Genomic DNA, 72,089 nt, shown 5'->3' on the forward strand with positions numbered 1-72,089 from the left:
CCCTTCATTCCTGAAAACACTCGTGTTTTTTTTAGTGAGTGGTATTTAGTGATAATTCAAGATGCAGAAGACAGGGTCACAATCAGACTTTGTGCTTTGCGAAAAATGACATGTAAAGATCATTTGGTCCAAACTAGCAAAGATTGTTGTTGTGATTTTTGTGATAAAGTGTATTCAGACATTAAGGAGAAACTTTCAGATGCCGTCAGAATATCTGAAGCAGGGCTTGTTCAAAGGGGGCTTTTGATGCTGAGTGTGAAGCGGGTACGTAGCGCGGTGCCAGACGGCCAGACTCGGCACACGAAGGCGTTAAAGTTCAGCCTTCATTCCTGCTTTGACAGGCGACACTTTTAACAGGCCCATAAGTTGTCTGCACTGGTACAGGCAGAACAAGTGTATAAATCATAAATCAAACGGTTCGCTGCGGCTGGGACGTTACTGCTTTTAACAGAGATGACTCAGACAGAATGAAAGAAGGAGAGCCAAAAAGATTTTTTACTGCTGCGATCCATCCATCATAGGGTGTTTGTAGTGAATAATCCGCTGCACACCGGTTCAGCAGGTGTAAATGGCCTTTGATCGTTACAGAAGGCGATCCGTTAGAGCGTCTTTGTCCATTCTGGCCATCTGTTCGGCATAAAACATCTGGGATGCTGCCATAATTTGCTCAAACACTGAGAAATTATGCATTTCGCAATTGCATTCTGACTTGATAAAATCACAGTGGTAGGACTAGTATAGTTGGCAAAACTTTCCGCGTGTCAAACCCTATATTTAAAAAATGCTGCAAATGAGATTTGGAGGGAATGTTTGGAAACGATCAAGCATTATTATGTCGGGGGCATAAAACTGTCTGCATTATATTACCAATAATTTTGCATTTAATTGCACGAAAACGGTGAACTCTCGCGTTTAACTTTGGTTTACTAGCCAAAACCTGCTAAAGTGCAATTTTGCAGCCCGTGCTGCGGATTGCATTGCCGAGCAGCTGATGGATATCAGTGTCAAACTGTTAAATTAACACAATGAGTAATGAGAGTTCTGCCCTTCAACTTCACAGTGTATTTGTCATTTATGCGTGGCTTTACCTGCCACCGTGTCAGCATGTCCACATGCTGTAACAACGTGGAGTGTCATTGAGGAAACATGGCCCGAGACCTTGTTTTTTGTCCACATCCATCCATCACAGTTCCTTCAGCGCTAATCAAGTCAGCAGTGCACCTCCTATACAGATTACTGGTTTCTCACAGAAAAAACGCCTGCCCTTCACCTCATTTGACCAAAAGCAAGCCCTCCGTAGTAAAAATGATCCTAACACACACACACACACACACTTCCCTTCGCCGTCTACAAACTGATATGCGAGTTGGATTCCAATTTCCGGTTTCTGTTTGGCAAAAAACACGAGGCAAGTGATGAATGAAGGGTTTATATGGGCAGTGGCCTACTTGAATGTTAGTGTGTGACTGATAGCTGCATCCATCACTCGAAAGTCATTATTCAAAACACATCAACTAACTATTGAGAAAAGTGGGTCAAAAGAAGGAGAACTTGGTGAGTGGACTGATACGACATAAGGGAGGGCTGCATCGGGGCATTTGAAGTTTAGCTCTGGCTCTCCACCCCGTGACAAATCACCGCAGCACCAGAGTTAATGTCAACGCAGCAACTAAATTAACATTATATGGGCGAAATCTGGGAGCAGAGACAGCAAAGGTGGAATTTACCTCAGGGTCTGGGGAAGTTAACACATAATCCTCCATCAGAGGAATACCTGATGAGGACATGTTTATATGTATGAGCGTCGCTGACACTTTTTATATTCCCATGAAGTGGTGTAGCAGATGGTAATAAAATTCAGACGCCTACATGTTAATGTTTCGTGCTGGGTTATATGTGTTTGTATTCATGTATGTGAGGGAGCGACGGAGGAGGAGGACAAATCTAGTAATACTGTTTTCCTCGATAATACCAAAAACAGTAAATATAGTTATGATACGAGAAAATCTTTTTATGGGCATTTACAATATATAGGCACAGTATATTGGCATATACTACAAACCTATACTACAAACTTATAATAAAAACATCTAAAATGTGCAAGCTCCCACTTGAATTTATGAGCACCTTCACATGGAGAAATCGGGTGATGGCAAGAAATCAGAAAAGACATTTACATGCGCAGCAACAACTTGGTCAATTCCCCAACCTCAGAACTATATTTTTAACCAAGATTTAAATATTTTGAGTGAATTAATGAAATATGAGTCTGCAACCTGAAGATATTTGGTCAGACCCTTTTCCACTGGCAACAGAGAACAGCAGTGTTTGTAGAGAGCAAACAGTTTTTTCTTTTTCCTTTTTCCAAACTTTATAATTGTTTCAACACAGGAATACAAAGTCTCTGCTTTTCTTTTCAGCCTCGCTGCCACTGCTGTTAACACTATGACAGAAGTCAATGTCAGACACATGGATTCTCATAGATTTTGTTACGAATCTGGAGTTGGTTTTTCTGCATTTACACAAAGAGGAAAGTTCACATTTTTGTGAATCGAAAGCTTTAAGGGTTCTGTGTTTTTCAGACTGAATGCACAGATGGATGGGCATAAAATGCAGAGGAGAATTTGTGCTAACAAGCAAAAGCTTGTAGATTACCCAATTAATTGAAAGTGAAAGTATATTAATTCAGAATGAAAATATTTAATTGCTTGCCTAGCCTGCCTTTCCTTGATCTGACAGCAATTACCAAACCAATCCTTCATGCCGTATCCCTCACTGAACAAAATAAAAAATGGTTTGCATCCACACAGTAATATTACGGAAAAATATCCACATGTGTTTATCATTTTATCTGCATCAGTGGATATGCTTAACACGGAAAGTGAAAAGAAAAATAACAATAAGTGTGCCCTGATGCATTTTTACATTACTGAGCGATTGAGCCACCCCTCATTTCTTTACATTTTACAGTTCTGTGACTTAAAAAAACACAACATGTCCAAACATGTGCAGTATATAAGGCAAAAACAGAGTTTACAATTCTAATTAGTTTGAAAGTCAATATTTGATATGACTACCTTTATTTTTCAACACAACCTGAACTCTGTTAGGCAGATTTGTTGAATTCCTTTAAGAAATCTTCAGGAATAGTTCTCCGTGATTCTTGAAGGATGGTAAGGTATGCTGAAAAATGAAGCCATTTATCAATAAACGCATGGTGGATCAAAATCTCACCTTACTTTGCTGCATTCATTTTTTCATATATTTTGACAAGATAAGAGATAAGATAAGATAGAACTTTATTAATCCCTCGGGTGGGTTCCTCTGGGAAATTCGATTTCCAAAAAAGCACAGCACCGACAGAAGTTACAGAGTTATACACACACACATATATATAAATACAGAGACAATATAAATAAAATATACGAAGGGGATAAATAGAATAAATAGGAATAAAAATAAAAATACAAGTGAATTGCACATTTCAAGTATTGAGTCTATTGCACCGTTGACTATTTACAAAAGTATTGCACAAAAGGTATTGCACAGTGAGGTGAAGAGGCACTACAGCTTAGTTGTTCCCTCCTTTGTCCTCCTGTTTCCCCTCCCTCTCCCCTCCAGAGAGGAGTTAAACAGTCTGATGGCAAGCACCAAACCATGACAGAGAATCCACCATAATTCACAAATAGCTGTAGACGTTCACTGTTGTACTCTTGCATGACCTCCTCTATGTATATACCGTATATTAAAGGCAATTTGAGCCAAATATTTCAATTCTGGATTCATCACTCCATCAGACCTGTGGTCACTGATCTTTAGTCAACTTCCTTCCTTCCACTTCCTTAAGTATGGCTTCTTGACAGCCACCCTTCCACTGAGACCATTTCTGATGAGGCTTCAGTGAACAGGCTTCAACTAATGGGTCAGATGTTTCTCTCAGGTCCTGTGTCAGGTCTTTGCTGGATTTTCCTATTTCTAAAGGACATGACTTTCACACATTGTTCACCTGCTTTAGATATTTTTAGGCCTGTCATGTTTTCTTTTGTCCTCCACTTGTCCAGTTCCCTCCAATTTTTTAAGCACATACTGCACACCATGCTAAGATATGCCCAGTATGTAAAGATACAATTTAAAGTTGGATCTTTGCTGAGCTGTCTGTTATGCGCAGACACAACTCTGGTTCATCCCTTGAGTTAAATGCCTTTTTTATGCTTGAATGATTCATAGGTCAGTGTTAAATGGTTTAAAGGAAAACATGAAAAGAACTGGACTGAAAATGGAAAATAAATGTTGAAAGAACTTCAGGAAGCCTGCAGAAAACAACTATCCTTTTTTCGTTTTGTTTTCAGTAGTCCTAGTTGCTACAAAGCCAAATCTGTAATCATAAAATAAACAAGATATGTTTTACCTAGAACATCAATAATTATCTTAAAGTCAATCTGCACTTGCATTAAAACTTCACAGTGATGTGCTGATTGGTTTACACTTGGAACTAAGGTAACAGCTACTGATATGCACCTTTCCATGTGCTACTAACAAGTATCATTTGGCAAAGTGCAGTGATGTAAAGTTAAGTTCAAGGCAGGAGAAAGCCAGATATTACCACTGATGAGAAGGTAGGAAAAGCCATGCATACACGGGCAAAACATGCAACAATAAAACAGAAAGAACATTGTGGCCTTGATGTCTGTGTTGCAGAAAGAGGGCAATTTCAAAGGTTGCTGCAGTACTAACAAAAGTTTAACAGCAGTGAAAAGAAAATCATTTCAGAGGTCTCGAGCAGAGAGGGGAAGCGAGAGTGAGAGATTTCTTTATTCAGCTGAAGCATAATGATTTTACGGGGCAGTGAGGAAGGAAACCAAGTGAACGGAGTGGTCTCATAAGTGGAAATACAAGACCCTTCTAAAAATATACTGAATGCACTGTGATAATACACAGTTCAGTGTGTTAGGGCTTAATGTGATGTTGGGACACACAGTAAATCTGTTTACATGCTCACGCATGGGAAGCCCATAATTTAAATCAGTGAATTTTAGGGTGAAGACTCAGTTTAAGGTTAGGCTAAGATTAGATTAGGGGTCGGCTTTAGCAAATAATGAGGCGCTACAGTACTGTAGATCTCAGTACAAGTCAGTGCGTTGGGTTTGTGCATACAGTCATAGCACAGAAGGCATTTCCTTTTCAGTCTGCTGCTTCAGAGGTCTCCAAGTGAACGCAGTGAATTTACTGGCTCAGTTAAAGCTTCTGTAAAGCAGGTTTTGGGCAGACTTTGGTCAAGAAAAAATTGCTGAAGGTGGCAGCTCAGGGGATAACAGTAACACAAACCCAAGAGGGAGGGAGCAAAGGAGTGACACCATAAATCTCCCTGTACAGATTATTCTCAAATGATCCCCAACCTTTTAGGCGCACACATCATGTGTGATGGACTTCACAAATACTATCTGCAGGAATAAAAAACGGGCACACTTGAGAGGATTGACGATTTTGGTTTCCGCTGACCATTATTTATTTTCAAGTGGCAATACATGCACACAGTTTTTATTGTTTTACTGCAGTGTATTTCTAACAGATTATTATATTATCTCCCCGTGCACAGACATCACTTTTACCAATAAGCACAATTACATGTTAATGGTGTTAACAGAGACTTAATAGACTCACCTGAACACTTGCCGTGTGTCTTCTGCTGCATTTAGCTGCAACACCCTCCCAGGATTTTCTTTGTTTTGCCTGCGTTGATCATTTTCTGTCCGCTCGTCTCTGTCATTCTCACTCCAAGTGCTTGTTGATCGTGTGACTAATCAAGTGTGATGGCAGGCAGAGATCATGGTGTGGCAAAGGTCTGCAGTTTTGAGTAAATGTCAGCTGCCCCGTGTCATTTTCCATTTTTAACGCCGGCTCTGAAACTCTTGGGCAACAAACCCAGAAAAGTCTTCTGACGCAGCACTTTCTGCAGCTCTGTAACAAAAATGTTTTAATACGACTGGAGTGTCAGTGTGCGCGGCTTGATCAAGCTGGTATTTCGACTTTCGACTATTACCTCATTTATTTTAATGTTTTCATTCACATTCGTAGCTGTTTAGCTGGTTTTCTCCCAAATCACAATTTGTGCTGATTTTGCACTATCCCCACCAACGACAAAATAAGGGCACTCAAAAAACAAACGATAAATAAACAGTCAGTCTTTTTACTTCATGTTTCATTTCATTGCTTTACACACAGAGCAGGCATCGTCTGTATTTCTACATATATGCACAGGTGCAAAAGAGGGAAGCTGCACAAAAAAAGCCTTTCCAACTGTAGTACCTAGTCTCTACAGAAGTGCAGCCTTTTCTAATGGAGTACAGGTGCTGCACCTTAAATATAATACATTAAAAGAAGAAATTCTGGACTTCACTCATTTCTAAATCCTGATTGCGTCCACATTTGGTTCATTTGGCCACACTTATTCACAGCTACTAAAATCTGTGGTTTTCATTATATTTAATAAATGAGTCTGGAGAGACACAGATGCAAACTGTAACTATTTGGCTGCAATCCTGTGTTGTTTCTTTAATTTGTAACTTTCATAGATGTTTTTCTTTTTCACCAAAGAGGGAGGACAGCAAAGCAAAGTACATTTATTTCATGATGAATAATTCCAATACTGATGGCATCAAGTTTAAAAGAAACATTTTCTTTATAGTTGCTCTTAAAGTGTAGTGGAACAGCACAGAACATCATCGTGATGAATTCACTGTTTGTACCTTGATCGCGTCCAAAACTTAAAAAGATAAAGAAAAGAAAAAGGAGAGAAAGGAGCAATATACAAACAATAATGTCCTTCAGTAACGGTGAAGGATACAAATACACCAGTGTGGTTAACTTTCAGTGCTTTCCCAATTATATATTGTGAGCTATTACTTAAAAGGACATTACTTACTTTTACTTTTGTAAATACATAAGATTTAGTGATATCACCACAGAAATGTTTAAAAAGAACAACAATTAAGGGAACCATGCAAAAGCTACGGGACGCATAAGCCGCTAATAACATAAAGTAGATGCAAATATGTCAGCACCTGCTGTGATATGTATGAAGAATGATATTATTACTTTTCTTACTACGCGTGCAACAATTATCAATTATCATAGTGCACACATCAATGGTGTGGGATGATGTACAGTCCAAAACTGGTATTGTGCTTGACGCAATGGACGAGAGGCTTACCTTTGTGTTTTTAAGCTAAAAGAAAACCATTCAGACCTCCAACTGTTTATCATGAATTTAACATTTAGTTACTGTATTAAATCAATACTGGACTTATTTCTGCAATGTAGAAGAGACTTGCAATGTTTTTGGCTCAACTCCAACCCCAAAAAACTTGCACTTTCAAGATGTGAGGGGGAAAAAAACAAGAGTGATTTCTTTTCCAAGTTATCTCAGCAATAAAAAGTCCAGACTGTGGAGAAAAACAGCCGTCTGATCTCGGCGCATTTTTGAAGGCATCGCAGAATAGACTCTAATATGTACTGCTTTTTCTATGCAGAGGTCAGTAAAAATATTTTTCCATTGTGTGTCAGCAGGATTATGCTAAAACCAGATTTCATGCAACTTGAAAGATGGAGCATGTGATTATACAAAACTCATTTCCATTTGGGTGCAGATCACGTTTTTTGACACAGGGCACTGGCCTTATGCTACAATCATACTAAACAGTGGTTTAGTGCACAACGAACTACAGTGAAATTCGTGGAGATCAAATAGTTTTTGATAATGCAACAATTAATAACAAATCGCCAACAATTGCAAATCTGTTGCCATCTACATTCACTGAAATTCACATTAAACAGAATTTAGCTACTTACATTTAGAATCCAGCCTCATGGTTATGAAAAGGAAGTTCAGTTCTTCCACATGCAGTGGTGTGGTTGCTGCAGGACAGCAATTTCACTGCAAAATGACACAAGTACTCAACAGCCTTGCTTTTAAACGGGAATACAACCAGCTGGCAATCAGTTTGGCCTACTGAAAAGAGTTAACTGTAAATAAGTTGACTCAGCATGTTGGAAATCTGTCTGTGTTGATAGAATAGACAGAATGATTCTGTCTCAGAATGACTGCACTTAGTCCGAGTTGGACCTCGATTGTTTGGAGACAGGTTGCCTCCCACCAGGTGAGCTGTGCGTTCAGGCAACTATTTGCAATCGGTCAATGCAAGCAAAAGATTTCAGTTTTGTTCTGTTCTAACTTTAGCATTACTGAGTCATTAGCAGAGGTGCCCACTCCCAAGAGCCTTTCTGGTATGTTCTGTATATCAGAATCAGAAATCCTTTATTTATCCTGAATAAAATTATGGGTTACAGCAGGCAGCATGCTGGTAACACCATTATATTCCATAAACCTGAAACAAGCATAAACAATCTTACAGAAGGTCTTAAACTCCCTTTGACTATCAGTCGTACACTTTGTGGATTTTCCATTCTTAAAACAGGACTGAAGCGTGGACGTCTGCATTGAAAGTGTTACAAATCCCATACTGTGGATTTACTAAAGTGTTATTCCTGTTTTTGACTCTTTGGTTGTTTTACATGTGATTCCCTAGCTATAGATGCAGTGTGGTTTGAAATGCACTTAATTAAGATGCAATGGTTGTTTGATTTTGACAAAGGCATAGCCAGATATTACATGTATAGTAAAAGATCACCTCATACATCAAACATCATGTTATGGTTTGTAAAGCAGGCTACGATAAAATGTATCAACCATGTGATTTGTGGGAAATGTTTAAAAAAATGCCTTGCCCATCATTTTTCGATGCTTCTTTTTGACATAATGATCCATCTCCATAAACGCGAAGACCGAAATTGTTGCTATGAATTCATCATTCTAATACGCTGTACTGCAGGTGTGTTTGCTTTTAATCAACAACAGCCACAGTATGAACTGGAAGCCTAATCATCTCTGAAACAAATATCATCTTAGACATTTACATTTCACACATCAATTTCTTCTTCATTAAATAAAACATTTGCATAAGCCATGCATTCCACCCTGATTGCCAGGAAATGCAAACAATGTAGACACTAGTAAATGAGCTATAACTCTTACAGGGAATCCATATTACTCAGAGGAATATTTACCCAACAGCTACTGGCAACATTTAGATTAAACAGACAAATAGAAATCTTGCATTCAATATTTTCATTTTAATAATGAATCACATGACTAATTATATATGAACAGTGACCCTCGGAGACAAGCCTGCAGAGAATTATCACATGGATTCTCAGTTTATCGCAGCTGTAATAATCCTTTTACTGTTTGTCTAATTTTACAGCCTGAAACCTCACTGTTTCGCTTCACCTACATCACTGTCATGGCATTATCTGCCACAGCAGGCAGCTGTTTCCAATGAACAGGTTATAAAAACAACTGAACACTACTCACTGGCACCATTTTTGCATGTTGCTGTTATAGAGTCAGATATATTTCCCTCGAGAGGAGAGAAGAAAAAGATTAAAAAAAGAGTGAGAATTGGACTTAAATTCATCAGTTGGACACAAATGTTGCTCCAAATGAATTCTAATCTCTAGTAAACCCATTAAAAAGGTCGCTGTATCATTTTAAAAGATGATATGATGATGAGACTAAAAGCTGGCACTAGATTTTAAATACAAGGATTCCACCAATATTGAAATTAATACTGAGACTGCTTATTGATACTTGTGAATAATCTCACTGTTAACACTCTTGTTTTTCATCTCCATTTTATATCCAGCAGGTATAAGTGTGTTTACCAATGTGTTTCTAGGATCAAGCCTCCCTAGATATTAAAAAACAAAACCAGGCAATATAAAATAGGTTTTCTCTAGTTATCAGGAGAGTCAACGCAAAGTTCAAATTGTGTGTTAACTAAGGCCCCAATCACACAGACCAGCTATGCTCTGCAAAAGTCATGAGTCACCCTTCATTCCTTTATATTTTGTAGGAACATGGAATATAGGTGCAATGTGCAAGCATACATGGATGCATCAGCAGGGATGATGAGACAGAGTACCGGGCTGTGGTCGACTCCTTTGTCACGTGGTGTGAGCAGAATCATCTGCAGCTCAACGTGGCAAAGACCAAGGAACTGATCGTGGACTTCAGGAAGACCAGGAAACACTTGACCCCTGTTTCAATTCAGGGGGTCAGTGTTGACATTGTGGAGGACTATAAATACCTTGGAGTACACATTGACAATAAACAGGACTGGGCTAAAAACACCACAGCACTTTACAGGAAGGGCCAGAGTCGTCTCTATTTTTTGAGGCGACTGAGGTCCTTCAACATCTGCCAGAAAATGCTGAGGATTTTCTATGAGTCTGTTGTGGCCAGTGCGATCCTCTATGCTGTTGCATGCTGGGGGAGCAGGCTGAGGGTCGCAGATGCCAACAGACTTAATAAACTAATCCGTAAGGCCAGCAATGTTGTGGGGATGGAGCTGGACTCCCTCAAGGTGGTGTCGGAGAGGCGGATGCTGTCCAAGATAAAGACAATGTTGGATAACACCTCCCACCCACTCCATGACATGCTGGTCAGTCACAGGAGCTCGTTCAGTGAGAGACTGAGATTACCGAAAAGCACCACTGAACGACACAGGAAATCATTCCTGCCTGTGGCCATCTCCCTGTACAACGCATCCACTTAACACACTGTTTGCTGCTACAACTACACATGTTTCTTTTCCAACTATTTATCTATGAGTGACTTATGTATGTATGTATGTATATATATGTATATATTGTACTATTCTTAGTTAGCGTATTGTCTGTCTTGTCTTAATGTTGGTTTAAAATGGAGCACTGTAACAAAAAATAATTTCCCCCAGGGATCAATAAAGTATTCTGATTCTGATTCTGATTCTGAAACAGAGCATATAAGGAAAGAAGCGGAGTCTAACAAGCCAATATTTAGTATGACCACATTTACTCTTCAGCACAGCCTGAGCTCTCTTGGGCAGCTTTCTTTTAATTTCAGGAATATTCCACAAGGCTTCTTAAAAGGCATTCACAGCTCTTCTTTGGATGTTGCCTGCCTTTTGTCCTGTTCTCTGCAATGATGATCTCACACTGCTTCAATCACATTGAGGTTCAGGTTATGTGAAGGCCAATCACATATGCCTAATGTGTGTTTTTCTACTCATGTATGTTTTTACTGCATTGGCAGTGTGTTTGGGATCATTGTCATGCAGGAAAAAGTAAGCCATTACCAATGAGATGCTTTTCAGAAATTACATAATGCGTAAAATCTGATCATAGATTTCTGGGTTCATAGTTCCAACAATTTTTACATAATGTTTACAAGACTACCAACATTACTGGATGAAATGCAGCAGCAAACCATGACAGACTCACCCCTAGTCACCACCAGTGTTGGGACTAACGCGTTATTAAGTAACGTGTTACAGTAACTACGTTATTATTGTGGTAACGAGCACGGTAACTAGTTATTATGCCAAAATCAGGAACGCGTTAGTCGTTACTGGGATTTAGATAGGGTCGTTACTCGTTACTTCGTGTGGTGGCTATCGCGGAGCTTCCACAGATTCAGTAACATTAGCAAGTGGTGAGGCCAGCAGGTGGAGGATGGAAAGGGGACGCAGAAGGAAAAGAGACCCGAGGCGGCCGCCGGTCCAAGTGTGAACTGAACTTCAGGTAAGAAGTTATGACCTGCAGTCTCTCTGGGTCAGATATGAACCAAGTTTAGGTGGAGTTTATTTTCGTTATTCTGACTTTTTCCGTACTGCATGCTAGCTAGCATGACGGAGTTTCTATACAGCTGGGTGGGTGCTATGAAGCTAATGATGTTGAACTTTATTTTGTTCATAAGTTATTAGAGTTGCCAACCGTCCCTTCTGGTATTCAGAGAAAATATTACGCGTTTCTTATTGAGGTGAAAAGGAACAGTTTGTCCCGTAATTCAGCTACAATGAAAAAGGCACAAAGCTGGAGTTATTCTGTGTTTACGCTGCACAGCTGCCTCTTCTCTCATCCTCTCCCCCCTCCCTCTCCCGTTTCTACTTCAATCATGAAAACTGATCAATGATCAGCTGATCGGCTCTCTTGTTTGTTTATCGCTCACTTTGCGCCGAAAGAGGAAACCAGCGGATGTCGTGCTAAACAACAGCAGCACGTTTAAGCTTGATCAGCTATTGTTAGAATTAATTTAATATTAATTTCTAGTATCAGCTGATGTTTGCTGACAGCTGCAAAAAAGCTGCTGGTCAGGATATGGTTTGGTTATCTGGTGAGAGGGAAACATGAAGATGAAACCAGGAGATGTCCTTACTGAATCATCAGAGCTGAACAGGTGATGGAGAAACAGGTTTACCTTTTAGGTGACATGAATGAGTTGAAGGGAAGTTATGAACTGTTTCTGAGAGACAAATAACACCAGGATCCTTTTCTAAGTAGCTGACAGCTGGTAACTGTGCAGGTGCGGGTCTAGCAAAGTGTTGCCAGGGGGGCATGTAGGGCATTAACAGGGAAAGGGGGGCACAAAGAAATACTTTTCTTTCTTATTCTCATTTAAAATGTCTAGCTTTTAATAAATAATTATCTGAATCTTACAACAAACGATTGATAGATTGATGCATATATACCATCAAAACAGTGTACATCACTGTCACAACAGTGTTTATTTTCATTCAAAGGCTTTATGATTTTTCCTATAATGGTGGGCCGGTCTCTAGTCAAAATGCCCGGGCCAATTTTCTGTCCCAGTCCAGCCCTGTATGCAGCTCATCTGCAGTCTGGTGTTACCTACATCTTCCTATTCAGAAGGCAGAATTTCCGAGTTCTGAGTACAATCGAAAGCACCACGACTGCAGTTTTTGTGTTGGATGTAAAAGGCGCACATGACGCTGTGAGGTAGGCTAGAATCATGGCAGCAGTCAATGACGGTCCAGGTGTGGGATTTCTCTCGTGGAAATATGCACATTATCTTTTCCTTTCTATTGGTAGGTGGCACAGTGCACTTGTGGCAAGTAAGCAAGCTAGAAGACTGGCAAAGTTATGGAAGCAACACATTAACAAGAGAATTCTGAGTAAAACCAAAGTTACTTTCCCTAGTAACTAGTTACTTTGAAAGTAACGAGTAACTTGAAGTAACTGAGTTACTTTTGAGAGAAGTACAGTGGGGCAAAAAAGTATTTAGTCAGCCACCGATTGTGCAAGTTCCCCCACTCAAAATGATGACAGAGGTCAGTAATTTGCACCAGAGGTACACTTCAACTGTGAGAGACAGAATGTGAAAAAAAAAATCCATGAATTCACATGGTAGGATTTGTAAAGAATTTATTCGTAAATTAGGGTGGAAAATAAGTATTTGGTCACCTCAAACAAGGAAAATCTCTGGCTCTCACAGACCTGTAACGTCTTCTGTAAGAAGCTTTTTCTGTCCCCCACTCGTTACCTGTATGAATGGCACTTGTTTGAACTCATCTGTATAAAAGACACCTGTCCACAGCCTCAAACAGTCAGACTCCAAACTCCGCCATGGCCAAGACCAAAGAGCTTTCGAAGGACACCAGGAAAAGTATTGTAGACCTGCACCAGACTGGGAAGAGTGAATCTACAATACGCAAGCAGCTTGGTGTGAAAAAATCAACTGTGGGAGCAATCATCAGAAAATGGAAGACATACAAGATCACTGATAATCTCCCTCGATCTGGGGCTCCACGCAAGATCTCATCCCGTGGGGTCAAAATGATCATGAGAACGGTGAGCAAAGATCCCAGAACCACACGGGGGGACCTGGTGAATGACCTGCAGAGAGCTGGGACCAAAGTAACAAAGGTCACCATCAGTAACACACTACAACGGCAGGGAATCAAATCCTGCAGTGCCAGACGTGTTCCGCTGCTGAAGCCAGTGCATGTCCAGGCCCGTCTGAAGTTTGCCAGAGAGCACATGGATGATACAGCAGAGGATTGGGAGAATGTCATGTGGTCAGATGAAACCAAAGTAGAACTTTTTGGTATAAACTCAACTCGTCATGTTTGGAGGAAGAAGAATACTGAGTTGCATCCCAAGAACACCATACCTACTGTGAAGCATGGGGGTGGAAACATCATGCTATGGGGCTGTTTTTCTGCCAAGGGGACAGGACGACTGATCCGTGTTAAGGACAGAATGAATGGGGCCATGTATCGTGAGATTTTGAGCCAAAACCTCCTTCCATCAGTGGGAACTTTGAAGATGAAACGAGGCTGGGTCTTCCAACATGACAATGATCCAAAACACACCGCCCAGGCAACAAAGGAGTGGCTCCGTAAGAAGCATTTGAAAGTCCTGGAGTGGCCTAGCCAGTCTCCAGACCTCAACCCCATAGAAAATCTGTGGCGGGAGTTGAAAGTCCGTGTTGCTCGGCGACAGCCCCAAAACATCACTGCTCTCGAGAAGATCTGCATGGAGGAATGGGCCAAAATACCAGCTACTGTGTGTGCAAACCTGGTAAAGACCTATAGTAAACGTTTGACCTCTGTTATTGCCAACAAAGGTTATGTTACAAAGTATTGAGTTGTATTTTTGTTATTGACCAAATACTTATTTTCCACCCTAATTTACGAATAAATTCTTTACAAATCCTACCATGTGGATTCATGGATTTTTTTTTCACATTCTGTCTCTCACAGTTGGAGTGTACCTCTGGTGCAAATTACTGACCTCTGTCATCATTTTAGGTGGGGGAACTTGCACAATCGGTGGCTGACTAAATACTATTTTGCCCCACTGTAACTAGTAATGTAACTAAGTTACTATTTTAAAGTAACTTACCCAACACTGGTCACCACCTCCGTAAACGCTGACAACACTTTGAACAGATACTCGTTTTTACGGACAGACAAAACATGCTTCACAAGTTTTCAGCTAAAAGCTCTTTGGGAATCACCTTGATGGTGCAAAATACTACCATACTACTAAAATACTGGAGAACTAAAATATAACTGGAGAGCACTTAAAAATACAAGAAAGACTGGCTCCTTTGAAGGAAATTATAAAGAAATAAGTAATACGAGAACCCTTGAGTAAGTCAGAGTTGTGTCAGCGGAGGTTCAAAATTCAGGTTGTCACGTGATACACAAAGACTTCAGATAGTTCTGGTAGTGCTTACAGGCAAATTTCAATTAAGAGACAGACCATCAATCTTTGATAATTAATTATTAATGTATAGATGCACTGACTTATAATATTTACATACCATATACCATTAGAGGTGGGAATCACCATATATCCCACAATACGATATTATCACGATACTTAACGCACGATACGATATTATTGCAATTTTTTAAAAATATTTTGCGATATTCAGATTCTGTACATAAAGGTAAACTTTATCAATATTCATTTTATCTAATAACAAAGTCTCACACTCAGTCTTTCTCTCATTTCAGTCAGTTTTATTGTTGACAAACTGAACGGTTTGTATTACAGTCTAGTCCAACTTAACTGAATGCAACCATCTGGTATAATTATAGCTATTCTGAACTATGCAATATGAAAACTATGCAGCCCCTTCAGCAACTGAAGAATTTGAATGTAAATTAAAACAAAATATAATTTTACATTAAATAAAAAAGTTTTAAACTTAATTAAAATAAAACATGTCTTAAATTAAAATAAGTAAACTGTCATGTTCATTGCTGCCAAAGAAAAAGTTAAACACATTTGGACAGTGAAGGAATGTCAGGATTCTTGCTCAGAAAGAGGATCAACATGCTCTGAAGTCAGAGCACAAAAACCTTTTTTGTAACAAAATATCGATTTCTGCTGTCCCTGTATCGATACATTATTAGCAAACAAAATATCACGATACTACACAGTATCGATTTTTCCCCCACCCCTATATACCATTGTCTATGTGTTTACATTAATATATATGCATTTCAACAGTAAATATATGAGAATTTGTTTGAACAGTTACTGTTCCCTAGAGCTGTAGAATGGAATGTATCGAATCGAATGCATTTATCCTATTTTAACTTCAACTCCACTGCAAAAATACAAATAAAACCTTTATTCTCTAATGTTGTAACATCGAGTATAACAGCATTAAAATAACAGAATATACAAACAACAGGCTATGACTATAGTTATGTCCCGCTAACAGTCTCTTAATCTTTTATAAATTTACAGCACCTAAATCTTCAAGCTTATTGGTAGATAATCTACCCATGCAATAGACATGCACAAATTATTTGTATCTGGTTGTACTTATTTGTATTTCTTAAATATCTTACCTTCCCCTCTGTGAATCGCTACCTTTCCATGGTGGAGGGGTTTGTGTGTCCCAGGGATCCCAGGGGCTATGTTGTTTGGGGGCTTTTGCTCCCTCGTAGGGTCTCCCATGGCAAATTGGTCCTGGGGTGGGACCAGACAAAGCACGATTCAAAAGCCCCCTATGAGATGAAGATGCAGAGAACAGTTCACCTGCCCCACCCTGGAGCCAGGCCCGGGGAGGGTGCCTGAGGGCGAGTGCCTAGTAGCCAGGCCCTCACCTACCTACAGTCATGAGCTTTAGGTAGTGACTGAAAGAACAAGATCGAGGATAAGAGCAGCGGGAATGAGCTTTCTCCAAAGGCTGGCTGGCCTCTCCCTTGGAGATGAGGGGAGGAGTTCAGCCATCTGGGAGGGTCTCAGAGTAGAGCTGCTGCTCCTCCACATCAAAAGGAGCCAGATGAGATGGTTCGGGTGTCTGCCAAGGATGCCTCCTGGGCGCCTCCTGGGTGAGGTGTTCTGGGGATGTCCCATCGGGAGGAGGCCCCTGGGGCAGGCCTGGGAACGTGCTGTTGTTCCCCTGGACAAGCTGTAGGAGGTAGCCAGGGAGAGGGAGGTCTAGGCTTTTCTGAGCTTCAGCCCCAGATAAGTGGAAGAAGATGGATGGAATATGGGTATCTTACCTTTATCTGTGCTGCTATGTCTATGTGCAGCTAACGTATGTTGCTAATTTCTGGAATTAGAGCAAGGATCCATGATACACAATTGCTGTAAAAAAAAAAAAGAAAAAAAAAGTGGCCCATTGGAATGAATGGAAATGAAACTACTGGTTGCTAGGGGGGAAAGTGATTTCAGGAGGTTATTTGGCTGTTTTGGTTAGTAGCCAACTGCTGCGGTTGCTTATACATTAGTTTGTATGGAACTTCTCACTAAGAGGTTGTGAAACTGTGAAAAATATGAGTGTGACGCGAAGCGGGAGCTGTTCTTCAAAGTAAAAGATGCACCTTTCGAAAGGTGTTAGTTTCAGCGTTTTTTGGTTCACCCTTTTTATAACAGCAGTTTCTAGCAACCACTTAACAACTGATTAGGGAATTTTCCCCGCGCAACCTGAGGTTGCAGTTAGTGGTTATTGCTGTGCTAGCTATTAGCTTTTCAGCACACAGTACATACATCAGATTCACATCACTGTACCAAATGCACAATACAATCAATACACTGTGTTTTTGAAGTATTTAAACTGATACTGTGTCTTTAGTGAAAAAGTACAGACTGTATTTTAAAAAATAATCACTGGTGCTTTGGCTTGAGGTCAAGAGGCTCACATTATTAGCACTGATGGCTACACTGGTTAGGTTTGCTACACTCTTTCAATTTTTCAAGACTAACATAAGTGTTTCCTGAAGTTGCTAATGTCGCCCCGTTTAAGCAGCCACATTATCAAACTGCATTTAGCTGCATTTTAAATTCAATGTAGTGAAACAATCCCACACTTTTAAACATTTTGCCCAGTAGCCATGACTGGAGCGCTGAGAATGTAAACACACAGTTACTCAAACATAATAATGCCGCTTTGTCATCATTAGCAACCTGTTAAAATGTTGAAATGAATTAATGTTGCATAAATACCGATAGCAGCACTGTTTGTCTAGTTATTTATCAGGAACTAATGTGAAAGCTTTCGTTAGCCGTCCCTATAGACATTGGATTGACTAGTCTCACCACATAGCAGTGACCTTTAAAACTTTGACGCGGTCGTGGATTTTTGAGATTCATCTTCAGTGACTTTGTGACCTCTGAGTGATCATTCAAAAAGAACAGCACATCATTAAGATGCGTTTTCTAGTGATGGTCTGACTCTGACAAACACATGAAGCAAACCGGTGACACAGGGGGGCTGTACTATATATTTCCAAAGCACTTCAGCCATTACCGCCGTAATAATCATTCCGTGTTATTGCGCACTCAGAGGCATAAAGTCATCGTGAGATTTCAGTGCTGAACATATGGTGCTACCAACCAAGCAACTGAAGCTATAAAATCACAATACATTAATTATAGGGAAATTTTGACATCAATCACAGTAAAAGCGGGCTCTTGCCTTCCCACAGAGCACAAGTCACATAAAGAGCTGACTTCTGCAGTCATTATAATTGTACGGTAGCTGCATTTATGATTTGTTTATACATAACAAATGCAAATTGCAAGACTCAAACATAATTGTATGCTTTAGTATTCTTTATCCTAATAGTCACTTTTAAATAAAATGCACTTTGCATCATATTGATAAGACAACAAAAGGGTATATAAAAAAGCATGGTGCACTATTTTGTGAAGGGCTCTAATGGTCAAGTTTATTTTATTCATAAAATGTCATAAAAATTGTTTGACATTGATCTGAGGAGAAGATTCAGCATTATTTTTCTGGTCTGTGCTAACACCGAGCCTTTGTCTGGTCTTTTACTGCACATGGTTTATAATCACTGCCATCAGGTTGTTATCTCTGCCTTTGCTGCCAGCAGTGAACCAGAACAGAGAGGGGATTTTCTTTTAGTTTAAATGAATTATTTGGAGCTATTTATTTCTTATCCCCGCAGGCTATTGTTTCATAATGAATTGTAAAGGACAGGCTAGATGTCTATTTGCCTGGCAAATAAACATTCATTCAAGGCACAAAAAGAAAAAAAATCTTGTTCAAAGTAAAAAGAGCTTTTCAAGCCATGAATAATTCTTTTACAATGAGAATTCATTCTGTATACCTTTCTATTCAATTTTCAAAAGACATAATTAATGTGTGAGTAACATTTGTTGCTGTTTAATTAGTTAAAAGGCTCATGGACAAGGCCAGAATTATATTTCTTTGATGGGCCAAAGGGCACATTTTTCAGTCATCACCCATTTCATTTGTACTACATTTGGGTCATTCTTACTATTCGGTGCCATTTGAGTCCTAATGACATAATATGGTATATTTAGTGTAAAACTTGTCTAATGCTTATTTCTAAACCATTTTCTTGTATGTTTAACCCCCCTCTACCATAGAACACATTGATATATACACAGGATAAATACATTAAAAGTAAATTACTTTTATTTTAGCACAAGTCACTAAAGTACTATGTCCCCAGTCATGCTTGCTCGACTTCAGTTACAAATATAACTTAAAAAAAAAAGAAATCTAGATTTTTCATCATTTCTGGATTGGCTTATTTCTAATGTTCCTCATCAAATGTTCTTTTTTATTATTAATGCATGTTTAATACTTAAAATCTTTAAAAAATGTTGTGTCCCTGAATCAACTGTCACCCCTGTTACTCTGATAAGAATTCCATAGAACACATCACCTGATTATTCTTTTAGTCACATGACACTCCCGGATGTAACATATTTTGGAGGGAAAACTTTCAAGAAGAAGACGAGTAAGTACCACTCTTTAATCAACCCTTTTTTCAATGTTTTAGCAAGATTTTGTAATGTGGCAAAGCATAACACGTCCAACCTGTTACGCTTATTAATAGTGGAAACAATTTTTTTTTTGTAATTTTTATAATATGGCTAATAAACATGTTAAAAATGGTTCTTAGTGGTCACCATGTACTAGCTTGTTGTTCATCATACTAGTAGTAATGGCTAAGTTTAGCATAAAATCTCCCCCCTGATACCGTCACCCCTGTTATTGCTATGCACTGTAACAGGGGGGACACATGGTAACAGGGGGGACGTAAGATGATAGAAGTTTAGTGTTTAGGGTTATTTATACAAGTGTGTATTGGTAATTATTATTAACCTGTATATATATACTTTTAGAAGATTTTGAATAGTATACATTTTTCAGGGAATGGCACCAATGTCTGCTGCGGAGAAGCAGCGGCGCTACCGAGCACGTCGTGATGCTGACCCTGAGAGAAGACAGATATATCTCAATAAAGAGAAAGAGAAGTGGAGAAAGGACAGAGAGGAAGGGGAAAAAAAAGAAAGTGGCAGATCTCAGTGAACGACAGAAGAGAGCACAGAGAAAGCAGTGGCGAGAAAGGAAAAGAAAGCAGAGGGCTAGTGCCAAAGGCAGGACAGAATTTGAGGCTATGAATACTCCTCCCCTAAGTCCAGAATATTCCCTAGAGCCAGAAAATGCCCCGCAACCAGGACCCTCAAGGTTAGAAGAAGAGTTGACAGTTCAATGCTTTGCTGATTAGGTAGATTTTGTATTTGAATGATAAAACGTGATTTTGCCCTAAAAAGAGAGAGAGAGAGAGAGAGAGAGAGAGAGTGAGTGTGTGTGTGTGTGTGTGTGTGTGTGTGAGTCTACCTGCCTAATACATTATAAACATATAATATCCAACGTCTATCTTATACTGTATCTAAACATTTATCTAAACATATATATATAATAATTGTGACAATATTTCCTGTGTTGTAGGCAATACATTGTTGGACGAAGGAATATTAGACAGGGAAGAAGGAGACTCAAGAATGAAATTAAAGAGCTAAAGGCCTTGTTGGAAAAGGAAAAGAGAAAAAAAGAAAAATACAAGAAGAGGTGCCAGCGTTTGGGTGGGGAAAAAAAATCCCCACGTTCTAAAGTGGATGCACTGCTGCGTCATGAAACAGTTAGCAACACAATTAGGAAAAGACTATTACTGCAGGAATCAATCGTTGAGGAAATCAGGAATAAATACAAAAACACCAAAAAGGAACGAGAGAGGCAAATTATTGCAAAAACGACAATAGGAAAAATTATAAAGAAATACAGGCTACAGAGGGCTGCACAGACAGCTCTAGGCTTTTCAAAAAAGCGTGGTCAAAGACAAGATGGAGGGCTCATAACCTTTGAAAGAAAGGAAAGCAATAGATTACCAGTTGATTGCAAGCAGAAAATAAAGGCCTTCTTCTTAAGAGATGACGTCAGTCGGATGACAACAGGACGAAAGCAAACTAACTCAAAAGAAAATAAAAAAACAGAAACGTTTGCTAACTGATTCACTGAAGAATCTGCACCATAAGTTTCTTTCAGAAACTGAGCATCAGGTCTCATATTCTTGTTTCTGCACCTTAAGACCATTTTGGGTTGTGGTGCCCACAGAAGCTGATCGTGAAACCTGTCAGTGCAGGACACATGAGAACTTACAGTTCATGGCCAATGCCCTGTATGTCCAAGGTCTGTCAGCAACAAAACACATTGAAGAGATGGTAGATGCAACAATGTGTGATGCTAAATCCAAAGTCTGTGCATATGGTGAGTGCAAAGACTGTTTCTTTTTTTTTTTTTTTTTTTTTTTTTTTTTTTTAATGACATCAGAAACAGCAGTATGCGACATTACGTGATGGCAGAGCTTCAGTTCATCCTTTGTCTTTTTTTTTTTTTTTTTTTTTTTTTTTAATAAATAGGACAGGGGGAATGAATGGGAGAAAGAGGGGGAGAGAAAGAAAGAAAACCAAAGGGGAGAAGAGACGGTGAGAAGGGGGGGGAAGAGAGAGAAAAAAAAAAAAAGAACTCCTGGGTCACCTGTATGGAGAAAAAAAAAAAAAAACACAAACAAAACAAACAAACAGAGGAGACAGCAAACAACAAAGAGCAACATAATAATAGAGAAAACAAAGCACCATCACAATAAACTAGCTAGTCATAGATATCAATATTTACTAAATAATAAACGATATTGTGCAGCACGCAAGATAGACAGCGCACAGTGTGCTTTGAGGCAGCAGCCAAGAAAGCTTTAGTCCGCGTCTGTGAATACCCATGTGTGCATACCTGTGTGGATCAGCATGCTTGCATTCCAAAGGTTTCTCCATGTAATGATCTGCTAGGGAGTGTGGGGGGGCCACAGCCCCGTCCTCCAGGGTGTGAAGCGGGTATGGAGGAGATCAAAACTCCAGACATCCAGAGGCCCCCAGAACACAAGAGACCATGGAAGACCAACAGAGGGGCAGCCGCGCCACTGTTCCAGTAAGAGCTGAGGAGAGTCCCAGATGAGGGCTCGCCCAGCAGCCGCGGAGCAGAAGTCAGGGGGAGTTGCAGTGACGCGCCCGTGAGCTCCGCCGGCCCCCAGCTGTGCCTGAGTGACCGAGCCCCAGGCCGAGAGGCCGGGGGCACCCCACCTCCAAAGGGGCCCGAGCGAGCCCCAGGCCCCAGGCCCCGACAAGCGGCCGCCAAGGAGTGAGCCGGTGTGTACCCGGACGCCCACCCCCAGACACAAAGAACCACCAACACACCAACACCTGAGAGAGTCCGCCACCGGCAGGGGAAGTGGTGGTGGGTGGAGATAGGCCTCCAAACCTTGGAGGGCCTGAGGCCCTTCTGGGTTTTAATTGCACCTTAGAACACATATGCATCAACACTACAATGAGCGGGTGGAGGGAGGTTTGGAGTCTTCTCCCACCCCCATTCTCTGCGGCCTGCTGGAGCGGGAGGGCTAGTAGGAGGAGTTGGCCGTCCGACTGCGGTCTGGGGTGTGGGGCCTCCCTGCTGCTGCGGAGTCGGGGTGGTCTGCCTCTCCCCACCGCAGGGAAAAGGGTAACACCACCTGGGTCTGGGTGCAATTCCCCCCTCCAGGGGCAAGGGTACCTAGACCCGGTTTGTAGAGTACGCTTGGGGAGTGTGATTGTGTGTACAGCGTCTCTTTATGTCTGTCTCCACGTTGGTTGAGTGTGGAGTGAGTGCATATGAGAGCATGAGGGTGGGAATGGATGTTTGTGTCTGTGTGTGCCTGTATGTCTGTGTCTATATGTCAGGTTGGGTATCAGACGCCACCTCTCTGGGGACACCTCAGCAAAGACTGTTTCAGTACAACACACACACTCTTGAGACCTCCTAACAACACAGAGATAGCCTTTACCAAGTGGTCTCTAGAAGAGAATGAAAAATTAAATGATGGAGAGGTATCTGGTAAAAAGTCAACAATTACAGTGAAGACAACTGTCATGACAACAGAGGATGCACTTGCAGGGGAATTTCATGACGGACTACTCAGATTTAGGCGGCACGTCTTTAATATCCAATGGCAGTATAGAGCCTACAGACAACTGAGAGAAAATCTGAGAAACGATGAATGTCTGCTACATGTAGATTTTTGAAGTTTCTTTAAGGTGGTATTTTTTGTCACTGATGTTATGTCCACCCTGTTACCTCCTGTCCACCCTGTTTCTCCTCTGTCCACCCTGTTACCTGTGTGTTTCTTTTGTTAATTAAATCAAATCAACAAACATAATGCATGTCTCTTTGGTTATTGGGAGGGAATGAATCAGCAAAATTAAGTTGGAGCCAATTTTTTTTTAATATTCCCTTTGAATCTAAAAACAATCTTTTGAAATTACACTGTGTCTTAAAACTGAACCTGTCTTCTTTCAATATAATGCTTGTTTAAAATACTTCCTTGAAATTTCCTTGCAGATTTTAAAAAGGGACATTGTAGCTTTTAGAAAATGTAAATATTACTATAACTGTGCATTCAAAACAGTTATTAATAGAAAATTGAATGTCCTGTAACAGGGTGGACATTTGGCACGTCATGGTAAAGACTTTGATTTTAAAAAATATTATAATATAATATCCTTAGCTGGACCAATACATTTTTCTTATAGGTTGAAAATCCCTCTTTTAGATGAAATGTTAAAATAATTCAAAATTTTGTATTTTTTGATGAAGAGTGATCACACTGAAATGGCACCGAATAGTAGGAATGACCCATTTTCTTCTCTTAATTGGAATTACTGTATGCAAGAAACCGGACAAATCTGAACCTCACTGAATCAGTGAGACGTGATAATCTTTCCGACTCTTTGTTTTTGCTCTGACAACTATCTGCAATCACAAAATTCGAAGAAACAGGAATGTACGCAGTGTCCTTGCATCGAGTGCTTACTAGTGAAAGGATTTATTTGTCTGCTGCATTTATTAAGACATTTAAAACCTTTACACTCTCTGTGCATAATGTGAATATTTGTCAAGCTGTGATAATGTCAAATAAACTCAAAAGAAAATGGGACCCAGTGATGGCAAGTGATGACACGTGTCTCTATGCAGATGCAGGCAAATCTCCTCCTTCCGCAGAAGTTACACATTTATCACAGAGCATTGGTGGTAGAAAAATCAGAATATTTATTGAAGTAAAGGTACCAATATAACAACTAAACGAGTTATTGAATTTTAATTATTATAAAATTTATGTCGATTACATGTTTACGGTGTCCCCTAGAAACAAAGTATGTACAAACTCCGAAGCATGTACAAACTGCAAAACACAACGGAAGTGCTCCAGGACGCTAGGGGCAGTGTTGAGCTTCCCTCTGAGCAAAGCACACTGACTGTTAGCTAACGTGAGATTTGACTCCACCATAAACCAAGCGTTCATAGTAGTTAAAAACAAATCAAACAAACAACAGTTTACACATTACCTTTCTTATAAAGTGTGGTTGTTCTATCCTTGCAGGTGTTTTCCACCGGTATCCAACTCCATGTGTTTACAACAAACTTGCCGTTTATTTTGCAAATCGAGCTCAACACTGCCCCTAGCGTCCTGGAGCACTTCCGTTGTGTTTTGGAGTTTGCATGTGCTTTGTCTCTAGGGGCCACCATACATATTGTCCTAAAAGCTAAAAAAAAAAAAAGAGAAAAGAAACCACTGTCATTTACTATTAATTGTTTTTCCACAAATTTAACTTCAAATTTCTACATTTATCTGCCAGCAGTTACTAAACTGAAGGAAATGAAGGCTTGATTGTTAAGCAGAGCATGTTTGTTTTATCGCAGCTGCTATACTTAAGTTGAAATGGTGGTAGTGGAAAAACCTAAGTAGCTGTAAACGATTTATCCAGAGAGGGTCCCTGATATCACAACACCCAAAGACAGCCAAGAGGGGGGATAGAAAAGGTAAGTAAAGTTTGAAAGGTACATTCTCTACTTCATAGACTTATGTAAGTGGATGTTTTAAAACAGACACTTTACATAGTCATGAAGTACTATGACAGTACATAGTACATTAGTGCATTATGAGGACAAGGTGCTTAAAGTAGCAAAATTAAATACACTTGGTATACGGATGTATCACAAAGTAAAGTATAAATGGCATTATAAAAACAACGTTATGTCTCCAAAGAATCGTCAGCTCTTAAAAAAATGATGGTGGGTTATGAGATGATTGTTGAGGTAGGAAATCACTCTTACTAACCTCTTTCAGATTAGCTAAACACAAAGCAGCAACATCAGAATGAGGAAGAAAAGTTATTTATGTAACTTTGATTGTGGCATGGCTGTTGGTGCCAGACGAACCAGCCTGGCTATTTCAGAAACACAACCATCTCTGGGGCTTACAGAGAATGCTCAAAAAAAGTTCTGTGGGTGAAAATACCTTGTTGATGTCAGAGGTCAGACGACTACTTTCAGTTGATAGGATGTCAACAGCAACTCAAAAACAACTTGTAATAACCAAGGTATGCAGAAGAGCATCTGTGAATGTATAATAATTTAAACCGCGAAGCACAGGGGTATGGCAACAGATGACCACTCTGGGTACTGCTCCTATCGCTGAGGAACAGGAAACTAATATTCACACAAGATAATGTGCCACAACACGAAGCTCAAGTGATCTCCAACTGGTTTCTTGAACTTGACAGTTAGTTCAATGTACTTAAACGGCCTTCACAATTGTTAGGGTTGACTGAATGGACTCAAGCGCAGACTCCGAACTTTAAGCAAATATTCTTTATTTACAACATCAGTGAACTATATACAGATGTGAGGGGAATGGACAGGGGCTTCAGGTATCCACAGGGCAGGAAAGGGAAACACTCCACAGTCGCTCGTAGATCATTCCGTGCACTCCGGTCTCCAACTTGCTCCATGCCAACACGCCACACATCTCAGCCAAACACTCGTGCTCAGGTATCCAAAGGAGGTTCAAGGGATGGGTCCAGGAAAACTATTTACACACAGATGAGAGATAATCACAAATAGGCTACACTAACATGGGTTATACAATGGTCCAGCAACGAGAAGCACCATCCTAAGAAGCAGCCAGAGAAAGCAGGATGATGAGCCACAGGTGTGTGATTACGGACAGGTGCGTGGGCCGAAGGCAGGAGGCTGCGATGAGCTCCGCCCAGGCTGAGTGAACACAGGAGAGAGAGAGCAAGAGTTGCCTGGGTTGGCCGGGCAGACATGGGGACCATAACAACAATAACCAGATCTCCATCCAATAGCGTGCTTTTGGGCTGTGCAGCCAGCAAATCAGCAGCAACTGCATGATGCTATCAAGTCAACATGAACCAAAATCTCGAAAATATGTTTCCACCGCCTTGTTGAATCTATGCCATGAAGAATTAAGGCTGTTCTAAAGACAAAGGGGGTCCAGGATAAAAGGGGAAAAGTGACTGGTAAAACTCAAGCACAGTACCAGAACCAGGAATCTGAACCTGAAGTAGCAGGTACAACTTTTTAAAACATCACATCTCTCAAATCCATTCCTCCCATTACCTTTTGGCCAGCGGACTAAATAATGAAAAACATGAGAACTCGCAAGATATGAAATCTTAACAATAGCAGCTGTCAGTATTGCGATGTGAGATGCAGATACAGTACCTGCCACACAAAGCCTGTAGCTGTTAATCGAACTGGAGAAGAAAAAGAAAATCCCCTTTGAATTGTATCCACCTTTATTTTCTCAAACTTTTACACTCCACCACTTTTGGTATTGATTGTGAGTATTCAAGGCTGTAAAAAAGTATTTCTGTGTTTTTCTTTTTAATCTGCAGGAAAAATTCAAATGCTGTCTGTACATGTGTGTTTACACAAAACACTTCGTTAATTTAGCTTAGTCAAGCATGGGGACTAATGCCTTGCGCCGGTGTTCATTTCATACTCCCATTTGTTTTGCACATTTGGAACGCAGATGAGTTTCACTGTTTTAGCACTAGCTGTTTGGGTTTGTCCTAATGAGCTAGCAGTAAATGGGTTTCTACTGTTCCAGATATGGTGCTAAAAGACCAGGATCATAACCTTAATGAGTTCAAGTTTGGGATTTCCCAATTTAGATATGCACATAAAAAATTGTGTCACTTGGTGTGAAAACCTGCAAAGTCCTGTGATAAGTTTATGTTTTCTTCAGCATTGCTATAATGTTAAAATAAAGCCTTTACTTACATGAAAATCAGTGCTGGGCTACTGAGGGTTTGAGTGTCACATTCCTCCAAATAAATATTTGTTCTAAAGGCCCAGCAGGAATTTCACTCTATTTTGAGACTCTGCAAGTGAGGCTGCACCCACATACTCCCCATGCTACCGACACTCAGACACGGGCACACGTGCTTTAGGTTCACACACACATACGCACGCATGCACAACCGCACTCTCCTCTCAGATGTCCCATTCAAGAGCTCCCGGAGATGCAGTTGGGAAGGATCGATGATGGTGTCTGCACCTTCTGACCTGCTCTCCCCGTCTGTGCCACATCTCCTCCAGCCTCCAACAGCCAGGAGGCAAAGAGACGCACCACAAACTGGCTGTGAAATGAGATAGTCACTCTGAAAAATGTCTGCGGCTTCATGCTCTGCTTGCCCCGGAAGGTCCTTGAAATGTACTTATATTTGCAAGAGTGCCATCTTAAACAAAAGGCTGAAAGTGAGGTGGAAATTTGCCTTAAAGTGCTGCTGAACTTTGTCAGGTTTCATCCGGGTAGATTTTTATCACATCTGCTGAAGAGGATTAAGGTTAACAAGTTTGGTTCACTTTATTGCATACAGTTGGAAGAATAACACAATTAAGAACTACAGTGGCAAAAATACACTGAGGGCAAACATAAAATGTGTGCAGGTGATATTAAAAACCCAAAGGGCTTACTTCAAAACAAAGAAAATTCCTTTGATCCCCTTCTATCCATACCCTCGCCTAAATCCAACATTTTAATGTGAGGTTTGTTCATCTTAATCATTAAAGCTATGAAAATTCGAATTCTTTTGATCAGTGAGCTAGTATAAACAGAAATCTTTTCTTTTCTCCTAAAAATCTCAAGTGCTTCACTTAGTTGGCCTTTCAGTATTCAGCTCAAATATAGAAATCGAATGTGTATCCCTCCAATCCCTCTAATGTGTAACTCTATGTTTTCAAATGAGAGCTTTAACCCCGAAGATAGATGATCATGGGCTCTCATTTCCGCAAGTGCTGCATCTGCATTTCCAAACCTGCAGAGAGACTGCCACTGGACCAGGACTCTGATCTGTATGCTGGTCACTATTAAATACATATTAGGAGCAATAATTGACTACTAGTAGTCAGAGAGCACTTTGGTGAGGCTGCTTTTATTCCTATATGCTGTCATTTAATGGTGAAATCAGACTTTTAGAAGAATAAGAGAAATGTTTGTGTTTTCTCTTGGGAAATCAGTGACCTCAGGTCAGTCATTAACAACAAGGAGGCAGAAGATTTTTTCCTTTTTGATGAGAAGTGACTAATAACCTGTAGGTAATGCTGATATGTCGCTATCGATGTGCACTGGACTCTTAAGACTCTGTAACATTTGTATTTAAATTATGATGGATGCTAAATGCTGTCACATGCTGAACGTGTGTATTCGAATGCAGCCGGTGCAGAGCAAACACAGTCTGCTGCTTGGACTATCATGAGTCATTGATATAAACAGAGTACAGGCTTGTTGGCTGTGCCACAAAACAACAAAACACTTGTTTTAAATTCTTGTGTTTTTTATTAAACTGTCAAAATCAGGCAATTTGATTTTGACTACTGAGCATCCTGATCTGGACAGAGTCAAGCATTTGTGTAACAGACTGTCTCAGCTGAACAGATTGTTTTTTGTTTTTGTTTCAGCGTGATGTTTGGCAGGCTAGGCTTGACCTGTTAGAGCTCAGTCCATTTATCACTGAGATCTAACAGGATTACAGCATCCTCGGAATTAAAGGGAGTGTGCTGCAGTGGTTTGAACTGCATCTATCTGATAGATTCCAATTTATTCATGTAACTGGGGAGTCTTCTTCACGAATGAAATTGCAGGTGTGTCTACACTGGAAACAATTTGCCGCATAGCACTTTGAAGCTGACGGCTGGTCGCTTGTGAACAGTGCAGGTTCTGGTTGCCTATGTTCATTTGCCACTGATATATTTACTGCCAGGTCAAATGTTAGTCAACTGTATTTTCCACTCTTGGTAGTCGGTTCAGTACTTTGCCTTGAAACTGAGAAAAGCTCATGTTGCCAGCAGTTTTGTCATTAAATATTTCTTTCTATGGCCTCAAGTCGCCAAATCTTCGTATCGTTTCCAGTATGTTTGTAGCTTTAACACCACCACAGGGTTCGGTGGTGGGACAAGTTCTATTTACATTATGCATGCTGGTAGTATTATATTTATCTATATTGTTATTATTAGAAAACACTGCATATATTTTATTGCTTTGTAGATGATAACCTGCTATATTTATCCATTAAGCCAGATGACAAATCAATTAGTTGCACTACAGGCATATCTTAAACATGCCTGTAGTTCAACTTAAAGGACATTCAGCCCTTTATGTAAACATACATAAAGGTCTGAGTGTACCATAATTTTCTTCTCTTAAATTCAGACAAAGCTGAGGTTACTTACTACTACTTACTCTGGATTGCATTACCTTGTCCCCCGGTAACACTGAGAAATCCTGGAGTACTTTTTCTACAGGATTTGCCCTTCAGTGAACCCATTCAACAAAAATTTAGGACTGCTTTCATTCATCTGCACAATATCTCTCAAATTAAAAATATCCTCTCTCAGAGTGATGCTGAAAAACTAGTATATGCATTCATTACTACTGGGCTGAACTTGCAATTCATTATTATCAGGTTGTTCTCTAAATTCTCCAAAAAGCTTCCAATTAATCCAAAACACTGCAGCGTGAGCACTGACAGAGATGAGAAAGTTACTCTATATTTCTCCCTTATTAACTTCTTATTGTTGGCTCCCTGTTAAATCTAGAGCTGAATTTAAAATCCTTTTCTTCACATGCAAAATCTTTAATAATCTGTCCCCATCTGATCTTAAAGAGCTCTTAGTATCATGTTGTCCTAACAGATCACTTCATTCTCAGACTGCAGACTGACTTGTCTTTCCAAGACTTACTAAAACCAGACTGGGAGGCAGATCTTTAAGGTTTCAGACTGCACTCTCTGTGAAACCAGATCCCAGTTTGGATTTGGGAGACTCCTATACTTTTATACATCGACATAAAGCTTTCCCTTTGACAAAGCTTATATTTAAGGCTGGAATCAGGTGACCCTGAAGCATCCATTAGTTATGCTGCTGTAGGGTGATGCACTGAGCACTTCTTCTCCACTCACCTCTTTTCACTCCCCACATGTTTATATACCAGCGCAGTATGACATAAAATTTTTTGTCTTCTTTCGCTGTTAGCCTGTGTTTTGTCATGTCCTTGTTTTGTCCTTGTCCCTATCCCCTCTTTTTGTTCCTTTGTCCCTTTCTTCTCTTCTTTCTCCCCACACCCCCCGGCTGGTGCAGCAGATGACTGCACATCCCTGAGTCTAGTTCTGCCAGAGGTTTTTCCACCACTGCAAATATCTAATCAGGATTCATATGGCAGAAACTTAATGCATTTAGATACTGTATGTAGACATGGTCAAGAGAACCTGTGGAAGTTCAAACTGAGAATCTGAATATGGATGAAAGTGATATGTGTAACTTTGAAGGTTACATGGTTGGAATTATGTCACCTCTGATCTGTTGGGATTTATAGAAAAAGGTCAAAACATGAGAAAAAAAATCTAGTGAGCGACAGTTCTCTTGGTTGAAAAGCTAGACTGCTTTGAGCTGATAGGAAGTTAACAGTAAGTCAAATAACAACTTGTTACAACCAAAGTATGCAGAAGAGCATCTATGAATACAAAACATATTGAATTTTGATGCAGATGGGCTACCACAGCAGAAGACCACACCGGATGCCATCAGAATCAGAATCAGAATCAGAATGGGTTTATTGCCAGATGTTGAGGTTTACAACATTAGGAAATTGCTGCGGTGCTTCAGTGCAGACAATAAGAATTAAAGTGCTATGTAGAAAGAAAGATATGTGCATGAGATATACATGAGATATATACATGAGAATAAGAATTATGAGTGCTACGTAGAAAGATATATACATGAGTGCAGGTGGTGATCAGTGCCAGACATGAAATGATGCAGTGACACAGCGTAGGGTCATGTGTTAGTGGCGGGGACAGTCATGTGGTTATTGTTCATGTGTCCAACAGCAGAGGGGAAGAAACTGTTCTTGTGGCGAGAGGTTCTGGTGCGAATGGACCGGAGCCTCCTGCCTGAGGGGAGCAGGTCAAACAGACTGTGTCCAGGGTGAGAAGGGTCAGCTGAGATCCGGGCTGCACGCTGCAGAGTCCTGGAGGTGTACAGGTCCTGCAGAGATGGGAGTCTGCAGCCAATCACCTTCTCAGCAGAGCGCACAACATGCTTGTCAGCTCAGAACAGAAAACTGAGGTGACAGTTCACACAGGCTACCAAAATTGTCAACAGAAGACTGAAAGAATCTGGCCTGGTCTGATACAACATTCAGCTGTTAGGATCAGAATTTGGTGGAAACAACACAAAAGCATGGCTCTAACCTTTGTATCAGTGGTTCAAACTCGTGGTGGTGGTGGTGGTGTAATAGTACCCTGGGATATTTTTTGTGGCAAACTTTGGCCTCTTCAGAGTTCGTCTGTATGCCTCTGTGGTTCCTCCAGTGCTTTAAAATCATTCAGCCTTCCCTGATCAGGAGACGTTTGTGTGTAAGCTGAACCATCTGCAAATTATCAGCAATACAAAGTGGATTCCAAGTTATCTTAGTACATCTCTTTCCATTACAGCGCCCCCCATCCTCCAATGTATGTGACACCATATTGAGCCTGTGGTGGACAATTTTTTATGTTGTAGTCTTTTGGGCAAAAATATGATTGATATCAACAAAAGACTACGAAGTGGCTGACTCAGTCCCCTGAGGACAGAATTGGACCCCACCTCAGGTAGAGTCTTACATAGTGCTGCAAGTGCATGTTAAACAAATACTATGAAAGGACATAAGAGGAGGGCACCCCTTTTGTTAAACTTACATGTTTTACTAATATATTTTATTCCAGCGGTATGCATTTTCTACCATAAAGCTGTCCATATCTGCCACAGTCTTTGCAACTATAGCAAAATTGTTTAAGGGATTATTCAAGTCCTTCTTATTTTTAATTATCTTCATGAGCAGGTGTTGTTAAATGTGACATTTCTTTCAGTTTGTTCTTTCTTTGCCTTGCCTACCCTCTCCCTGCACAAAGCCTCATTTTAAAATTAATCCCAAATCCTAATCCTCAACTACCAACTCAGCCGGGTGAAGCGAGGACCAGCAAAAAAGACTCCACTTCCTCAAAAAGTCCAGAGCTCAAAATGACACTCGCAAGCAAAACAAAACTAGACCACAAACACACACATCCACACACTCGCTCTTTCCTGATCTTTTTTCCAAGCGAGGGATTGGACACACTTCATCCACTGGACAGCATAATCTCACACCCGCTGTCTGCAATGCACTAAGAACTGAAAAGTCGGTGTCATGTGTTTGTGGTGTAAGAACTGTCATGACAAACGTACAAGTTGCACGAGGTTAATGAGAAACTCCAACACAAGTACCTGTGACAGAGAGGGTGTGAATTCCATATAACGAGTGATGTGTTCCAGACCAGAGGAGCTTGGAGTGGAAGCAAAACATTGTTTCTGTACACAGATGGTTGCAGACATTTAACTAACCTCTGGAAAGCATTTACAACACATTTGCTACCTCCTTCAAGAGGCTTCAGACAGGTTTGAGTGTGAGAGGCTGGGGCTCAGATTAACAGATAAGTAGACAGACAGAGACACTGAGCACAGAGACAGGGAAAAGGAGAAGAAGGGCACATAAAAAAGAGCAAAGACTTAAAATTCAAGTAAGAGGCTTAGTTTCAGTCAAAGAACCCCTTTTAGTGTCCTTTGGTTCTTTATGAAAGCTGACAGGGCAGATCATCCTGACAGCAAGGGGGTCAGAGTGAATGTCATGTTATGTCTGTCTTTGAGCACAAACCAAACAATTCCTCACATCAATAACACACTTCACTGTAGCATAACTCACTGCCAATATAAAATGTTCCACCTTGTCCTGCTTTTTTTTTAAATGGTAAAAAAAAAAAAAGGTAAATGGCCTGTATTTGTATAGCGCTTTACTAGTCCCTAAGGACCCCAAAGCGCTTTACACATCCAGTCACCCACCCATTCACATACACATTCACACACTGGTTTTTTTGTTCTCAGATCTACTATAGTAGAGGCAAAACTGGTGCTTTTCTAGATAATACAAATACAAGCTGGGAGACTAAGAGACTGTATATCCTCGCACGGCTCTGCAAGGTTGTACAAACCCAATTCCAAAAAAGTTGGGATGCTGTGTAAAATGTAAAGAATACAGAATTTAATGATTCGTAAATCTCATAAACCCACATTTTATTCACAGTTTGAAGATATATTAAATATTTAAGGTGAGAAAGTAATTCTAAGAAATATATCGCATTTTGAAGTTGATGTCTCAAAAAAGTTGGGAGAGGGGCAAGAAAACGGTGAAAAGGTCTTTAGTGCTAAAACGAAAACTTATCAAAGATTCAAAGAATCTGGAGAAATCTCTGTATGTAAGAGACAAGGCCAAAAATGAATATTAGACATCTGTTATCTCCGGACCCTCCGGTGGCACTGCACTAAAACAGGTGATGGAAATCCCTGCATGGGTTCAGGAATCAGTGTCTGTGACCATGGCTCACCGTGCCATCCACACATCCAGGTTAAAGCTTTGTCGCGACGAAGCCGCATGTGAAAATGATGCAGACATCCAACTATCACCTCTGGGCCAAAGCGCACTTCAAATGAACTGAGACAGTTTTGAAACGCAACAGCTAAAAATGATGCCAACAGTTCACTACAGTGCATTCTACATACAGGACATAGAAAACAATGTGCTCTGATAGAATACTTTCTGTTTCTGCAAAAACCCACTTTTATTCACATGTGCAAATCTCTGTACAGGGAAGGAGGCATATTTATTTAGGTCAGCAGCAGACAAACATGTGAAAAGAACTCGGCTCTGTAACGAGCATCAACAGAAGTTTGGATCACACGTTTTAACTTGTGAAAGCTGCAGTGAATGATGGTCAAGTAAGAGACGATCTTGTCACCCAGTAAGGTGGCTGCTCTTCTCTATCACCAATCACAGCACTTACACCAACATTTGCAAAACCAAAAAGCGGTCTGTAGACACCACAGACTATCACAGACAGCAGCCTCGAGGAATAACTGCGATTTAACAAACTGAAAGGCCCAGCAGTTAACTCCCTTTTATAGGGAATTCTGATGTCAATAATCAGGAAAGATTATTTTTTCATTGAATCCACATTTTTCTTTTATTTCATTAATGGTAGTTTTCACTCTGAAACCAAGGTGTTTAATAAAAAGTTGGAACAGAACGGACCTGGATCATCTTCCTATACAGTGACATCATTAACAGATCAAGTGGTGAGAGTAAAGTGAATTTCAAAATGCAGCACCGAATATCTTAGAAGGGCGATAGACGTGAAGGCAGGGACATGTAGGCCAGAGTTGGGGAAATTATGCCTTGTTTAGATAGTTGAATATTTAATATTAGTTTTACTATCGTCATCATAATCTAAATCTATAAACCAAATACTGTATGTTACCTGGAGAGAGAAAAAATTGTGCAGTCAGTAGGATTCCTGCCATGCTGTCCTCAGGGGAAAGTCTTGAATCCCTTCTGTTTCACATTGTACACCTCAGATTTTAAGCCAGAGTTACGTCATCTGTAAAAGCTTTCTGATTACTCAGCAATTATGGTGTATATGGCTCAGAGTGCAGGAGCTGATGAGTTTCTACTATTCTTCATGAAGTGGAATTAAGTAGCCAGTGATCAGCGAGGCCAAGACAAAGAAGCCGTTGTGAAATTTGTCATAAGGCACTTTTTCCAGTCAACATGCACGAGTCTGAGGTTGAAAAAGTGGCATCCTACAAGTATCTGGCAGTACATCTGAGTAATCATCTGAAGAGGACAACCTCCTGTCTGCAGGAGGGGCCAGAGTGGTCTTCTCAAGGAGGTCCTTTAACATCAGCAGCAAAATCCCTGAAATTTTCTATTAGTTCACAGAAGCAAGAGCAGTGTGGGAGATGCTGGGAAGCTCAATAAAGTCCTGGTGGGCTGGAGGGAGGCTGGCTCTGTACTGGGCTCTGATGTGGATATTCTGCATGTGGAGTAAGGCTGAGAGGGGGGATCCTCAGAACCATTACGGACAACCACGCTCACCCCCTACATGGCTTGTGTCTCAACAGGAAAAGTGTGTTCAGCAGGAGGTTCTTCCAGTTGAAATGCAAAACAGAGCACAGCTGGAAGCCGCTCCTCCCTGCTGCTCTACAGTGCATCCAATTCTTCAGTTGAAACTGTCTGTAAGATCATGAATGGGAAGGATGTAGTTCCTACACACATATATGATGCATGCTTTTATACATATATTGTTCATTCAGTTTTTATGGTCTTAGGCAATATGTAGTCATGCACAATAATTAGCTTTTGGAGATTTAAACTTTGACTTTCTTTTAAGTCCAAAGAAGTCTACAGTCTGAAGAAGAATAAGACTGACTTTGAAGCTGCAACAGTCACCTCAAGGTGCTTTGTATTGTAAGGTAAAGACCCTACAAACCTCCAAAAATTAGAGAAACTCCTTTTTACCAGGAATAAAGCTCTAGCAGAGCTGGGCTTGCAGAGTAGCAGCCATGTATGACAACCAGTAGGGGGTGAGGGAAGGGAGACGAGAGCAGAGATGGGACATAAGGGAATGTATGGCAAAGACAGCCAGCCATATTTGTCCATCTAAAAAAAATTTAGCCTTATAATGTCAGGCGTTGTGTGGAGGCGAGGAAGAAGGAACCCAAACGCAGGACTCGCAGGTACAGAAATGATGGGGATTTATTGGAGCGGGTGAATGAACAAAGCAGGAACGAAGGACTGGCTGACTGAAAGACTGGATGAATGGCTGGCTGACTAACTGAACATACATACGGGGAGACGACAGGAACATCACATGTACATCTGTTACACCCCGGCCTAGGCAACCGGGGTGCAACGCAGAAAAACAAAGATAAGGAAAAATAAACCACGAAGGCCCTCCACCAAAATCCCAAAACGAAAATATCCCATGACGAAAGTATTTACAACAGACTATTTATTTATAACAAAACACCAAACACAAGACGTCAAACTATTTACAACACGGGGGGAGATCGCGACCATGACACACTGAAACACAAGGTTTAAATACATAGAGGGAGCAATCAGGAAAATGGACAACAGGAGGGAAACACAGCTGGGGCAAATTAGAACTGACGAGACAGGGAAACGTAAACTGAAAACACTAAGATAACACAGACTTTCAAAGTAAAACAGGAAACACATAACAGTCACGCCAAAAGCAACACACCGACAACACCGAAACGTAACATTTCCCCCCACCCAAAAATCAAACATGTAACCCCAAGTGAAATGTTTGATCAAACAAACGAAGGCTGAAGTGAAGGCAGACGAAGCTGATGGAGGCTGGAGCGGTCCCACGGACCCTCCAGCAGACGACGAAGGCTGGGGCGGTCCCACGGACCCTCCAGCGAAGGCGGATGAAGGCTGGAGCGGTCCCACGGACCCTCCAGCGAAGGCAGACGAGCAGCTCACTAGCTGCACACATGGACACGCAGCCCACCAGCTGCACACACGGACACGCAGCCCACCAGCTGCACACACGGACACGCAGCCCACCAGCTGCACACACGGACACGCAGCCCACCAGCTGCACACACGGACACGCAGCCCACCAGCTGCAGAAGGCTGGAGCGGTCCCTCGGATCCTCCAGCGAAGGCGGATGAAGGCTGGAGCGGTCCCCCCGGACCCTCCAGCAGAGGCGGATGAAGGCTGGAGCGGTCCCTCGGACGCTCCAGCGAAGGCGGATGAGCAGCCCACCAGCTGCACACACGGACACGCAGCCCACCAGCTGCAGAAGGCTGGAGCGGTCCCTCGGATCCTCCAGCGAAGGCGGATGAAGGCTGGAGCGGTCCCACGGACCCTCCAACGAAGGCGGATGAAGGCTGGAGCGGTCCCCGGACCCTCCAGCGAAGACAGAAGGCCGAAGCTGTCCCTCCTTCGGACCCTCCAGCGATCCCGGACGAGCCCCCATATGTTACACCCCGGCCTAGGCAACCGGGGTGCAACGCAGAAAAACAAAGATAAGGAAAAATAAACCACGAAGGCCCTCCACCAAAATCCCAAAACGAAAATATCCCATGACGAAAGTATTTACAACAGACTATTTATTTATAACAAAACACCAAACACAAGACGTCAAACTATTTACAACACGGGGGGAGATCGCGACCATGACACACTGAAACACAAGGTTTAAATACATAGAGGGAGCAATCAGGAAAATGGACAACAGGAGGGAAACACAGCTGGGGCAAATTAGAACTGACGAGACAGGGAAACGTAAACTGAAAACACTAAGATAACACAGACTTTCAAAGTAAAACAGGAAACACATAACAGTCACGCCAAAAGCAACACACCGACAACACCGAAACGTAACAACATCAATGACACGACAAGGATCGGATGGAACTGAGGACTTAAATACACGCTGGGTGAGGAAAGATTAGAAACCGGTGAGTACGCAGCTGAACTTAGTCTGACTAATGATACATGGAAATAACTGGAACACAATACGCAGGCGGTATGCTGGCACAGAAAACACAGATGTGAAAATAAACTGAACATGACAAAACAGAAAACACTGGGTCAACGACCCAGGAACCCTGACATATAATGACAGCTGAAGGTCACAGTTTCTTTCAGAAATGTGCCAGATGTACAGTTTGATAAAGTCTGGAGGTGCTGTGGAGAGCCAGCAACCAGGCTTATTTAGAAACACTGCAACATGTTTCAGAGTGTGTACACAGCTTTGCACACAGCGGCGTTGGATATATTAGCAATTGTTTGGATCAGACACGATGGGATGTATTTAAATCACACCACCCAGGCAAAATGCTCATAATGTTTTCCTTTCACGTGTTAATGCGCCGGTGGCCCGAAATCATTACATATTCAATATAGCGTTGCAAGTCATGCCTGTGCTAACACTCACAAAAATAGATTAGGAGCAATTATGATGCATGAGAAGCAGCAGGAGGCTGTCAGAGAAAAAGAACCTGTAACATTTATCTAAAAAAATAATATTCAAATGAAACGGCCCCTTTGTTCTTCTATATGAAGAAGGTGACTTGAACAGTTGGCTGTAACACATGATGAGCTGCGTGGATCAATAGAGCAGCCCAGCATGGGAAGCACAACTTGATTAGTGTTTTACAATTGCAGTTGTGAAACGTAATTATTCGAAACGATTCAAAGTTTAAAAAAAAGATCAGCAGAATTTTATTAACTGTGACAAGGAGCTGGTTAAACTCTTCCATATAGCACATTTTACTGAATGTATTAAATGGCTGTGCATTTGTTTTTGTTATGTTTAGATTATTCAGAGAGCCCTGCACACTATTTTTTTAAAGAGGTGGAGTAGATGTATTCGTGCCTCTTGCCTCCACTGAGACAGCCACTTGATTCCATTCTTCTCACTTGGGTGTACCAATCAACTTGCAGAGACTTGTGACTTGAATGAGATCGATAATCCATCACAGAGAACACATACTATATGTGCTTTTGTTTTTGCTCAGGTTAAGTCAGTGCTGAGCAACGATACAGCACAGACTGCTTTATGGCACGACAAAAAAAACTAAAACCACATGATGTTCACTGTCAAGAAATAACCATTTTCATCATGCTTCAAGTGAAACTTTTAACTAAAAAAATGTTGCATTCATGCAAAATTTAGGTGAAATTTCTCCCAGTACGACAAAAACAGCAGCCACACAAGACTACAGTAATAACACAGCTTTCTGTGGGATAGATTTCTGCTTCAATATGAGATCAGCATTAGCTGGGTAATTGCTTTTATGCCTGTGGCTGTACTCTTTTGCTTCTGATACACTTCTCAATGCTGCAAAAAGCTCTTACAAACAGACTATAGACTACCTGCCTAGCACCAAATGGGGGAAAAAAGCAACACAGCTAGTAAATATAATGGAGCTTGGTAAAGAAAGAACTTCCTTCAGGTCCAGAGAATCACACAAATGTGTTATAGTGGCCAGAATTTCAACTCCAAATTAATGCAAATCTTTCCAAGTATTATACATCTAAAAACTCTAGTTTCAAACAAGTTGGTCAAAAAGGCAGTCATACATATCTCAATGTTTATAACTAGTTTCAGCTGATTTACAAATGGTCATAATTAGCAGTTAAACAGATGCATTACCTTTCAGTCTATTTTACAATGGCAAAAGTAAAATAACAAAGAAAACTACAAAGTATTTGATCGAGTAACAAGAAAAACAAAAAAATATGATGACCATATAGACCAAGTTTGAAAGTCAATTTTATTTATATAGCACCAGTTCATAGCAACAGTGTTGTTTTAACCCTTTCATTCTTAATTTGACCTTGAACTTCCATCCATCTTCTTCCAGGTCGCAGGGGCAGCAGCCCAAGCAGAGAAGCCCAGACCTCTCTCTTCCCAGCCACTTCCTCCAGCATGTCCGGAGGAACACCAAGGGGTTCACAGGCCAGCCGAGAGATGTAATCTCTCCAGCATGTCCCGGGTCTGCCCCGGGGCCTCCTCCTCCCTGTGGGACATCCCCGGAACACCTCGCCCAGGAGGCGCCCAGGAGGCGCCCAGGAGGCGCCCAGGAGGCATCCTTGTCAGATGCCCAAACCACCTGACCTGGCTTTTTCGATGTGGAGGAGCAGCAGCTCTACTCTGAGCCCCTCCGGGATGGCTGAACTTCTCAACTTATCTCTAAGGGAGAGGCCAGCCACCCTTCGGAGGAAGCTCATTCCTGCCGCTTATATCCGCAATCTCGTTCTTCCGGTCACTACCCACAGCTCATGGCTATAGGTGAGGGTAGGGACGTAGATCGACTGGTAAATTGAGAGCCTCGCTTTTACACTCAGCTCTCTCGTCACCACAACGGAGCAGTGCAGTGTCTGCATCACTGCGGCCACTGAACCAATCCGTCTGTTGATCTCCCGCTCCCGTCACTCGTGAACAAGACCCCGAGATACTTGAACTCCTCCACTTGGGGCAGGAACTCATCCCCAACCCGGAGTTGGCACTCCACCCTTTTCCGGCTGAGAACCATGGCCTCAGATTTGGAGGTGCTGATCCTCATTCCCGCTGCTTCACACTCGGCTGCGAACCGTTCCAGTGCGAGCTGGAGGCCATCACCTGATGAAGCCAACAGAACCACATCATCCGCGAAAAGCAGAGATGAGATTCTGAGGCCACCTAAGTGAAAGCCCCCCGCCACTTGGCTGCACCTAGAACTCCTGTCCATAAAGGTTATGATGGTGGTGGGTGATGAGAAAGAGTCGACTTATTGCCGGCAATGCGAGCTCTTGCAACAGTTGTATAGGGATCGAATGGCCCGTAGCAATGGGCCAGACACCCTATACTCCCATAGCACTGTCTGTCTTCCTACCAAGCTTGTGTGTCCCGGTTTACATCTCTCCATGTTTCCTGTTTTATTTTGAAAGTCTTGTATTTCCATGCTCAGTGTGTTTAGTTTTGCTTCCCCTGGTGTTTCCATTTCCCTCACTACCCTTCTGTGTATTTAAGTCCTCTGTCTTCCTTTGTTCAGGGTCAGGTCGTCTGTCTACCTCGCTTCATGTTTCCTGGAATTCATGTCATGTTTTCAAGTTTCGTTTTTTCCAGTTTGATGCTCATGTTCACGTTTTTTTTCCACATCTAGCTTTAGCTTCATGAGTTTAGGTCTGAGTTTAGTTTTTGCCATTGTTTCTCATTCCTACATAGGGATGGGTATCGTTTAGGTTTTATCCGATACCGGTGCCAAATCGGTACTTTTGAAACGGTGCCGGTGCTCAAACGGTGCTCAAACCGGTGCTTAAAGAATGGAGAACACAAAATTGGTCCAAAAACCTCTCATGTTCAGCTGTTTTTTGTAAAAAGATAACAATGTTAGCCTTTTCTGCAGCTATGGGGCATATATGGTATCACTCTTGGCTGGAAGCAGTGCTTAAACAATGGAAAAAACACAAACTTTGTCCTAAACCTCTCATGTTTAACTGTTTTCCACTTTTTCTTTGGTCATTTTAGCCTTTTTAGCCAGGGTGAAGGGAGTATCTGCCATCAAACAAGAGGACAGCCGCATGTAGCTATGATGATGTTTGCTAGTTCACCTTACATGCATTAATGTAATAACGTGGTTAGCCTACTCAACGTAAATTAGCTACTCACGCAGAGAAGAACGGCTGCTGCCACCATCATCCGTCATCATTTCTGCTACACTGGCAGGGCTAGGGGCCAGGACTCTCCTCTTCGTGTTTTTGGGGGATGTTGCATAACAGCCAACCCACCCGCAGTAGATGTGCTCGGTGTGAGGTCTCGCAGCAAGCTATCAAATACGGCGCATTTCTGGGCTTTTAAAAAAACCGCTATGCGTCGCCAGGTGTTTCATCGGATTTGAGGTGTTACCTCCTTTGACAGTATCACAGTATCAGCTTAAAGCACTTGTTGCTGCTGAGTTTGCATATTTTGCTATGAAGTACAGCCAGACTTTTAACCGCTTCGCCTTGGACATTTTTAATCTGTAGCTCTGCTCTAACAGAACGTACGTACCTGGCCCCGCCTACTATCCTCGGAAACGTAAAATGATTGGCTAGAAGTGTATCACAGCTCAGGAAAAAAAAGCACCGAAATAAAGCACCGAAATGTGCGCTGCTTTTCGGTCTGGTTACTACCGTTTATGTCAGAACCGGTGCCATCATGGCACAGGACACCGGTACCCATCCCTATTCCTACATTTTACATCTGGAAGACACTAAGAGCAGCTAGATCAACAAACAGAAGATAAACATGATGGATGTAGCTTACCCGGGTCCTTTCTAATGTACAACAGCAGACAACTCTGTTGATTTACCAAGAAGTCTGATTGTATAGAAACCTATGAGATGAAAGATCCTACTGCTGACTTAGGCTACGTTCACACTGCAGGTCTTAATGCTCAATTCTGATTTTTTGATCAAATCCAATTTTTTTGTCTGCTTGTTCACACTACAAATAAAATGCGACAGCAAACGCGCTCTAGTGTGAACGCTCAAAGCGGCCCGCGTGCGCAGAAGAAGACGTCACACACAACGCGCTCTGTTTAGACCCAGACCAAACAGTATTGTTTGACTGATGGGCCTTAATATAAAGACTTGTTTCAGACTTTACGTTTCCCAATTTTGTTGAAGTCATAAAGTTATTTTGTTATTTACATATGGCCTAATAATTATCCTTATTGCTGTTTTAGAGAGGAGCAGTGCTTCAAAGGATAGTTGCAGATTTCTGTCAGAATCTGCAGATTATACCGCACAAATAAAATATTCACATTTCTCCAGCGTTGTCTTCCCAACAGTTTCACTGACATCTACACAGGATGGCCAGGAAGCGTTCCCGATGTCTTCTCCGGCGCTTCTCCAGTGCTTCTCCGGCGCTTCTCCAGCGCCGATAATTGGCGTCTGTCTTATGTCAGTGACGTAAAAGACGGATTTAATGCAACATGACCATGAATGAGCCTGAATGAGGGGTTAAAAGTGCTTCGTGGTGCAATGGAAATTAAATCAGGCTGGAATGGAAGAACAAAGTTTCAAGAATATAAAAATCTAACATTTCTACATTTACATTTGCTCTAACATTCACATGTCCGCCAAAACCGGTAAAAACAGTCCTTTAACATTTGTGCCTGCAATGAAATGTGTCGTAGTGAAGGACAGACCCTTACACCTAAATTGTAACAGTGGACAATTATTACTGTTATTAGGCACTTTTCTACCCTTTTATAACGTCTGAGTCAAGCGCTCAAGAAGCTAAGAGTGAAAGGAGCAGAAATTGTGTTAACTGATTAACATCAATTGCTGCTTCCGTTCAGTGCACTGATGTCAAAAAGGAATGATCTCACTTGAGGAGAAACAGATGAATGGTTATATTTTTTGCTTCATCATCCAATAACTTTCTATTGTAAAGCAAACAATAAAAAATCAACTTAAAAATTAAGCCCAAGTTCAAGGTCACTGCTTTACTTTTTATGAGAAAATAGTTTGTGTGTTTTTTCATTTCAATGCATTGTACAGGAAAATAATATAATCTGCGCTTTTTGTGTGCAGTAATAACAAAATGTGACCATTTATTGAAAGATCCTTTGCCAGTACAGGTACAATCTAGCTACCTTGTAAATTAGTTTATATTCACTCTGTGTACAATAAAATACAATTTAACAACATCTACAGAATTCTTTAGATGTTGTTAAATTTTCAGTCAACCTCTGAATGATGATCACATTAACAGTAGCTGAAAGTTACTAAAAATTTCGTCTCGAATATATATTGCACCTTTATTATACCTTTACTTATATTATCTATACACTGTACAGTTTAGATATTTTTAGTTTTTCTATCAAACTTGTGCATGCTTTCTAGCATGAAATAATTTCCTTCAGTGTCCCAGTAACTCTTTTAATAAAATACTTACTTAATTGGAATATGCATGTTTATCAATAGGTTGACCAATAATGTTCTCACAATTCTACAGAAAATATGTATTTTTCACCAAATAAAACTATAAACAAGCACAGCTGCAGTGCTGAGGTACAACTTTTTCTTTGAAGTTTCCCAGTTTGTGTAGCACGGTGTTTGCAGACAAGTCGTAATCTTCCATGGAAACTTGGCAATCTGCTAGCAACCAAAGTGATCATGAGAACGTTTCTGATGCAGTGCTCTCTTTGGTACCATTTTCCACCAGCAACCTCCAGGAACAACTCACATACTGGTCAGGAAATACTCGTTCTCCCACTGTTAGTTTTATCATGTCCAATGTAGTGGACAGCTATTGAGCTATATGTGTATGATGTCATGTATGAAACCTCTCTTATTAGCTTTATGGTTCAATACATAGTGACAGTGTTTGACCAAGAATTAAGTGTAGTTTGACACATAATCAAACTAAAACCAGGAATGGATGGTTGTACACTGTTGTGATACAGGCTAGCTTTGTTCTAAGCCAACAGGTGGTTTGCTTAGCTTAGCGTGAACATGCTATAGCTTCATATTTGATGAAGGATGGGAATTTGAGGGGAAGAGGCAGCTATTTTTTCAATCTTCTCTTTTCGCACAACTGTCTAGAGAGCAAGAATTTGCCAAACTGTGTGTTTCACAGAAAAGTTTACCTCTTCATATTTATCTTGACAAAAAAATGTGAGCATTCCTGTAAAAATACAGAATATGCTAAAGGCGAAATAGGCTAACTTTTTATTTTTTCAAAAAGTAGCAGGAATTCAGTGCAGGATGTTTCCTCAGAAATAAATTGAATTATATATGCAACTTTTGGGAGTCGTGTGTGTGTGTGTGTGTGTGTGTGTGTGTGTGTGTGTGTGTGTGTGTGTGTGTGTGTGTGTGTGTGTGTTTAAACCAGAAAAACATATACTGAAAAGGGTTTATGAAAAGTGCCACCACTTTATTAGAATCCTCATAAGCAATAGATTAAATTGGAGCACTCAATAATTACCCAGCAAGGCTATGAAGTGCATTTTTGCATATATGTGCAATGTTCAAAGGCACCAATCATCATCAAGTGCATTCATTAGTGCTGCTATCATGACGCCATTTAATGGATGGTGAAGCACTTTTACTTCCTGAGTGGTGTTACTGTTTAGTTACTTTTCTCTACACAGCTGCTCGTGTCCTGTTGTGTGACAGGCTTTCAGTATTCTAGGTCAGCCATCCAATGCTCCAGTGCGACTCAAGAATGATAGGGCATGTACAGGCAAGAAGCAAAAATAGCAGCTGGGCCACAGAAGCCAAGGCTTTGACAAAGCCTCGGACATGTATGTTTCCTGACCTGAATAACCAAGAGAGCTGCCAAGCGCTCAACCAAACCTGGGATAGGACCAATTTTCTTCCACATCTATCTGCACTTACCACTTCTTGTTTAGCCCGCCGCTTCAGCTTCCAGTAAGGGAAATGGCAACTGACAAAAATGCTTAAAAAATCAAACGATGGCAACAGGCAAGCTAATCAAAGCTGAATTCATTTATATTAATAAATCTCGGCGTTAATGTGCTGAAACAATTGCTAATGTGCCTCAGACCCTGCGCCCTCCCACGAAAGCGTGGGGGCATTTGCTGTTTCGTTTCCAAACATCTTTCCTGTAATGCCTGTCCAATTACTCACACTAGAGAGGTTTCGGTCCAATCGCTGTCTTCGCTCCAGAGTTAAATAGCAAAGGCGAGACCTCATCATCATCCATTCCATTTTGTTTGCACTTTCACATTCAGCACCTGCCAAGTTACTTTGCCATTCCATTTTGGAGAGAATTTCAAAGAACAATGAGCGCACAGCACCAGGTGTATCCATGCTTTACACCGTGCTCATCAACTACAATTCATTCTTTCAGAATAAAAGGTGCAGCAAAAGTAATTATTCAGTAAAACACTTTTCTAGTCAGGCGGGAGTCTACGGCGCGTTATCTGTTCAAAGACAGACAAGTGTGCACAACTCATTGCTGAACGCCGGAGCTCTTGAGTAAAATTAATCATTTTTTATGTTATTTCAACAGAGATGATTTTGCATGCACACAGACACACACATGCTTTATGCCAACGCCTTCATCTGCTGCATTGGAACGCTTTTCCCTCACTTCCCAATGTGGGAGGAAATCACAATGTCATTCTTGACTTGTACTTACTTTGGCACATCAGATGTCAGCCGGCTATAGAAGCGGTTGTTTTCAGGCACTGCCTATTAACACCACCACTGCCATGTCAAGGCCTTTCACATCATCTTCCTGGACAATTGTGATGTTCTCCGCCCTCTTATCATCCGCTGGAGGAGCCTGATTCAGCGGATGGTTGAGGCGCGAATGATCAAAATCATCCACATTTGTCCTAAAACTCAGCAGGCGGCCGAGGAGGGGGGGGGAGAATGAGTCAAACGAATCATGACAGACAGTTCAAATGGAGAGGCGAAAAGCGAAGACGCTGGAAGAGAAAAAGAAAGACCGCTGGTTTGGGGTGGTGGAAGGGAAGTGGGCATAGAGAGGGGAAAGAATAAGAGTGTGAAAGACAGAGGAAGAAACAGGGGCTGGAACTTTTCAATTACACCACACACAGACAACAAAGACCCAGATTTCAACAGACTATAACAGTCTGTAGCCCTGAGGGGAAAAGCTCATTTAGTCTTTTTCAATTCTCATATTCCCTCTCCACACAAATTCCTTGTTGGAATATTTAATGTATTTCTTTTGTTGCACCATCAAACACCGTCTTCACTATCATTACAGATGTCCCGAAAGCAACAGTCGACTACCTGGGGAGGCAAATCCCCCTGTTGGCAGATTACAAGAAAACTATCTGCTGCTTTAAATTTCAAAGCATTTCAGTTGATTGAGACGGTCCAGATGACTGTCAGCGGCACTTACAGTGAGTAAAACCATTTAGGCTTTAAAGATATAACCCCTTGTTACTGAATTGAAAAACTGTCTTCCTTTGAGTTTGAAAAAGGGAGGAAAAAAAAGAAAAAAGAGCATCCCCTGACATCCTAGGAGTGCTTGCCTAACAACATTAAAGAAAAAGGGAAATCAATTGAAGCAGACTATTGATTTAACCCCATCATTGTTAACAGACTCTCCTTGCAGCCCATTTAACAGATGTCATTCAGGCTTTTTTTTAGTGAGGATGACAAACAGGGTGACAAGATGAGACAAAGGTATCTAGTGGGGAGCGTGATGTAGCCTCGCTCTGGAATTTATCTGCTTTTTTATTGTTGTGGCCCTGAAGAGGAGACATGAGAGTCTAATTAGAGATAATTTCCTGCACCTGTCGACACCAATACTCAAGCAGAAAGAACTGATATCCCGCTTTTTCCTCTTAATTTGATTTAATAATTGGTTTACAGCAGCGGCTCCTCTCAGTTCATTAGGCTTTGTGAAAATCTTGTGCGGGAGGTAGTTGTGATGATGCTGCAAGCGTGACTAGAAGGGCTACCAGATGTCTCCCTTTATGTGGGACCATCCTCCTGTCCTTGAGACACTGTCCCACATTTTCACTGATTCTGGACGACTTAATTCGATTCGAACCAATCAAATTCAATTTAGTTTTATTCATACAGAGCCAAATGACAACAGCAGTCACCTCAAAGCCCTTCATATTGTAAGGTAACAACCGTACAAAACCCCAACAATCAGACGACCTCCTATGAGCAAGCGCTTGGAGACAGTCATGGCGGGGCGGCCATCTGCTCCAACCAGTTGGGTTGCTCTGTGGAAAAGAGCCAGAAATTAATAATAACTAATGACTCAAAGGGATGGTTAAACACATATAGAGTGACAAGAGAGAAGAGAAGAAGAAACACGCATCATGGGAAGCCCTCAGCAGCCTGAGTCTATTACAGCATAACTAAGGAAGAGTTTAGAGTCAACTGATTCAGCCCTAACTATAAGCTTAATCAAAAAGGGAAGTTTTAAGCCTAATCTTAAAAGTAGAGAGGGTGTCTGTCCCAAATCCAAACTGGGAGCTGGTTCCACAGAAGAGAGGCCTGAAAACCGAAAACTATCTCCCATTCTACTTTTAAATATCGCTGGAACCACCAGTAAACCAGCAGTATGAGAGAAAAGTGCTCTGTTGGCGTTATATGGTGCTACATGGTTAAGATGGGATGAAAGCTATTAGTCAAGACTTTGTGAGAAGGATTTTAATCCCAATTCTGAAGCTAACAGGAGCCAATGAAGGGAACCCAGTCTCTTTCTAGTCCCTGTCAGTATTTCTGCTGCAGCATTCTGGATCAACTGACATGCACTTTTCTAAAGTCTGGCTTTTACCCAATGTATATGAAGGGAAGGTTTTTTATTGTAGTCAGAAGAAGGTTACCCCGTCTAACAGCATACTCATGAGGGAAAGGTACAAGTCACAGAAAGTTGCAAGCTTTGCAGATTTTGGTGAATTTGATGGAAACTACTACAAAGAAAATGAAGCGGCAGTATGAGTCTGAGAAATTGAGTTTTTGTATTTTTCATTTTGCACAGGGGGGAAATATGGCGTGAGGTGAAACTGTATATGTGTTAGAACTGGATAGAAATTGCTAAAACTGTTATATGTGGCTTTAAAAAAAGTCATGCTATTCTATGAATGCATCCAAACTGAAAGCCAAAAGTGGAAACCAGAAAGAAGAGTGGAAGAAATAACAGAGAAATCAAAAAGAATGAGGCAGTATATAAAGACTATCACATGATAACACAGGAGACCATTAGAGCAAACTTAAGCTTCATTTTATCTTTATTGTATTTGCTTAGCAAAGAAAGTTGGAAATATAATATATATCTGGTCTGTACATAGTAAATAGCAATTCAGAAACATGCACGCTTTATTGCATTTTTATTTTTAGGGTAGAAATGAAAATGTCAGACTACTTCTCAGCACTGTAGATGAGCACCACTTTGTGCTACACACTCACAGTGTTTGCCCCACCCTAAAGGTGACCGGATCCCCCGAAAAAGGGGGAGGATCCAAAGCTCCATATGTCCCATAAAAGAAAAACCATCATTAAAAAAAATCTCACGTTCATTCGCAAATGGTTTGAACATTCAAAATACAATTATTTTGCAAGCCACAGGTCGAACATTTCCTCTCCTTCTTCTGGAAATGAAACGTCCATTTTTGTTGGAGAAGCTGTATTTTTTTTTTTTTTTTTTTCAAAATTATGAAGCTTGGTGTGGAATAGCGAGTGCACCCCTGAACCTGAATCACACAACCCAAGAAACCTGCTCCCCGATAATAGCCTGTAATTATTCTCCCCGGCAAATCCAGCAACGTGCAAGTGTGTGTGCCATTTAGTCATGCAAGCTGCAGGCCCTGAAGCTGTGGCACAGAACTAGTCAGGGGAGAGGGGGGGACAAAAGAAACACCGCGAGATAATTAGCCTATTATCAGACTCCGTTAAAGACCTTTAATGGGCAATATTCACCCAGGGAGAGACAAGCTGTGATGGGAAATAATAATGAATAAAGTGAAGATAATGGTGAGTGATGGATGCAGTCCTGATGCATCATCACTCCACTCATCTCCAAACTTAAGTACACTCAGTGATCATACTGTATATATTACCCTGCCAGCCTCATCATGATGCACTTGCTCGCCCTCTTGCTATCTCTCTTGGAAAAAAAATAGGGAAGAAAAGGTCTCTTTGTTGAAGCAGGCACTCATTCATCCACCAGCTCACACACAGCAAAGAGGAGATATAAGCGCCTACAGCGTCTGTCAAGATTTGTTTTTTTCTTTTAAATCTTTTTAAACAGACAATTTAGCGATCAAACAGAGCTACAGGGTGTCCCACTCACTCTGTTTAAATCTGCCCCCCCTGTTCAACCTCTGGAACTATCTGTGACCGCACGGACGTCCTCGCAATGAACTCCGCCGTCTCACCGCCTCCGCCGCTTCAACTTCTCACCGAGGAGCGGATGGATGCGCGGATGCTGGAGCAACGTCTTCCGAAATAAAATAAAAAAAAGAAAAGAAAAGAGAGAGAAAAAGTTGGGCGGGAGCAGAAAAATACCCAAGTTGGAGTAGCTCTCTGTGAAGAGAGGACACATTACGAATTCATTCATTGTGTCGGATCGCTGATTCGGAGAGCTTTTATTCTTGGCTGTGGCGAGATCGCAGGAGTTCATCTTCGGGCGCATCCTTTTGGTTCTTATTGCAAATCAGGTGAGTGTGTCTTCGGCAGAAGGAGGAGGAGAAGGAAAAACGTTTAATTGCTATTATTTCTTGTTCATTAACTCTGAGGTATCACTGCTTTGAAATAATTTTTCCGACAAACCTCCAGATCAGCGTGACGCGCTACTTTTCAGCCCTGATTATCTGTCCTCTCCTCTCAGTCTGGAGAGAATGAGGTGTCGCTGGGTGAAGCATGAGCTGTCAGAGAATCAGTCATAAGCGGCTGTCTCTGCTATGGGAGGGGGCAGCTCTCAGCCTCTGGCTCTGCTGGTGCTGTTGCTGGACCTCCAGGGCCGCCACTGCCACTGGAGCCGCAGCCGCCGGACGAGGCGACGGCTCCCCCGGCTCCCTGGGCTGGCTGCTGTCGGATAAGGGCCCCTTCCAGCAGTCCCTGGAGTACACAGAGGCTGCGGAGAGGTACCAGCAGGGCTTCAGCACCAGATACAAGATCTATAGGTGAGAAGTGTGTGTGTTTAACGCGTGTAATGTTTTGTGTGTGAGAGAGTTTCAGGTATGGATTATAGGCTACTTGCCATTTTTTTTTTCATTCCAGACGTGTTACTGGATAATTTTACTGATGAGCAATTTCAGCAAGAGAGCAACTTATCGGTGACAGCAGCTGCTGTAGTGTGTGTGGAATGCAATCCTGCACACTCTCAGGATTGCTCTCACAGGTACCGCACCTGCACCAAATTAGTTGCAAGCTGATGAGCAAATCAGAAGAACTGCTGTAAGCATGCAGAGGGCCCTTTCCTGCTGAAAGCTCATCTGTCATCTGAATAACAGCAGGCATTTATTCCTTTCTTTTGCTTTGTTTCTTTATTATCTTCTTCTTTTTAACCTGGTGCTTTTTGCTGTTGCTGGTGTTTCTAAATGACCCCTGCAGCAAGAGTTAATGCCATGGATTGTGCGTGGACAGTCGAGCTTCATCCCTTCAGGGACTTCCTGCAGTATCTGCCAGCTGCACTTTGCTGCCTTTCCAGAAACTTTTCCTAAAGCAATATATTTCTGCTCTGATTTAACTTTTAGGTATTTATCGATCATTCCCTTCATGGCTCGGGGGTTTGAGTTGCAGACGTGCAGTAAAAAGGTCTGAATTATATTTTGTGTTTATAATTCATGTGGAGGACCCGTGTGTGTTGATATTTTGTCACTGTCCCTGCAGTCCTGCGGGGTCGGTTTGAGAAGAAATTTTCATTTCTGTGGCAAAAAGAAGAAGAAAATCGCCAAGGGTTTAGCAAAGTGAAGGAAAGACTTTGTGTGCATCTTTAGCTGTGCTATAAATCAATCGCTCCATTATCTTTTCCCAGAAATCTTTAAGACTCTGGTGTTTATCTCGTCGTGACACCTGTGTTTTTTCAATGGACCCGGTGTGACAATGTCCCAAGAGTCCTCTGACTTGAGCCTCCTTGTTTCCAGTAATTACTGGAAATCATTAAAAAAGTATCAAAGAAGCAGACAGCTTGGACTGGAAAGGCACTCATCACTGGTAATGGCTGGCTGACATCTCACCTCTTAAGGATCTTTCACCCTACAGCAGTCAGCCCTGTATCCTCTCAGATGCCTTGCTCACATATTTTAAGCCAAAGGCTGGTTTTAGGATTAGGGATTAAGGATTTTAAGGATGACTCTAACTGAGATAAAAACCTGCTGTAACAAGATGATAACTGACAGGAGAGTCTTTTTAAAGCAGTTTTCATCCTCTCTGCCTAATGTGACTTATTTAATGGTTTAGAGATAAGGGAGGGCATTTAATAAACTGTGGGAACACTGAAGGCATTTTTTTTATAATAACTGTATTTTATGCACTCCCTACAATGCTGTAGACACTTCATATTTTCTATAGGTGTGCTGTGTTAAAGTGCCGGGGGATTTAAATTGCAGTTCTGCTCTGACCTCTGTAATAGCTGCACACCATACTAAAGCTCACGTGGCTGTCAGTCATGTGGAAGCAAAGCATGCGATTACGCTGTCAGCTAGCTCCCCCCCATACAGCTGCTCCTGTATAGTTTCAACCCCCCCACCCCCCAATAAAGTGTTTTCATCACTTTCTGATTGCTTTCTATGCGTACAGTAAGCCTCCACGTTTACATAAGCCAGCCCATTCCTACAGCGCTTCTGTTTTTCCACCAGTGCATGCTGATGGAGTAGCTGTAGGCTAACCCTGGGCTAGATCTGCAATATCCATCTGTCCACCAGAGACAGACACTCATCCTGTCCCCTCGTTACGATAATTGGCCGTAATGACACACTCCACACAGTCCCGGTTCCCCCAATTATTTCTTTGCCGATCATTTTTCTCATGGCAGTGATTTGATGACCTCCCAGAAGGAGAGGGAGGTACACAGAGCAGCAGGCAAGCACCGTGGGAGAGGTGGATGTTAACTGACGCTGCAGAGGGAGGGGCTGTGGGGAATGGAGAGCGAGGGTTTGTGAGTATCTAGAGTTCAGCGAGGCTCGTGTCTAAAGGGCACGGGGTGACAAATCATGGCAGCTGATGTCGTGGGGCTTTATTTTCTTTATTTTTTTCTCTTTTTTTTGCACCTTTCCTGATGCTGTGGGGGTTGCCACTTTGGAACCCAACGAGTTTTGTTGTACCCAGGCGCAGGTTACTCAAAGCTGACATCGGTCAACTGTAACAGTGATTCTCAACTTGGTGCACTTATACACGGGGGAGGGGGAGGGTATCCACACGTTTGATTTTCGGATGAACATGAGGATAAATCTGTGCTGCATTACTATTACTTTTGAACCAGAGTAATCTCCAAGCTTTTAAGATTTAACAAATAGGCAGGTTGAAAAGCTATCTATTCATATTTTAATTTTTTTGTCAGCCTGGTCTATTATTTTTTACTTTATCATGGTTCTGAGAATGAGTGCTGCTAATCTGTTGAGATCAGTGATATATTTGCACTCCAAATATATTTGCTGTACCGCCAGCAACTTATGTCCAAAGATTAAGACAAATGTGCACACTATGTCTTGTTTTTTAAATCCGCTAACAGTCTGCTGTCCACAGCCTAAGGCCTCGGGTTGCCATAAAAAATAAATAAACAGAAAAATAAACCTTCTTGCTTGGATTAAAAGTGCATTAAAACTAGTTAGCAAGTTGGCAGAGCTCTAATAGAGCGGTGCTCTATTAAAGTGCTGATTGAATGGTTAAATCATAGCTGCTAAACCCAGTGCTAGTAGCAGAACCGATTGTTGTAATACTGCTACAATCTATATAATGTATCCACTCTTATATAATAAATACTGTTACATGAGTTTCAAATGAGAGCATTTAAGGCCAAAAGAAAGAAGAAAGAAACAGCTGTCTTATATAACATCCTTTTTTACAATTGCCTGGTAAAAATCTGACAATCGATAAACATTCAATCACTACTTGCCGTATAATCCCTTAAGTAAAAAAAATAGAAAAAAGGTTTTTCAGGGTAGTTTCTTGTACATCAGAGGCATATTGTTAAGCTCCGCTGAGCATTACAGCTTCATCGCTTGGCGTTACTGCTTCCTCTGTGTCCACCATGTATGTGAGCCATAAGTATACAGCAGCGTGTGCCTCAGTGAGGGTAACACACTTTCAAATATTGCTTTCCTCTCAACGCAGCTTGTTAAATAGCAGCCCGGGGCCTTACACACAATTAAAGACCTTAACAGAGTGAGCAAACCTGTGTGTGTGTGTGTGTGTGTGTGGTGTTTCTAGGGAATTTGGTCGATGGAAGGTGAACAGCCTGGCTGTGGAGAAGCTGGACAATTTTGGTGGCGGCAGGGGTTTGGCTTTGCCCCTCGACCCTGACTTTGTGCACGCCATCCGGCAGTTGGGGAGGAGACCAACCCTTCAGATGATTACAGAGAGTCTAATCAAGAAATACGGCACCCACTTTCTCCTCTCCGCCACTCTGGGAGGTACAGTAGAGTAGTCTGAGCTTCAAAGCGAGCCTGATCCACATAGCCTCTAATGTGATTTTTGTTCATTTTTTTTTCTAGCATATGGGGCACAGATTTTTTACTGTCTGCTGCTTTTGAATCAACAAAGCATGTAATGATTTTTCTGGATCAGTGTTTTTTGGCGTACAAAAAGGAATCAAATCGCCCCAGATTAGCGTACAACAAGTGATTTGTGGTAGGCGGGAGAACGACAGATATGATATTTTTGTTTAGCTGCCAAACCGGCACGGTTCCGTGAACAGAGGTTTGTCACTGCTGTGAAATGCTGTCATTTATAAGCAATTAGTTTTTCTCTTCTTTTCTTAAGCTAACTGCTATCACAGAGCATGCTGTAAATGAACGGCACTGATTTGAGGGAAGTATTTGGCTAAAAAACAGTAGCTGGCAGTTTTCTCTTACGCCCCAAAATACAGCAACTGGTCGAAAACCAACACTGGCCATGCACTCTGTCTGTTAGTGTCTACAAAATTATTAGAAATTCGTCATGAAACCCACCCACAAAGATGCAATAGTCGCAAAGTGTTGTTGATGTATAACAACGTCACACAAGTCACAATTCCCAGTGCTTTGAGAAGTTCTTGTCAGATAGACTGAAACCCAGTTTATACTGAGCAAATGGTCCTCCTAAAAGGCAATATAGAAGCTTCCTGATAAAATAAACACTATCAACACTTCATGTACCAGACGTCAGTTTCACCCAGAGTCACCTTTACCACCTACAAACATCAGCTACATCGCTCAAAAACTGAATGAGTTCAAGTTCAGGTGAACTGTGTTATTAGATTTTTTTTTTTTTGGCAGCACTGTGGTCTGCAGGATGCATTGTCTCAGAGGTCAGAGTGGATAGATGCATCAACAAAATGTGGATCTTCAAAGCATAAGACTGTTTGCTTGTTATTTTTGCAATCATCACATGTAAGAGTTTTGATAACCACCTGCCACAAGGGATGCTTGATCAGTGTGACTCGTTTCATATAACTGCTGCTGTAATACTCGGCTATAGCAGTGTTCAGAGTTAAGACGATGTCAGCAGACCAAACTGGGTGAAAACGATTATTAGCCTTCACCAAAGCAGGGTCAGATCAGAAAACGTAAACATGTGATTTAACAACGCAACAGTTTTGTGTCATTTTGGAAAAAGAAAAATGCTCATCATCTTTCTAGATGATTTTTAAGAGCATAAGATGAGATAAGATGCCACATTTTCACAGGGCTTTTTAGCCACATCTTTTAACATCTTTTTAATATCTTCATATGTGAGGACAGCTGCCTGGTTGGAAACCAGACATGAGCAGAAACAGAATCAGATGAATGATTGAATATTTTATATGGGGGAGGTGAGGGCAGGTTAAACTGGCGTGGCTCTTCTGAGGCACATATAATCCCATCTGTAGGGAAATAAGAAAGACTAACAGTCTGGCTTATTATAAGGAAAATTTGTATTGATCCTTGTTTGACTGGAGGTGGGCATATTCATATACACTGACAGTGTACTCTCCTTACAGAGGTTCAGCTGCGCTGACAGTTTAATTAAATTTAATTCGAAGAGCTTTATTTCCCTGCAAGTTTAAATACGAATTATCACAGAAGCTTTCAAATTTACAAAGGTCAGGCCGCACGGAGTGATGCTTTTCGAGCGCTAGTGGTGAGGAAACAGTTGGAGAACAGTGCCAATAAAGTAAGTACAGATAAAGTGACTCAGACCTGCTGTGACAGTTACGGCATGTTGTTAAGGTTCGCTGAAGAGCACCTGCAGCTCCCTTCAAAAGGCACTCATTCCTCATCTGGCTCAAATCTGAGATGCTTTTGAGGGAAAGTAAAAGAATTTATTAATGTCCTCTTGACTCAGTAGTGAATGCAGCTATTTTCAAATCTGTTCTCTGGTGAACGTTGTTCAGATAGTGTAGGAGAGAAAGACCTGGGAAAATATAACAGGAGGAAGATGAGGTGAGTTGCAGAAAGAAATTAACTACTAGGGTAGGAAGTTCAACGGCATCACAAAAAGACTGCAGTTTTCATTGTCAGGGCTGACTTTCCAAAGTGCACGTGAATCTATAAATCTTATACTTAATCAAACGTGTCTTTTTTTCTTCTCACTGCTGGTGATTTGACCGTTATATAGAATTCATCTAGTGTGCCTGCACATGTGATGTGACAATAAAAAGTGATTTGATTTGATTTGATTTGATCTAAGAACAGCCCGCCGCTAACCTGATTTTGTTTTCCAAGTCATTTTTTTCCATCATAATTAAAATAATTGAAATAATTAAGGAAATTTGATTAACGACGGTGAGTGAGCTCTCTTTATTCACCAGGAGTTTAATAGATGCAGAGACCTTGCCTGTGCCTTTTCCTCTAATCATCCAAACCATCAGTTCCCCCACAGTACTTAATGACTACTGTGCTTTTCTATCTAGTCTGAAAAGATACTAATGAAAGGTGATTAGTGGCGTTCTGCTGGAGCTAATGAACCTCTCATCCCTCTGCCTAAATGTTACCAGGGGAGGAGTCTTTGACAATATTTGTGGACAAAAGGAAGCTCAGCCAGGAGTCTTCGCCCTCAGGGGGCGAGGGCAGCCGGGGCAGCAACAGGAACTCAAATACTACAGGGACCGTGACCCTGGAAACTCTCCACCAGCTGGCTGCTTCCTACTTCACAGACAGAGAGAGCACCCTGCGGAGGCTACACCACCTCCAAATCGCATCCACTGCCATACGGGTATGTTGAAGGAGGGAAATTGTAAATACAGCAGCAATCTGCTGGGAAATGAAACGCCAGACATTCACTGCCTGAAGGTAGCCGTGTTGTTCTCCTGCCTTGCGGTTTGTTAGCCTCAAGCATTTGCATGAGGGAAAGCCTGATATGAAGCTGGGAGTCGGGCTGGGTGGGTTTTTGGTTTCTGTTAAAGTGAACGTGGCTTCGGGGAATGTCTTCGTCGCCTGGCTTAAATTGACCCGGCGTGGGTCAGTATGGACCAGTGAAATACTGGGGGTTTTTAAGGCGGTGTTTTTTTTCTTTAGTTTCCTTTTAAGTTACAGTATCCATGTAACCCCGTGTTGTAGTATTTCCACTTTGACCTAGTCATTTGTAGCATATGCTTACATGCCTACATGATCTTAGACATGCTGAATGCAAACAAACAAAAAGTTTGGAGTCTCTTTAAAATGGAAAGAAAAAACAGAATGCTATTATATGCAAATCTCTCAAACCCGCATTTTATTCATGATAGAACATAGAAAACATGTCAGATGTTTAAATTGAGAAAAATGTATCATTTTAAGAAAAATATTAGCTCATTATGAATGCCAGATGTTTTTAGCTGGAGAGGTCTGGACTGCAGGTCGGCCAGTTCAGGACCTGGACTCTTCTACTGTGAAGCCATGCTGCTGTAACAAATGCAGTATGTGGTTTAGCATTGTCTTGCTGAAATATGTAAGGCCTTCCCTGAAAAAGACATCATCTGGGTGGAAGCATATGTTGTTCTAAAACTAGCGTATACCTTTTAAACACTGATGGCATCTTTCCGGATGTGCAAGCCCTCTCCTCTTCAGTGATGATGCGGCATCCATGTTTTCCAAAAATAATTTCCTGTGTTGAGTCGTCTGACCACACAGGTCGTGGCAGACGGCCGCCGCTCCCTGAGCCAGGTTCTACTGGAGATTTCTTCCTGTTAAAAGGGAGTTCTTCCTTTCCACTGTCGCCAAAGCACTTCTTCATAAGGGGTCATATGATTGTTGGCGTTTTCTGTTTCCTTTGTGTAATTGTAGGGATTTTACCTTACAATATAAAGCACCTTGAGGCAACTGTTATTGTGTTTTGGCACTATATAAATAACATTGAATTGAATACATGATGGCTACATTTCTGGATTGTGTTCTCATTTTGTGTCTTTGTCTGTTTGATGGAGCTTTAACCTGCATTTGTGGATGGCACAATGAACTGTGTTCACAGACAGTGTTTCCTTGAATCGGTCCTGAGCCCATGCAGTGATTTCCATGGCAAAATCAGGCCTGTTGTTAGTGCAGTGCAGCCTGCAGGCCTAAAGGTTACAGGTATCCAATACTGATTTCGGGCCTTGTTTCTTGCACACAGAGATTTCTCCAGATTCTCTAAATCATTTGATTTCATTAGGTACTGTGTTGCTAAAATCGTAGAAAACAAGTTACAATTTGTTATACATGTACAATGACAATAAAAGGCTATTCTATTCTATTCTATTCTCAACAACAGAATAATTACTTAGTTTTTGATCAGTTTCCTTGCTGCTGTATTTTAATATATGATCACGATTAAAGGTAAAAATTAAATGGTTAAAATAAATATAATGGAGTTAAATTCACCACAGATGAAGCATTGTTATGAAAGTATGAAATAATATAAAATTAAATATCAACTTGCAGATGTTTCTTAGGATTACTGACACATTTGCAGAAGAAAGTTTTAATTCAGGACATTTGGCTAACTCAACTTGAAGACAACTTACACTAATAAATCCTTTAATACCAGCTCAGGGACTTTTCTCCCATAACTTATTTAATCAGGTAGGATTAAGAGCGAATGCTTATTTACAGAATTGGCCTGACACTTAGGAGATTCACCTGTTGTGACTGCAGGGTAGCACTAAGTCTTTCAAATTTGTTTTTCCTGTTTTTTCCCCTCACCAGTGGTTTATTATCATGAAAATCTCTCAGCATGCGAGGAAAACGGGAACAGCAGATTTTGAAAAATGAAGCGTCTGACTGTTTATAGCTGACCACCTATAACACCCTAATTAAGTGACTCTTCAAGCAGTATTGCACGAAGCAGGCTTTCTAAGTTACCCCGCACTCTGTGGCAAGCTTTAAAGAGGGGAGCGAAGCGAGGGGCGGTTGTGTGTCCTGTTGTATGAAACACCAATCATCCATTTTATCATCTGAAGTGGCTATTAGGGTGTGCTCATTAATCAGCCCAAGGGGCAAATGTAGATGCTAAAGTGAGTAGCCACTGATGAAGACAAGTGCCCTCCCAAAATGAGAGTGCATTCCTCTGGTTATGCATCAGCTTGATGGATTAAAGATATCATTCCATTAATTTTCAGCCAGGCTGACATAAATTCATTTGCCATTTTGCAGCAGGTGTGGAGTTTAGGCAGACTGAAGATCAGTGTGAGAGAAAGAGAGGAGAGCAGAAGAAGATGAACACTAGATTTTATGAGATAAATAGCCGTGCATTAAAATCACAGATGGTAACAGAAATTCGGTGAGAAATGGGAAGGTGTGTGTGCGTGTGTGTGTGTGCGTGCGTGTGTGTGTGTATTCCTAACTTTGTGGGGACCAAAAATAGGAAGTTTACTATACTTATGGGGACCAAAATCCTGGTCCCTGCAAGTTTGAAGGCATTTTTGAGATTCAAAATGTGGTTTTAGTGACAGGGTTACAGTTGAGTTATAGGTTTAGGGTTATGGTTAGGCATTCATTTTTCATGGTTAGGGTTGGGGTAAGGGGCTAGGGAAAGCATTATGTCAATTAGATGTCCCCACCAGAGATGGGCAGTAATCCGATTATTTTTTTCAAGTAACGAGTAAAGTAAGGGATTACTATTGCAAAAACGGTAATTAGATTACCGTTACTTTCCCGTAGGAACGCTGCGTTACTGCGTTACTAAAACCGTGATTTTTTTTTTGCGAGAATGTCTTATGACAGTGACGTAAGCAAGTGCGACATTCGTGAAAACAGCTGTGTGCAGATCAACAATGGATAATATATCGATTGTGGGAGAGAGTATGAGCGTGCAGCGTTTAAAGCGTGGAAGTACTGACCTTACTTTGAGTTTGATTCCATAAAAAGTGACAAAAACATTAGTGTCCGTTGTGCGTGGGAAGAAAACGTCTTTTTACAGCGAAAAAAACCCCCTAAACTTCCAAGCAAGCACCGAGTGCGCTATGACATAATGGGAAATTCACAGAGAAACTCGCGGATTCTTCCACACCGCTGCAGCACACCTGCACCAGGGTAAACCTCCGCCTACCACAGTCCTGCTTTACAGGTGAAAATAGAGCAAAAGGGCTGCTGAGTCTTTGATTTTATTTATTTTCTGCTGTGTTTTACTTGCATTTATTTGAAAGACTGAGTGTAAACACAAAAAAAACAATTATTTTATGTGCTGGAACGTGCAGAAAATAGGTTTAAATGTTAAACTAATTTATTCAAGTCAGAGAATGTTGCATATAATTTTATTTTTGCTTGATGCATAAAGTTAAAAGATTAAAACTAATAAAACAAGTTTTAAAAAAGGAGACTTTTCCATTTGATTACATTTTGTATGATGGATTATGTAGAAAAAGTAGAATTGGGCTGAAAGAGCTATCGCTTTATCACCTATTCAGGTTGTAAATCGTGTTTTTAAAAAGTAACCAAGTAACTAAGTAATTAATTACTTTTGAAAATAAGTAATCAGTAAAGTAACGGGATTACTTTTTGGGGGAAGTAATCAGTAATTAGTTACTGATTACTTTTTTCAAGTAACTTGACCAACACTGGTCCCCACAAGATATAAATACCCGATATGCGTGTATGTGTTTTTGAATTTCTAGCTTTAACATTGGGATTGTTTACTGTTAGAGATGCAGAGAAGTGAGTCAGTTTAAAGTTTTTCAGTCAGAGGGAAGTTGATTTCCTTCCCTCACATCAGAACAAATTATTCTGTGTGAGGAGAGAAAGCTTTCTAATTGAAGACCTTTTCAGTGTTACTTCACCGTGACTCATTGAATACCAAGCTCTTTTAAGACATAAAATGCATCTTTGATGAGGATTTTTATGTTCTTTTGACCTTTCTTTAGAAAAAGAAAATATTCAAGTAATCCATGCAGAACCAAGATTATCAGTTGTTTTCTACCTATTAACGCAGATGGAGGGGTGAAAACGGGGGCGACTGCTGACAGAGCGAGCGTTCATAACACTGTTTTCTCTTCATGTGCTTCCAGGTGACTGAAACAAGAACCGGGCCGCTCGGATGCAGCAACTATGACAATCTGGACACAGTCAGCTCCGTGTTGGTTCACAGTCCTGAAAACAAGATTCAGCTGCAGGGTAAATTTTAACCTTAAGATTGATTTGGGAGCCAGTAGTTCATCTGCAGAGCACGTTCTGTTGGTTCAATAAAATTTGAGCGGGCTTTGGCTACATGTAGGTAAACTGTCTGAAGACTGAAAGAGGGTATTTGCTGAAATGCAATCACAAAACTAATTAACCTTTTATTAGCTCAGACAGAATACAAAGTATTTACACGGTTATCTTGCATTCCAGTTGGAAAGAGCAGAGAAAAAATCAGCAGAATATCCAAGGGTTCCCCGACTGACTAACTCTAACCATGATAATGACCACCAAGTCCTCCAACTAAATAATCGTATTGGACATTTGTCCCTTCCATTTGATTGAATCATGTAACGACATGCAGGAACGTTTCCACTTAAAAGAACAAAGTCTAGATGAGCGGGCAGATCAAATGGTCTTTGTTAATCAGAAGACTGGAACTGAAGTATCATGTGGAAGTGCTTTAAATGTCACTTTTATTCAGTGTTTACTTCAGTTTTACTTGCTGTTTGGTTGGGTTTAAGCACCAAAACTACACTAAAAAACTGAAACACGCTCACTTTCACTGCTTGTGATGGACCGAGCAGTGAAGGAAAGTCAAGCACAGGTTAAAGTCCAAAAACAAGTTTTTTTTAAATTTACCCAAAAACAAACTTGGTTAAATTATACAGAAAAATCTAAATCTTGGGCCCATAAAAGAGGTCAAAGTAACAGAACTCTACTTAAAAGCTGACAACAATACTACTAACTCAAACAAACTGAACTCCCTAAACAAGTCAAAGGGGAAACTTAAATCAGCCCACATAAACACAAAGGGGTAGAACACAAAAACCCCTAATTCCATTTCCCCCCCATGATCCAGAGTTGTGGTATGACCCAATTTGCAGGTCTCATATAGGCTTGCTCCGCCTCTTAGCTCATCAACCAAGGGAGTGGGAGCAGCTGCCACTGAGGTCACTCAGAAAACAAAGAGTAAATCATACACATAACAGTGTAAACTACAACGTGCGCACTTATTTTAGAATACAGTATTATGCGATTGTACAAGTAAATTAATTCTAAACCAAAACCAATTCTTTATTACCCTCTAAATTAAATCCTGTATTTAAAGACATTAAAATGAAAGTGTAGTGTTATGCGTAAGTCTCTATTGTAACACTAATGTTTGGTAGACATTACCACTGTGTGGCTGTAACTGCAGCCATCGCACTGCTAAACACACATTAGAAAGCTTCATTGATTCATGATCATTTGAATTTAAAGATGCTGATGCACATTTTGCAGACAGTTAAGAGCTGTCCACACAGAAAGCGATTCGCTTGTTGTGAATCACTTTATCATTGCTGACTGGTCACTAGTGGAAATTCTAGGCTTCACTCGCCTGGGTAGCCATCTAGGATTAGTCAGAGCCTTTGAGTTAGGGTGAAGTCAGAATTTGTGGTCATCATGTGATTCATCTAGACTTCAAACAGTTTGCAGAATAGTCATTTGTGATTAACCCTCATGTTTTCTTTTTTTTTTCAGAAAAATATAGTTAATTTGATCAGACTGATCTAAGACTCCATGTTTAAAAAAAAAAAAAAAAAAAGGATTTCGGCACATAAAATAAGTTGTATTAGTCTGCATACAATTTAGCATGTTTTATTCAACATTTGTACTTTTTTGGTGTGCCGGTCGAAAATGACCGATCGTTAGTAATGAGACAACGATTAGGTGCCAGTAGTGGAGGTTTTTACATATAGCCAAGCTTGTTATCGCCTCCCTAAGCTAAGCTAAATAGCTACAGTAGTTATTATTTCAATTATTTATTTATTTTATTTATAGCTACTAAATGTTCCTGAGAGATCCATGAAGCTTATTTCCCACACTGTGAAAATTGCTTTAATGCTTTAATGAAGGCTACATCAGCATATCCATCCGCTGTCTTCAGGTTATCCTAATCAGGGTAGCGGGAGAGCCTATCCTGTTCCAGGTGTACCCTGCCTCTTGCTCCGGGTATACATATGATGCAAGGCTGCATCAACATAACCATTAAAAAAGACATTCGCATATTTGTTCATTCCAACTTCCTTCCTGCAATCTACAATAATCCACTGTTTAATACTAAAGATATAAATCTTTGAAAATACAGAACTACTTTATTATTTTTTTATCATTTTTTTTAATTGTTCCTTTCTAGTAGTAAGTAAACGTCTGAAAAGGCTGAGTCAAACAGGCTAGAGGACTGCTTTAAATGGTGGATTAATACATATTTGTTTATCTTGGAAGTACAGCGCAGGATTATGTATGTAAGATTAATCATTTTTAGACAACAGTAAACTACAGCAACTAACAAGACGTGTTCAAATGTTTTCACTTTTGCTACTCAGACTGCTTTTTCTATGAGGATGAATCAGCCGCTCTTTCACATGTTTACAGTTTTTTACAGTCGCTAACAAGCGTTTGTCCAAACAGTTGTCACATTTGCAAAACTCTAAACACAATTAGCACAGCATCGGTCTGTTGTGGCCATACCATTCACACATTTCATGTCGTGTTCACCCAATATGCAGTCAGTGAACACATTTCCACAATGCTTACATTTTCTTAACAGACAAGTTATACCTCCCAACAAAACTATGGACTGTTCTTGTAGTATCTACGAATGTTAACACACAACATCCCACAATCGCAAAAACAATATTCCAAACCTTAGATACAGTATAAAAACCTCTGCTTCTGCAATGATATGTCGGTGGATCCGACATACCAGGCGGTTTTATCCCAGGTGCATCGACTTGGATAACATCAGATGTGATGTTGATGAAAACATGTGGCCTAACCCTGAAGATCGCAGAGATTAGATGCAAATCTTTTGCCTTTTTTTAGCCCCCCTCCCCCTCCCCCCCTTTTTATCTTGGCTTTTTGCTGTTGTTTTTTTGTTCAGAATGCTCTTGTGTGTTTCATGGATATTTTGTTCACTGTAAGCAATACTGTAAAACTTTCTCTGTCCTATCATACCGTGTTTCTACTGTACCTCCTGTGGTAAACAGTAAAGAAACAAAAACTTGTTTGCTTTTTACTGGAATGCTTTTGAATGTGAACATTACTGTACATGTGGACATACAGTTACCAACCAAGACATTTCTGGTGTCAATATGGTGGATTGCATGTTTCGCATGCAAATACCTGTGAAACTGAAACATAAAAGTCTATGCAGTTTTTGTAATGTCAATAATAGCCAGTATTTTGAAACCTGGTGTACTTTGATTGACTGCATGTACCTTGTGAAGTGAAAACAAGTGTTATTCTTTGACAGACTAATTTCATTTTGAGTCAGATTTATAGTGTTTTTGTACAGTTAGTGTGTGCAGAGAACGATGTGTTCTAATTTTGAAATGAGGAGTTAGTATATATTTAACAAAGTGTATTTTTGGGAAGGATATTATCCATTTGGCCAATTGTGTTTTGTAGGTGTGGGTCTGTGTTAAGAGTTTAGAAAAAGTATCTGAAGTATGGGTAGGCGCTTGTTAGCGACTGTAAAAAACTGTAATAGTTTATTAATTTTTTCCCTCGTGTGTCTCGTCTGTGGCGCTCCGCAGGGCTGCAGGTCATCCTTCCAGGCTATTTGCGGAGCCGCTTCATTCAGGCAGCTCTCAACTACGTTGGCTGCAAATCTGAGGGCCAGTTTGTTTGCAAGAACAGTGACTGCTGGTGTGACTGCAGCGTGGACTTCCCACAGTGTAACTGTCCTCGCTCTGACCTGGCCACTCTGGAAAACAACCTGCTGCGCATCAGAGACGCCTGGAGGCTGACCTACAAGGAGTTTGAGGAATCTGGTGAGTCAGAAATTCCTTCAAAATGGGACTTGAAAATGTCAGCTTGAAAAGTGCTTTCACAAAAAAAAGAAAAAGAAAACACACAGGTGGAACAGTGGCTTTTAAAATCCTCCTCAAAAGTACGTGCTTTGGGACTAAGGTCATTTTTTTTTCCTCAAGAACAAAACACTTTAAAGTTTAGTCTTAAAACAAAAGTCTTGTTTTATGTTCAGAATGCTTTCTTAGCTGTCAAACTCTGACAGCTGCCAGACTTCAAATCAAGAGACCTGTCAGTCATTGTGTCAAATCAAATGACGGCTTTGATGCTCTCAAGTTGCTTAGGGCTGCTCTTAGTGATTTTTCTTTTAAATCCATCTGTTCTCATCAAAGTGCTGTGAACATAAAAACATGTACAGGAAATATCAAACATGATTTGTATTTTTTTTAGTCTAGGAATAGTCTCACAAGCGACCCTCTAAATCCACTACATGTTGTTTTAACGCAAAAAACAAGATATTATTTGACTGGTGACCTGCAGAGGTCCTTAAAACAGATACTAATACTTTTAGACAGAGCCAGGCTGATTGTTTCCTATTAAATTTACTTCATTGTACAATTTTCATAAATTTTATCTTTAAAATAATGCCAGTAATTCCCTTTGGGGAGACACTCATCTTGCGTCCATTTAGACACAATGGGAAAACAGCCTATAAAACCTGAAATCACTGAACTGCTTGATTCGAACAAACATTTTTCTCAGCTCTGTGCACAAAAAAACTCATAAAAAATTATCTACATAAACAAATGAACAAGCTATTGCACAAAACCTGGCCTCTGTCCAAGCACGTAATAATGTGCTATTGCTTTCTTTTTCAGACTGTAATTACCGTAAACACAAAACCATCGCAGAGGAAGCTAGCAGCTTTGACTGACACTTACCCTGCAGTTACACAGATATACGTCGGCACAAAATCAGCAGCGGCTTTAAAAACAGAGCCCACTGTATCACAGCACAAAACACTGCAGTGCTGTAGGTTATTCAGATGTTTGAAGAAAGTTATAGAGCAGCTTTGTTGCCTGTGATGTCGACACTGAGTGCACTGGGTTTGTGTCTCTTTGTGTATTTGAGATTAGAAAGGGCGTATAAAGAGAATGGCAGAGAGGATGCACTGCGTCGTTTTTTTGTACTACTGAGAGGTGACACAGTTCATGATATAAGTTTCCTCCGGCATCAAAAAATGTCAAAGAAGTTTAATCAGGGGCACCGCTCGTTTCTCGTTAACGCGGCAAAATGTCTCCCTTTCATATTAATAATGTCAGAAACAGCAATTTCTCTAATAAGACTTGTTGCCTTAAAGGTATACAGTGACTTATTCTGACAACAGGTGTGACATAGAATATGAAAATCATTTGTTCCCTCCTGAAAAAAAGAGGCATAAAAGATCAAAACACGCCGCGCTTTGCAGCTGTTATTTCTCCTTTTTGGGTTGTTTGATTTTCAGGGACAAACAATGAGGAATGGATGCGTTTGTGTGTTTTTTGTTTTTTGTTTTTGTTTTTTTTTAATATTGTCACCCTGCGGTTTATGGCCACAGGCAAAGTTTACTTATTCATGTTCTCCTTCCTACCAGAGGAGTTCCAAAGCTTCGTTGGGAACCTGCCAACCCATTTCGCTGTAAACACATCTGTCGTGGAGCACTTGTGGAGGATGGATGCCAACCTCCTACAGCGATACAGGCAGCTGGAGACCAGTAGCAACCAGCTTCTCACCAGAGCGCACCGCACCGCTAACAAGCTCTTCAGTCTTAGCAAGAGGTGCCGAAAACAACCCAAAATGATCCAGCAGAGGCCCAGGTAAGAAGCAAGCAAGGAACATGAGGGAGGAGTATTCATGCTGCTGCCCGTTAAGCCAAGGTGCTCCCCAAAACTTATAATTGTGAAAATGATTTATGCACCAGGCAGTGAAAGAAAGCAGCAGAGCGAGACGGTACTTATTAGAAGGCACTTGAGGGAAAAGTAGTCGTGGAGTAAGGTGAAATGTGCTGACAGGAGGGAAGCGGCTTCTCTGTTCCAGCCTCAGAAAGACGAACGGAATCCCAGCTGGCCAAACGGCCACGTTTCACTGTCGGCAGGTTCAAACTACATCACAATCAATCCAGCGTCTTTAAACCTCTCATGTCATCTCATTTCTTTTCTTTTTTTTTTATCAGAACCCGTGGACAGTAATATAGTTTGCTTATATATAATTCCTATATTTTCTTTTTACTGTTACAGCTGCTGTATCAGCAGCACTGCCACTTGGACGGTCTATTCGAGCAGCCCTATCAGAGACCACGTTGGTCATAACTCCAGTCAGATTTATGCCTCTCCTATGAACACTCTGTGTTGATAGCTATTTCTGGCAGGGAAATTAACTAAATGACACGATCCATCAGTGTACTACTCAAACACAACACTGTCTCCTCAGTCCACAATCCAATTACACTCTTTATCAGACTCCTTCTGCTCGTAAAAAAGAAATTCAATAGTAGTTTAGGATAACCGGGAAGATCATTTTTCTTGGTGTGTGTGTATGCGTCCTCTCATTCAATTTAATTACACTGTTTTCAAAAAGTTAGTAGCAGGATGCTGTTAAAATTTAAATAAAAACACAAGCATTGAAAATCATTAAAAACCTACATTTATCTGAAAATGGTACAAAGGTTTTGGAAAATAATTTTTTTTTTTGTCATTGTTCAATTTGAAGCCAGGTAAACTGTGTCCCTGCTGCTGAAACAACATTTAATTGTTTCATTTCTTAATGCTCCAGAAGATCTCGCTTCAGCACACAGACAATTTTTATAGCAACATTAGGAATGGAGTTTGGTATTATCGTGCTAAAATCAGCAAGACAGTCCCTGGAAAAGACGGCTGCATATATTGCTCAGCAGTAACGGCAGTTTCACAGATGCGCAAGTCACCTGTGCCACGATCACCAGTGAACCTCTTCAACTTTTGAACTGTGGGCTCATTAAATGCCAGGTGGTAACTCTCCTTTGTAGAAGAAGGTCATATTTACTTTATAACATCACAAGATAGGAGGAAATCAACCCTTTTCTCTTTTTCACTCGTCTCTGTAGTTTTCCTAATAACTGCATTGATCCTATGCTCATATCGAGGCTGCTAGCTTGCGGCTGACTCAGAATTCAAGACAGCTTTAGCTTTATCCACTTTGCCTTTGTTTGCTTCTTTGAAATGTTCATGTTCAGCTGTGTGAAGGTCACCACCTCCTCATTGTGTCTTTACCTAATGACGCGTTAGCATGGCTATCTGCTTGCTGCTGTACATGTGTTGAGCGTGAAGGACTAGCCGGTTACCTGTTCAGGCTGAAATTGTCCGACTTCTGTCCTTGGTCCCTTGACCTTGTTAATATATGACTTTTATTGCACGATAGAGTTATTACTTGCATACTCTCAACTGGTCCTGGCCTCCCTGAGCCTGTTTCTCCTGCAGATGTCTTCAAGTTGAAAGGGAGTTTTTCCTTCCCGCTGTTGCCAGGTGCTTGCAAATAAGGAGTCATTTGATTATTGGGGTTTTCTCTCTATTATTGTAGAGTCTTTACCTTACATTGAGGTGCATTGAGGCGACTGCTGTTGTGATTTGGTGCTTTATAAATAAAATCGAATTGAATTTTGATGCAGTAATGAACTGTGTTCACTGAATCATCTTTAGAGCTTTTCCTCGCTTTTTTGATGCCGTGCCCCCCAAAGACCTGAAGATCACAGCCTTTTATTATTGGATTTGTCACTTACTTGCAAAGATTTGTTCAGTTTCACAGAATCTTTTTTAAGACATTATTGATTCTACATAATAAAATCTCCAAATTCATGCTGTGAGACACATAATAGGGCTCTTTGAAAAGCGTTCCTATGTGGCTATATTTCTAAAAGTAGTCTAAGCTTGAGATAGAAATAAGAGTAGTGGCTGCACCACAGAATGAGAATTCAGCAAATTACAATATTCATTTTGATCTGATTTTCTGTTATGACTCCAGCTGAGCCCGAGTTTGGCTCAAATTGTTTTTTGCCGCACATCAAAACAACACATTGTTTGTGCAAAGCTTGATTAATCTTCTTAGGCAAAACATTTTCTTTGTTGTATAATCACAAAAACATGAAAAAGATGCAAAGTGACAAAGACAAATGAGTTATTATATAATAACCAATACAGCAGTATCCCTGAAGCTGTACTGAAACACTTGTTGTCTCTCCTTCAGGCCTCTGCAGTTCTGGCTGAGCTACGCTCTCTCCGTCTTGTACTGCAGCGAGAACAATCAGGTTGGTGTTTACAGCGATGAGAGCCGCAGCTGCTCCTGCCCCTACAACCATCCACCTTGCCAGGGTCTGATCCCCTGCTCGGTGGGTGACGGTCCCCGCTGTGCCTCATGTTCCACAGAGAACCGAACTCGATGTTCCAGCTGTAACCCCGGCTTCACGCTGACCCAGGGAGTATGCCGGTCAGCCGTGCCTGACCCCACCGACCCCTATCTGGGTTTGGAGAGCGACAGAGATCTGCAGGATTTGGAGCTGCGCTACCTGCTCCAGCGGCGTGACCCGCGCATCGCCCTGCATGCTGTGTTTGTGAGCAACGACGTGCGTGTAAACACTTGGTTTGATCCCTCGTGGAGGAAAAGAATGCTGCTCACGCTCAAGAGCAACCGGGTCAAGTCCAACCGTGTTCATATGCTCCTCGGACTCACGCTACAATTTTGCCTCACCAGAAACAGCACTTTTGAGCCAGCACTGTCGCTGTTTGTGAATCCCTTTGGGGGCAGCCATTCGGAGAGCTGGACCATGCCGATAGGTCAGCACGGATACCCCGACTGGGAGCGGACCAAGCTGGATATCCCCTTGGACTGCTATAATTGGACGTTGACTCTGGGAAACAGATGGAAGAGCTTTTTTGAGACAGTTCATTTCTACCTGAGGAGTAATATCAGGGACCCTGTGGGAGTGACAGGAGGAAACAGGAACATGACACTGTACTATGAGTCTCTGGAGGAAGTGGAGCCTTCCAACAACATCGGCTACATGAAGGTGAACAGCATGCAGCTGTTCGGTTACAGCGTGCACTTTGACCCCGAGGCGATCCAGGACTTGATTCTGCAGATAGACTACCCGTACACTCAGGGATCGCAGGACTCGGCCCTGCTGCAGCTGGTGGAGCTGCGCTACAGGGTCAACCGCCTCTCGCCTCCGGGGGCCCCTCACGTGGATCTGTTCGCCTGCCTGCTCCGCCACAGACTCAAACTGTCCAGTGCCGATGTGACCAGGATACTCACTGCCCTGCAAACTTTCAGTGCCAGACAACCAAACTATATGGAGTACGAGGCAAATAAACTGTGTAGTTAAGCGCCTCCATTTGATGTTTTGTACTATTTCCTTGCCACAAAACAGGCCTGTATCCATTGTCAGCTGGATTGGTTTACATCAAGTGTGTGGTTTGTTGTCCAAGACTGTGCTGTACATACACAATGTGCAATTAAAATAAGTGTTTTTACCAAGACTTTGGTGTAGTTTTATGGATTTAAAGCACCTGAAAATTGCTTAAGAAAGGAGAAAATCAACAATACAGTGTTAATTATTTAGCGCTGATAGTTTGACAGTCAAATACTGTGCTATCAAAACATTTACATTTGAGTCTCCTTTTGCACAAAATCAGAAATGTCCTCACAGTCTTCCTAGCTTGTTTTATAGTTTTCAGCTCAATCCCACTGGAGAGTGTGCGCTGTGTTGTTTTTGCCCATCTGGAGCCTCAGAACACAAGGTCTCCATTCAGGGAACAGCGTTAGCGCAGATTACTAAGTATAAAGTGAAAGAAGGGGGAGGCTGGGAGTAGCCTTCCTCTGTTTCTCTGCTGTCCCCATATGCCATTCACAGTTACTGTGATAGATGAGCCAGGGTGCCGCAGAGACATGCCCAGCATCAAACAACAGTAAGCAAAGTGTCAGTGACAAGGATAGTACTCTCACCCTGCGCCAGAGCAAGTTGGACCCTCACAAGTGTGACTCTGGCCAAAAGGGAAATCAGCTTTAATCCCCCCGAGGGCTGTCGAGAGTGGAGCCGCAGGCTAGCAGCATGGAGCAGCTTTGATTAGACGAGCTTCTAAAGAGCTTGTAGCAAAGACGCAGCTTCATCAGGATTCACCAGACACGTTGCTCCCAAGATTAAAGCCAGACACAATTTGCTCCGATGCTGTCATTCAGAATGAATGTGAACGAGGTACCTGATGCAGTTTTGATTGTGAGATGAGGTGCTGAGCATACTACAGCTATCACCGCCCTACTGTCATTCACATTATGATGTATCATGCTGCAATTTTGTGGGAAATAAGCTTGTTTTTTTTTGTTTGATTTTTTTGGTTGGTGGTTTTTCTTTTTCACTTTATGTGGCAAAGCTTAAAAATGTGCTCAAGGCGCTGGTTTCATTATTAGTTGTTGTTTTTTTGTTGTTGTTTTTTGCATCCTCCATAGGGTTTCTTTGAGCTTAAACATTGATTTTGCAATGTTATTGGTCAATTTTTAGACACAGCTTTATTGTCTCCAGGCTGCCATTCTGTTACTGAGCGATCAGGCATCACAGGCTCTGGTATTGGCTACTTTGTGTTCATATTCAGCCTTTGAAAACGACCCCTTTACAACTCAGCCTTTTTCTTTGGGCTCTTGTTTTAGAGTTTAAAAGCTGTTTATGGTCTGGAGTTTGTTGTAGCAGTAATTTAATATGCCAAAGCTGCACTGTGTGTTTTACCTGCCTGCAGGGAAAAGTGTGTGTGTGTGTGTGTGTGTGTGTGTGTGTGTGTGTGTGTGTGTGTGTGTGTGTGTGTGTGTGTGTGAAGGAGACACTATTCTGGATCATATCCCAGCAAGAGTTAACTCCCTGGGTTAAATAGTGAGCATCTGGTGTGACTTTTAAAACCTTCTGAACGAGAAAATACTCTGCATCTGGGTGTTAAATATGTGGCGTACTGTTACTGGAGGCAGTCCAGGGCACCTTTGGGGTGCGTATGAAGCAGAAAGAGGGTTTTTGTTTTT

The 72,089-nt window shown here is 41.2% G+C and overlaps 1 protein-coding gene and 1 pseudogene across 1 annotated transcript; both read left to right on the forward strand.

Annotated features, from left to right (window-relative positions):
- The first annotated feature begins 20,132 nt into the window (after positions 1 to 20,132).
- LOC146613765 (uncharacterized) lies at positions 20,133 to 35,553 on the forward strand (annotated as a pseudogene).
- Positions 35,554 to 50,397: 14,844 nt separating this feature from the next.
- Positions 50,398 to 70,410, forward strand: LOC146613766 (BMP/retinoic acid-inducible neural-specific protein 3-like). The gene is made up of 7 exons (XM_085377569.1): positions 50,398 to 50,660; positions 53,908 to 54,110; positions 56,654 to 56,871; positions 61,115 to 61,220; positions 64,805 to 65,041; positions 66,652 to 66,874; positions 69,276 to 70,410. Exons 1-7 carry the CDS (start codon positions 50,398 to 50,400, stop codon positions 70,408 to 70,410), a joined length of 2,385 nt encoding a protein of 794 aa, XP_085233695.1.
- The last annotated feature ends 1,679 nt before the right edge of the window (positions 70,411 to 72,089 follow it).

The sequence above is a fragment of the Diplotaxodon limnothrissa genome, linkage group LG18 (assembly GCF_057381915.1).
Source record: "Diplotaxodon limnothrissa isolate DT_005_m linkage group LG18, D_limnothrissa_male_GT1.1, whole genome shotgun sequence".
Taxonomy (NCBI): Eukaryota; Metazoa; Chordata; class Actinopteri; order Cichliformes; family Cichlidae; genus Diplotaxodon; species Diplotaxodon limnothrissa.

What these genes read in the sequence shown, in the direction of transcription:
- LOC146613766 (XM_085377569.1), top strand. Translation starts at nt 50,398, where the DNA reads ATGAGCTGTCAGAGAATCAGTCATAAGCGGCTGTCTCTGCTATGGGAG. An exon ending in AAACAAGATTCAGCTGCAGG is followed by an intron (nt 61,221 to 64,804) that starts GTAAATTTTAAC and finishes GGCGCTCCGCAG; the next exon opens with GGCTGCAGGTCATCCTTCCA. An exon ending in ATGATCCAGCAGAGGCCCAG is followed by an intron (nt 66,875 to 69,275) that starts GTAAGAAGCAAG and finishes TCTCTCCTTCAG; the next exon opens with GCCTCTGCAGTTCTGGCTGA.